The 60948-nt window shown below is 39.4% G+C and overlaps 4 protein-coding genes and 1 long non-coding RNA gene across 7 annotated transcripts in view; 1 reads left to right on the forward strand and 4 right to left on the reverse strand.

The window, feature by feature from the left end:
- si:ch211-117l17.6 (regulator of G-protein signaling 21) overlaps nt 1-1385 on the reverse strand; it is a 5474-nt gene extending 4089 nt beyond the window's left edge. Inside the window, exons 1-4 of the mRNA XM_017716820.2 lie at nt 1273-1385; nt 983-1075; nt 793-848; nt 528-694 (exon numbers count right to left, since the gene is read on the reverse strand). Coding sequence (XP_017572309.1) covers nt 528-694; nt 793-848; nt 983-1075; nt 1273-1349 — 393 coding nt within the window. The 5' untranslated portion in view covers nt 1350-1385. The remainder of the gene's footprint in view (nt 1-527; nt 695-792; nt 849-982; nt 1076-1272) is intronic.
- A 3176-nt stretch (nt 1386-4561) lies between these two features.
- Nucleotides 4562-8967, reverse strand: LOC108438763 (platelet glycoprotein V). Of its 2 annotated transcripts, none has more exons than XM_017716787.2 (2): nt 8917-8967; nt 4562-7501 (listed from the first exon to the last, which is right to left on the reverse strand). In XM_017716787.2, exon 2 carries the CDS (start codon nt 7490-7492, stop codon nt 5561-5563), a length of 1932 nt encoding a protein of 643 aa, XP_017572276.2. In that variant the 5' UTR covers nt 7493-7501; nt 8917-8967; the 3' UTR covers nt 4562-5560. The 2 variants fall into 2 exon arrangements, with proteins under 2 accessions (XP_017572276.2, XP_017572277.2); XM_017716788.2 differs by having other exon boundaries at nt 8826-8948.
- Nucleotides 8968-16263: 7296 nt separating this feature from the next.
- On the reverse strand, nt 16264-18974 carry uts2d (urotensin 2 domain containing). The gene is made up of 5 exons (XM_037545086.1): nt 18839-18974; nt 18334-18435; nt 18149-18186; nt 17520-17613; nt 16264-16635 (listed from the first exon to the last, which is right to left on the reverse strand). Exons 1-5 carry the CDS (start codon nt 18936-18938, stop codon nt 16610-16612), a joined length of 360 nt encoding a protein of 119 aa, XP_037400983.1. The 5' UTR covers nt 18939-18974; the 3' UTR covers nt 16264-16609.
- A 6793-nt stretch (nt 18975-25767) lies between these two features.
- Nucleotides 25768-57150, forward strand: ccdc50 (coiled-coil domain containing 50). Of its 2 annotated transcripts, XM_017716791.2 has the most exons (12): nt 25768-26027; nt 35944-36006; nt 43432-43561; nt 46350-46440; nt 46754-46856; nt 49838-50731; nt 52279-52403; nt 52501-52545; nt 52859-52975; nt 53690-53772; nt 53882-53988; nt 54067-57150. In XM_017716791.2, exons 1-12 carry the CDS (start codon nt 25979-25981, stop codon nt 54084-54086), a joined length of 1827 nt encoding a protein of 608 aa, XP_017572280.1. In that variant the 5' UTR covers nt 25768-25978; the 3' UTR covers nt 54087-57150. The 2 variants fall into 2 exon arrangements, with proteins under 2 accessions (XP_017572280.1, XP_037401246.1); XM_037545349.1 differs by lacking the exon at nt 49838-50731 and having other exon boundaries at nt 25775-26027.
- A 983-nt stretch (nt 57151-58133) lies between these two features.
- On the reverse strand, nt 58134-60079 carry LOC108438772. The gene is made up of 2 exons (XR_001858715.2): nt 59950-60079; nt 58134-59494 (listed from the first exon to the last, which is right to left on the reverse strand). It is a non-coding gene; the product is annotated as an uncharacterized LOC108438772 (long non-coding RNA).
- Between the last annotated feature and the right edge of the window lie 869 nt (nt 60080-60948).

The raw sequence follows: 60948 nt of genomic DNA on the forward strand, positions 1-60948 counted from the left end.
TATATATATATATATATTTTATAAAACCATTTCATGTAATGGCTTCCTGTGAGCTTTTCAACTCTTCCTAAAACCACTGGTTTCACATCAGACCAATGAATGAACTTAATTCATTAATTATGCAGTTGTTTTAAAAGAAAATATAGAATTCCCATTAAAACTTAAAAACTAGAAAGGTTATTCACCATTTAGTGAAAGTTTCTTTAGGAACCTTCTTCTGTGGCATCACTCACACACTTCTGCACATTTTTATGAAAATTTACTTACTTGCTGTTTTTCGTTTTACACATTATTGGGAAAAGGCGTGAAAGACAGCCTGTGCAAAAGTTATCGCACATTTTATATTACAATAGTGACCTGACCTGAAACTGAAGGCCTGTACCCCAGCTGTTTCTAATAAAGTGGCCCGTAAACATGTAACTTTTAGAGTAGTAATAGGATGTGACTGGAATGAATGGGCTGTGTTTGACTACGGCTTCCACTCAGATTATGCATAAAACATGACTCAGGCAGATTCCTCTACTGACCTCTTTCTGAGCCATAGGATCAAGAAACATGTGGTAGATCTCTGCTGCTTTTTTGGGGAGCATGCTGGACGATGTGGCCTCCTTGTATTCCTTACATGCTAACCAGAATTCAACGTTCTCTTCGCTGAACTCTGACTGGAGAAAAGCACGAAAGGCAGCAAGGTAGCCTGTTGGAAGAGAGATGCTGTCATTATAGACTTCATGTGTAATCTTCCAAACTTTATAGCTATAAACAGTGTTTTAAAACAGGGTTTTATGGTCTTACATTTGTCCTCCAACAGCTTCTCCAGCTTTGGCTTGAGTATGTCATCCTCTTGAAGGCTAGGATAGAACAGAAGAAATTGCAGATCTCCAAAGTCACAGTTCAGTATATGAAGAGGCTCTCTTTCACATTCATTTTGTTATGTAGTGCTGCCTAAATATGTCACAGTCAAGAACATCAGCTGTAAACTTACTGAGAATCAGCATCAGATGGGAGAGTAATTTTCTGGACTAAAAAACATCTGATATCGTTTTTCTGCTTCCTTCTGCTCAGGAGAACGTCCAGTCTAAAGAAAGCAAGACACAAATGTCACATGTGATGTGAGCCCTCATATAAAAATATTTCTGCCTTTGATGTTCTTCATACTGGCACATGATGAAAAAGTACTGGCTGGCACATCCGGCTAATCTCACACCAATCCTCATTTACTATTCTGTCCTCTCCCATCATCTTAATGCCTCAAGAAAAATGAAAATCTTTTACGTTTTGACTTGCTTCTTGTTTCGAATGAGCTCCTTAAACTCATAGATCCTTATCTTCGAGAAGAGTAGTTTTGGCATAGCAGGACGACTCTCATTCAGCAGGTTCTTCGTTCCACAGCCTGCTGTTCTGAAATGCTCCTGTATTTTCCAAGCGTGGTTTATAGCTGATCTGGTGTGCTGAAACTTGGGCATGTTTCCACAGGCAGCTGGATGCCAAAAGCACTACATCAACAAAACATCTCAGTGATTCATATAAATTGCACAGCTTACTGACGCCACAGAGACGTTTAATTGTTCAAGCAGTGAATGTTTTAGTCTTTGCTCACAGTCTGGTCACATGTAAATAAAATATACAATACATTTTTTAAAAATAAGGATTTAAAAACTGTTGACTTGGATTTATAGTTCTAGAAAAAACTTGCTCAAAGTGTAATGTTTGTAGCAGGTCAAGGGTTGAAAGAACAAAACAGAACAGTTATTAAAGGTACCAAACTGTTACTGTTACTCTTGTCACTGGGGTGGTTCCCTCAAGGTGTATCAGTAACATTGGTCATGGAACACGATTGCACCATAATCCATTGAACTCCACACACCCGTCTTGTCTCCAGGCTTTTTATTTTACTGCTCTCTTTTAAAATATTTGGTCATGAAAAGGTACAAATATGCACTTTTCCTCTGGAATAAACCTATGAAAGGAGCACAATTGGACCTTAAGACCACAGTTTTACCTTTGAGGGAACATTTACATTATTTGTACCTTGATGAATGAAAAATGGACCTGCGCAGAACCTTCATTTCTAACTGTGTGGATCATGTGTGAAATTTTAATCAGTAGGTCACTTGAAATTTGCATAGAGAAAGCAGTCATTGTAAAGACAGGATAAACACACAAACACTGATTGTCTGTCATCTCAGCACTGCGGCTAAATTTTGGTCCCAGAGTATCTGTAAAAGTTTATGAATAGATATCTGGTAAACCACAGGAAATGAAAAACAATGGCAAAAATAGACTCTGGACAAAAATAGGTTACAGCTGGCTTACCTTTTAGGTGACTGAACTGTAGTTACACAAAAATATGGCAGCACACAAAGGAAAATGTCTTATTATCCAAAAACAGCTGAGCGATATCGCTAGGATTTGGTGTTGGCTGAGTAGCGGAGGCTGCCTCTTCAGATGAGCTAATGAGCTAACAGAGCTAATAATTGGATGTTGATTGCTTTTTTCCTCAGTTTACCATGTGCCAACATGTTATTTGTCTGAGAAATATCTCTTCACTGTTTTTGGACATAGCTAACATCAGCAGGGCAGTTAGCCTAGTTAGAAATAAAGCCGCACAATCTCTGCCTTCTCAGTCACGGCCTTGACAGCGTGTTCTTGCCAATGTGCTCATGTTAAAGCTGCTGTGTTTCATAGCAGCAAAGAATGAGCAAAATATGAACAAAACCATCACATTTCACTGAATTGTTAGCCATTTTATGTCTTCTTGTGATGGAGCTCAACAAATACCCAAAAAGTGCTTTCAGTATTCGAATACCAGCACCTCGATTGGTTAACCGGTAGATGCGCACATCCCTAGACTAGCCTAGTCTTCTTTCACCTTGAAAACAGAGGGTGAATTCATTAAAGTTGTTGAAAGTTTTATTTAATTAAATTTATATGAGTGGAGTGTACAAATGAGTTTGAGCTTGACGTTTATAGCTGCTTTCCATGCACTTTCATTCTATGCAGCATAGCTGCAGTTTGTAGTAGCACAGTGTATCCTGTGTGCAGGATGCCTAGAGCGTAACTGTACCAGCAAAGGAGACTTGATAACTATGTGACAATGATGGTATGTAAGATTATGAAGCAACACGCCTCTTGTTTTTGCGGTAAAGATGTCCAATGACCTGTCTTATTCTAATATACTTATATTAAGTTTTTTTTTAACTGTGCTTTCATTATTATTCTCATTTGTGCTCAGGCAGTTTGTAATGGTTTGTGCGTGTCGAACATCTGAATGGTGAGCTTCACTGGACTGAACTGGCCTGGTTTGTATAACAAGCACAAGTGGCTCCTTATCAGTGTAAGGTTTGCAATGTGTCATCTCAAGGTTGGGCTTCCTGAACTGTAGTCTTAGTCATGTGGGAGTGGCAAAAACCAGATTAAATACCCCACATGACATATACAGCAGGTTCGCTGAGTAAGGGCAACCACGTCAAAGACCTCAACAGTGGGACCATTGAATAAGGAGCAAGCGCTGTTTTTATAAGCTTTTTTTTCCTTATACCTTATTCTAGTTTTATTTCATACTCTCTCTCTCTCTCTCTCTCTCTCTCTCTCTCTCTCTCTCTCTCTCTCTCTCTCTCTCTCTCGCTCATATGCAAAGTTTGGCCAAATTATGTTTTGTTGATTTGTAAAAATAAGTACACATCATCTACAGCAGACCTTTCTCAACCACTGGTCTACCGGGCACTCTGGTGGTCCTCAGGCCAATACTTAGGTTGGGCCAGTGGTCCATAGTGGGCTGGTGTCAGAACTTAAAATAATAAAAATCAGTGAAACAATGAAATGTTTCTCTGCAAAATTAACCTTTCTTTACCTCATCAGTGGTCAGGACCTCCTTTAGGACCACCGCAGAGCAGGTTTTATTTGAACACTGACATGGTTGCCAGAGTTTTTAAACAACTCAGCATCGCTGCTGGATTAAACATAGTCCACCAACCAAAAAAATACGGCCAACAGTATCAAGATGAAGGACTACAGGATGATAAACTGTGCAGCAGTAGATCAATCATCACTGACTTTACATCTGTAAAATGGACCAACAATATAGGTGTGTCTTATAGAGTGGACCGTTAGTGGACACAGTGTAACACTGCTTTCTGATCCCCTCGTACCAACGCAATACTGCCACGATTTTGTCACTGCAGTGCTGAAAATGATCCACCACTCAAATAATACCTGCTCTGTGGTGGTCCTGTGGGGGTCCTGACCTTTGAAGATCAGGATGAAAGCTGCAAATAAAGTATGCAGAGAAACAGATATATCTATCTGTATGGTGAGTGTATCCAGTAATGTAGCCAGTGAGTGTATATTGCGCACTCTCAGCAAAAATGGTTCTATATTGTAAGAATAAGGAAAGTTTTCCATAGTAGAGTAGAACCACTTAATCATGCAAAACACATTCATCCATTCAGACGGTTCTTTGAGTGTTCAGGGTTCTATATGGAACCATTGTCTTTACTAACACTTGAACCCTTTTTTTAAAGGTGCACCTATTATTCTGCCAAGTGGCACATATGACAATAACTTCACTGTAAAGAAGCATTTTATTTGCCATTACAGAGAGAATAAGGGAATACATATCAACATTGCAAATATATTTTCTACATTCTCTCTTTAAAATAGCATAAATCATTGCTAATATTAATTTCTTTTATATTAGCTGTAAGATAATCTTATCATCACTGTCCAAAAACCTTTGGTGAAGAAAGAAAATTACATGGAAAAATAAAACTGGAACAAATGAATATATGAAAGAATAAATTAAACAAATGCAATGCTTTAAGCAAAAGAAATGAAAGCAAATAAGCAAGACATGTTGGGAACACACATCTGCATTTTAACACTTGTGTGGTCTTGATGCTTATGTTACTCAATGGGTCTGGATGACCCACCACATTATTAATCAATTTTTTGATTACCACATTTTTAATCAATACAGCAATAACCAGTTCTGTAATGTAGGAGGAGCACAGGGTGAAGGACACAGCACCTTCACACTTTTATTCCCTATGGGTTCAGCCCAACACCACATGCGTAATATAAATGTGTGGGGGTGAACAGAGTGACGACATCGAATATGTGTTATTTTGTAAGTTCTTCACAGAAAACGAGCAAAGGCTGAGGAACCTGGGGTTGAAATAATAATAAATCACATCTTTTTTTCTTTTGGTAAACATTAAAACATGAAAATGAGTCCCACAGACCCAAACACCACATAAGGGTTAATGTACAAATGAAAATGTGCAGAAGTATATTCTTTTTCCACCTCAATGTCAACTATTTAGGACTAGGAAACCTTGAAGGCCCACAAGAATCTATGAATATATGAAAGAGTTAATAAACCAAAAATAATAAATGCTTTAAAATGGACCATACTATGGAAAATGATTAGGTAACTTTCCTATGACTAGGAAATCTTGAAACCCCACAGGAATATATGAATACAACAGAAAACAATAAATGCTTTAATCAGAAAAATGGACTTTATTCTTGGAAATGACTCAAAATGAAACATATTCTTTTTCTAGCGTTTGCCTTTGAAACTTGGCAGTCTTTTAGCTATTATTGTCTGATTTCTGGTAACAGCTGTCCCTAAATCCCACACCACCTTATTAAGATGATACAATGCATAAGCACTGGCAACAATCAGGATAATGCCAGTGGCTATGAGCACAATATGCAGAGCCAGCAAGAGTCCACCATATAGTCCAGTTGCAGGTACTGTCCAGAGGTACACCCAGCCCTTGTAACGATTACTGTGAACAATATTAGGGCAACTCTCAAAGACCACAGTGTCATAGAATGCATCTATTGCTACATAGAATTGTTCCTCGGTTAAAGGAGTGGATGATGGGGTCTCAGTAGAGCTGTGGGTTGACAAGCTTGAGGCTGAAGATGGAGTTGAAGGAAACACAATGGATGTATCTTGTCTAGCTTGTGAGCTTCTGGTGGTGGAGGGATAGGGAAGGTGTCGGAGACGTGGAGGTTCCGAATGGATCACTGAAGCAGTCGTCACAAATTCATGTCTGGCCGAGGTCGTCGTGATGCCACACCGAAGGTGGTCATAGGTTAAAGAGACAAGCTTTTGGTTTTGTAATCGATAAGGTTCATCACATTTAACGTCATCCAGATCTGTAACTACCCTTTGGTTTTTCTTGATCCATTCTACAAAGTCCATAATATTGCATACACAGTCCCAGCGATTGTGCCCGAGAGTGACAGACTGTAGCGAGTCGGCGCCCTCGAAAACATCTCCAGGGAGATAGCTTAGGTGGTTATGACTCAGCTCGAGTTTGGCTAGATTTGGGAGGTTATGAAAGATCCTTGACGAAAGGGACTGAAGCACATTATCATTAAGCAGAAGGATTTTCAGACTGACAAGTTGTGAAAATTGGTCTGGGTGTAGATGCTGAAGATTGTTATATTTTAAAGATAGCTTTTGAAGATTGGTTTGGCAGCAGAAAAGGTCCCTTGGCAAAGAGCTGAGCTTTTCGTTATAGTGAAAATTGAGAGCCCTGAGGCCTGTCATGTTAGCAAAGAGGTTCCAAGGCACAGTGTTAAGATTGGTATTATACAGGTACAGCTCCTGGAGTCTAGGCATGTGGCCCATTAGCTGCTCTGACAGAGAGATTAGGGGGTTGTTGTACAGGGTGAGTTTGGTAATGTTTGGTAGAAAGTAAAAGCTTTCAGCTGGAAGGTACTGGAGTTGGTTGTTAGACAAAGTCAGGGTCAGTAGAGAGGGTAGGTGCCAAAAGAGCTGTGGAGGGATTTCTCGGATTTGGTTCTTATTCAGCATTAGCAACAATAGTTTGGGCAGATGATCAAAGGAACCATTCTCCAGAGTCTCCAACTGGTTGGAATACAGAATCAGTGACTTGAGTTGCACCAGATTGTGGAACAATGTCTGCGGTAACTTGCGCAGTAGGTTCCCACTCAGGTTCAAGTCATTCAAGCTTGTCATGCCCTGGAAGACATTAGCATCCAGCTTGGCAATTTGGTTTTTACTGAGGTTCAGTTCAGTGAGATTGACCAGACCTTGGAATATGTCTGCACTGACAGATGCCAGCTGATTCCCTTCCAGACGCAGCTGCTCCAAGTTGCCTAACCTGCTGAACACCCTGGCTGGAAGGACCGAGAGGGCATTATATGACAGCATGATTGACCGGAGCTGAGAAGCACCATAGAAGGCTTCTGCATGGATGGTGTGAAGAGAACTGTGGGTGATGCTAAATCTCAGTATGAAAGTGAGATGCTGAATGCTTTGAGCTTTCAGGATTTTAATGGAAGTGTCATTGAGTCTCAGAAGAAAGGTATGACTGGCATCCACAGGCGGTATGTCGGTGATGGCCCCTGTGCATTTGACGGCCCCATCTGAAACACACACGCACTCACTGGGGCAGAAGAGGCTGAGAGGGAGTATTGATGCAAGTTGGAAGAGAAGAAGAATGAACAACATGCTCTCAGACTGTGGAACAGTACATAAATAAGTTAGTTAACAGGTTTACACAGTTATCTCAATCTCACAAAATGACATGTACACTTTTAAAAAATAAAGGTTCCTAAAAGCTTCTTGACTTGTATGTATAATTCTACAAAGAACATATAGAATATCTGCATTATGTTGACATGCTTTAAACTTCAGAAGGTTCTTCATATGCCCATTGGTTCTTTAATACTCATCCATTGAAAGATTGTTTAGGCATCCAATCCAAAACTCCAAAGAACCCCTTTTGGGTTTATTTGGTGCTTTTACTTTTAAGGTAAAAGTGTAGGTAGTGCTATCAGTATCTCTATGTTTGAAAAACATAAACATTCCCAAATGGTTCTTTGCACACATCAGTGGTTCTATGAAGAAGCAACAATTTATAAAGAACCTTTAGATTATGTGGAAAAACCTTTAGCTGCTTGACTCTCCCACATCTCATTTCTGAAAGAATCATCCATTGAAAGGTTCTTTAGGGAACCAAAAGTGTCTCTATGGTACCACTCCAAATAAACCTTTTTGGTTCCTTTTGGCACATTTAGTTTTAGGAGAGGACACTAGAAAGAGGAAAGAAAAGTGCCACAATGACGTTTTCAAAGAATGAATAGAAGACCCACTTTTGGTTCCCTAAAGAACCATGTTTGAGTATGAAGACTCAAAGAGCCCTCACATACATGTAATACTTACAAAAAGTATGGGAAGCAAAAGTGCTTATTCTATGGCATCATGCAAAAAACACTTTTTAGCATCTTTCCTTTAAGCAGTTCTTTTCATGATCACTGTTCATTGTAATTCATATACTCATAATTCATATACTGTTACAGTCCATTATTTTTATTATTATTATTATTATTATTATTATTATTATTATTACCATCATCATCATTTAATTCACAAAAGTGGCTATCTAGGAATCATTTTTGATGCCATAATTTTTAAGAGTGTTTGTTAAACAAATTCCCCATGGACAGACCAGCCCTGGAGAGCCAGTGTCCAACGCCATTTGGTGATTTTCCTGCACAAACAGACCCGCTCATCCCTTAATTGCCAGGTTTGGCTGGTGTGTTTGAGCAGGGAAATCATCAAACTGTGCCAGGCACTGACGATCCAGGACCAGAACTGGATACCCTTACAAATAGCAATAGAAATATAATACAATAAAATAGAAATATTCTTTCCATTCTTTCCTAATATATCACTGTAAATGTAATGACTGGTGCATTCTACGTAAATATATTATGACATTCAGAAAAAAAAGAAAAAAAAAACAGAAATTTGAAACATTTGGTGAAGAAAGTATTTATACCTTTACAGAAATCTCCTCTTCTGTGATGTAAACAGTGAAAAGGTAATACTACTTAAGCATTAAGTAAATAAATCACCAAAGTTTTGCCTACCTCTTGTCACACCACAGAATGTCTTGTTGGAATGATGCAGCTGCTTATTTGTAAAAGATCATTAGGAAGGGAGTATTTCCTTAACATTTATCTACAGAGCAACAGGGGACCACGTGAATGCCTGAATCCGCTCTGATGGGTGGTCTAAAGAAGTCAAGGCAATGAATAATTTTGGACTGTTTCTGTTGGACTATTGTGCATGAAATGTGCACAAAATGTAAATGTATAAAAACCAAAAAGGAAATGTTTATATATATATATATATATATATATATATATATATATATATATATATATATACACACACACACATATGTCTGTCACTGCTGTCAGAAACAAAACCATCTCCATTTTTGTCATTTTTCAGTTTTTGACATAATTTGAAGGAACTCGCCGTCCTATATATTGTGTGTAACTTTCATCATGAATGGACCAAAATAAATGATCCAGAATGACTTGGAAATATGTCAGGTTCAATTGACTTACATTAAAAGTCGAGTATGTTTTTTCCTTCTCTTGTAAAGTTACCATTTTGGAGATACAAGGTTTTGTTCCAACAACAGTGATACATATATATATATATGTTCTCTGCATCTATGTCCCTTGATGTATGCAAGGGACAAGGCCGCAGTATTTGCTGGCCATGATCTTTGGACCCTCAGGCGGCACTGCATTAAAACCAGACATGATTCTCGAGTGGAAATTACTGCCCTTTTTGGAAATTATAGACACTGTGTCCTTTGGGCTAAAGACCTCTCAGCCAGCATTCATGATGGTATAGAGGTACATTAGTCCACATGGCATGGGTGATATGCACATCTGTGAAGGCACCATTAATGAACAATATATACACTGTTCAAAAAAATAAAGGGAACACTCAAATAACACATCCTAGATCTGAATGAATGAAATATTCTCATTGAATACTTTATTCTGTACAAAGTTGAATGTGCTGACAACAAAATCACACAAAAATCATCAATGGAAATCAAATTTATTAACCAATGGAGGCCTGGATTTGGAGTCACACACAAAATTAAAGTGGAAAAACACACTACAGGCTGATCCAACTTTGATATAATGTCCTTAAAACAAGTCAAAATGAGGCTCAGTATTGTATGTGGCTTCCACGTGCCTGTATGACCTCCCAACAATGCCTGGGCATGCTCCTGATGAGGTGGTGGATGGTCTCCTGAGGGTTCTCCTCCCAGACCTGGACAAAAGCATCCGCTAGCTCCTGGACAGTCTGGTGCAACGTGACGTTGGTGGATGGAGCGAGACATGATCTCATCTCGATACCTAATGGCAGTCAGGCTACCTCTGGTGAGCACATGGAGGGCTGTGCAGCCCTCCAAAGAAATGCCACCCCACACCATTACTGACCCACTGCCAAACCGGTCATGCTGAAGGATGTTGCAGGCAGCAGATCGCTCTCCAAAGGCGTCTCCAGACTCTGTCACATGTGCTCAGTGTGAACCTGCTTTCATCTGTGAAGAGCACAGGGCACCAGTGGCAAATTTGCCAATCCTGGTATTCTCTGGCAAATGCCAAGCGTCCTGCACGGCGTTGGGCTATGAGCACAACCCCCATCTGTGGACGTCGGGCCCCACCATCCTCATAGAATCAGTTTTATATAGGAGTCCGTCTCATGCTACCACGAGTGTGAAAGCACCACCAATATTCAAAAGTGACCAAAACATCAGCCAGAAATCATAGGTACTGAGAAGTGGTCTGTGGTCCCCACCTGCAGAACCACTCCTTTATTGAGTGTGTCTTGCTAATCGCCAATAATTTCCACCTGTTGTCTATTCCATTTGCACAACAGCATGTGACATTGATTGTCAATCAGTGTTGCTTCCTAAGTGGACAGTTTGATTTCACAGAAGTTTGATTTACTTGGAGTTATATTGTGTTGTATAAGTGTTCCCTTTATTTTTTTGAGCAGTGTATATATATACATATATATATATATATATATATATATATATATATATATATATATATATATATATATATATATATATATATATATGTGTGTGTGTGTGTGTGTGTGTGTGTGTGTGTGTGTGTGTGTGTGTGTGTGTGTGTTTTGGTAACATATGCTGCCATCCAGATGACATCTTTTTCAGTGAAGGCCTTGCTTATTTCAGCAAGACACAGTCAAACCACATTCTGCATGTATTACATCGACTATGCATTAAAATGTCTGCAGTTAATACCTGCCACCCACTTATAACATTTGGCACATTATTAAATGAAAAATACAACAGAACTGAACTGTTGAGCAGCTGAAATCCTATATCAAACAAGAACAACAAAACATTTTACTTTCAAAACTACAGCAATCGCTCTCCTCAGTTCACAAACGAGTGTTGTTGAAAGAGGTGATATAACACAGTGGTAAACATGCCCCTGTCCCAACTTTTTTGGAGTGTGTTGTTGGCATCAATTTCAAAATGGGCATATATATTTTTTTTTAAATCATAAGATTTCTCAGTTTCAACAGTTGATATGTTGTCTTTGTAGTATTTTCCTCTTAAAAATATGATTTACATGACTTGCATATCATTGCATTCTATTTTTCTTTACATTCTGCTCAGCTCAAGTGGGGTTGGATATAATTACAGAGTTTAGGTGTCTTAGTCACAACCATTGCTAACACATAGCCTTGCAGTCTCCGTATTCAAACACTGGCAGTACAATATGTCGTACCGAAGAGCTTGAAAAGTCTTTAAATGTGGCACTGTCACAGGATTTGTCACAAGTCAGATCATGAAATTTCTAGATCTGCTCCGGTTATCTGTAAGTGCTATTATGCTTTGAGCTCAGCCCCTTAGCTCCAGTGAAGGGTAACATTATTGCTACAGCATACAAAGACATTTTAGACAATGTTATGCTTCCAACTTTGTGGCAACAGTTTGGGGAAGACCTTTTCCTGTTTCAGCATGACTCTACCCCTGTGCATAAAGCAAGGTCCATAAAGATATGGTGTGTCAACTTTGGTGTGGATGAGCTTCAGTGGACTGCACCGGACCCTGACCTCAATCCCACTGAACACCTTTTGGGATGACTGTTGATTGCGAGCCAGGCCTTCTAGTCCAATCCCACAAATACTGTTTTGACTGTATGAGCACAAATTCCCACAAACACACTCTCAAATCTTGTGGAAAGTCTTCCCAGAAGAGGGGAAACAGCTGTAACTCCAGGTGTAGGTGTCCACATACTTTTGGTCATATTGTGTGTGTATATAGTATACATACGGTTGTTCACAAAGTGGCAGCCCTGGTTAAATTATATGTTGCAGTCTGCATTGTCCATTTACTATTTGTAGTGTTTGTATTGTCCAGTGCTGTATCATCACTGTAAGGAACAAAACCTTGTATTTCCAAAGTGGTAACAGGATAAGGAAACAAAACAACAATCTTTCCATGTTTATGCTAAGTCATCTCAAATATTGCTGACATGTTGTTCTGCTGGACCAGTTTGACCACCATGGAGCTTCGTGCTGTACAAGGCCGTGCAAACCTCACCTGCATGAACTGACTCTCGTGATGATACTGCGGCTTCACAGACTTGGACTATTCGGGCGTCATTCACACAGTGTAAAATGGAAAAAAGCAAAAGCAATAATGAAGATACAATTTTTGTTTTATGCATCAGCTTCACCAGTTATTTGTACTTGCAAGAGTACTTCACAAATTAAGTGTTTATGATTGTCAAATTGTCAAAATATACAGATTAAATCGTTTGTAGAACATTGGTTGGTTGCACAAATGCCCAAACATGCTTCATGTACACAGGGTCAACTAAATAACCCTCTCTATCCATCTCTGGTCCTCGTATGAGTCATCAGTCCATTGTCTGGCCCCTATAGGATCATCATTTGTTATACTGGGAACAACTGACAACTTGGCACAGCATTTTATATCAGAGACATAATCTAGTTCCTCTGTTTCCTTCTTTCTTTCTCTTTTACTTCCTCCCATTTTTCATCTGTTTCTCATGACATGGTGTCTGTCTGTGGATGATAGAGCTCTATCTGCACAACGGTGCCGTGTCCGGCCACAACCAGTGAGTCAGCTACCACTAGCTGCTATAAACAGTAATTGCGTGCCGAAGCTTCTTTGTAAGAGGCCACATTTGAGGCCATGGTATAATGCGGTCAGTTCATTTCTATATGTTTCTAATAATTCTACACTTACTGACAACTTTATTAGAAACACTTACCTTGTAGGTCCTACCTGCTTTTGTGGTGTTAGAGGCTGCAGCCCATCTGTTTCCCTTCATGCTTGATTAACCCTTAATCATTGGTCAGTTTGGGATCGGAAAATCACTCTTGGATGGATATTTTTAGGTTGCTGACCACTCTTAACCTAGCAGTAACAGTGATGTGTGTAAAAACCTTTAGGTTTGGATCCTAATGACTTCTAATAGTTGTTTTTCAGCAGATCAGCGGAGCATTTGTATAATGCTAATCAGAAATGGGAATTTCAAACAAAAACAAACAAACAAAACACAGGCAAGCCTGAGTAAGAAACACCAACCTTAATGTAGTAAATGCATAAAACCTTCTGTTTAAAGCTCACTAAAGCTTCAGCTGGATTAGCTGTTATGCTAGCTATGCTAATTATGCCCACTGAGTGTTTCCTTTGGTTTCTGACGTTTTTAATGTGTTTTGGCATGTTTAATGGGTTGATATCACAATATAACAGACTTTTATTCACTGAGCATTAGCACTGTGGTTGAAGTATATCTGCTGTTATTGACTCCTCTTCACTCCCAGTCCTGGTGGGCCTCAGTTCTGCACAGGTTGCTGCTAGTTTAGCATTAGCCATTACCCTTTTCACCTATGTTTTTCCCCTCAGTGTAACGTAGGTGTCCGACAGGTTGAAGTGAGCGCTGCACATATGCGTGCTGTTTCGAATTACTTTGAATGTCGGCCCCTCACTCCTTTTTATTGCAATTAACCATTTCTTTCTGAGCTCATTATCAGTTGGAGATGAATGAAAACTCTGAAGAGAGAACTCTAAGATGAGTGACACCCTCTGGGGCTTGGAGGAAAGACTCCTACTTTATGTGGCTGTGTTAAGAATATTTCAAACCAGCCATTAGGGGTGTACTTTGTGTACTTCTGGTGCCGGTCCCAAGCCCGGATAAATGGTGAGGGTTGCGTCAGGAAAGGCATCCGACGTAAAACTTGTGCCAAAACTTGCGGATCACAAATTTGATTGCCATACCAGATCAGTCGAGGCCCGGGTTAACAACGACCGCCTCCGGTGCTGTTGACCACGAAGATGCAAGGAGTAGAGGTCGTAAAGGTGGATGACTTCAAATATCTTGGGTCAACCATCAGGAGCAATGGACAGTGTAGAAAAGAGGTGAAGAAGAGGGTGCAGGCAGGATGGAGCGGGTGGAGACGGGTGTCAGTGACAGAAGGATAGTGGCAAGAGTGAAAGGGAAGGTTTACAAGACAGTAGTGTGTCCTGCTATGATGTATGGTTTGGAGACTGTGGCTCTATGACAAGGATGGACAAGATTAGAAATGAGCAGATCAGAGGGACAGTGAAGGTGGAGCAGTTTGGAGATAAAGCCAGAGAGGCCAGGTTGAGATGGTTTGGACATGTGTTGAGGAGGAATAGTGGATATATTGGTCAAAGAATGTTGGAGATGGAGTTGCCGGGTAGAAGGAGAAGATGTAGACCTCAGAGAAGGTTTATGGATGTAGTGAACATGGACATGGAGATGGTTGGTGTAAAAGTAGAGGAGGCAGTGGATAGGGCAAGATGGAGGCAGATGATCCGCTGTGGCGACCCCTAAAGAGAGCAGCCGAAAGAAGAAGAAGAAGTTAAGAATATTTCAGTATCCCTTTTGGGTCCTTATAGAACAGTATGCTGTCTTCAAGATGCTTCTATTAGCAAAGTTCCAGACATGTCTGAAACGTAGGTTGTTAAAAGATAGGTTTAACATATATTACTTGAAAGTAATATATGTTTTTTCTTTCTCCTGTAAAGTTAATGGGGTGGCAAAGTGGTATGGTGGGCAGCTCTGTCGCTTCACAGCAAGTAGGGCCTGGGTTTGATTCCCTAGCTGGGTGACCAGGGTCCTTTCCATGTGGAGTTTGCATGCTCTCCCCGCGTCTGTGTGGGTTTTCTCCGGGTATTCTGGTCTCCCCGCCCCACAGTCCAAAGACATGCAGTCGGGCCAGTTGGACATGGTAAATTGCTCTAGGTGTGAGTGAATGTGTCTGTCTGCCCTGCGATGGACTGGCGACCTATCCAGAGTGTATCCTGCCTTATGACCACTGGGATATAATGGTAACCGTGGTATAATTTTTTGGGAGATGTCTGTTGTTGAGAAGCCTGTTGTTAATTTTCATTTGATGTTTATTTTAAAATAGCTGAAGGTTAAAAGATCATATAAATTCCTGTATACAACAATAAATGGAATGTTCCTTTTTATTAGGGGGCAGTTGTGCATAAAATGTAGGACACATGGGGTTAAAATGACATTTTTTGTTAAATTAAATAAATGAATAGGGAAAAAATATTTCTTTTTGCAGTAAAGTGCTTGGAAGTTAACCAAATAACATTGTAATAATGGTGTACTGGAAAATTTTAATTAATACATTTCATAGAGCAGGTCGGTGCAGCAGGACAGCCCACAATTAAACATGGATACAAACATTTTATGTGCTTTTGTAATCATTTAAATGCTCATTTTAATTGTTTTATTTTGAATTAAAGTGCACATCCCTTCATGTTTCACAGAAATGATAAAAAACAGTCACTTTATTGCTTCTAAAAAGGTAATGGGACGTAAATTGAACTCATGGAAAGTGCTGGAAGTTAATATGCTGATCACCTGGGAAACCAGCTGTTGTTATGTTTTGCATTAATGTATTTGTGATAGGTATGCTGGTCAACCATCATGACCATGCTGAGTGTCCAGCTAAACCAGCGCCAGACCAGTACTAGACCAACATAAAGCAGCTTGATCCAGCATGAAATTGATGCTGGCCTGTGCTGGTCTTTAAGCCTTTTTAGGTCCTATTTTCCATTACACTGCCCTGTTTGGATCTCTCTGCCATGAATGGACTAAAAAATATGCTTAGACCAAAACATTACAGCAAAAACGTCAACACAACACAAAACCATGTCAAAAACACATCCGGCAGCATATTTGTGTTATAACCTTTAGGGAGTTTTTGGAGACGTCTGGTTCACAGAAGAACACACCATGTAATGACTGCTACTCTTGAAAGATGATTTTCAGAACACATACAGAAGTTTCAGGTTCAAGAGCTGAGACATAATAGGTTTAGAATCAATGAGAGAATTTATTCTTCGCCAATAGAGGGAGACAAAACCTTATGAAAGAGTCAGTTTATAAAGAGTGAGCGGTTTTACAGGACAAGCAGAAACGTGGTACATTATGCATGTTCAGGTGTTGACATAGCTGGTGCAAGAGAGTTACTGTCTGTGAACAGGGATTGGTCACATGTTTAGTTAATCCATTTATTACATCAGTCAGTGATATACAAGATACAGGAAGCTCAACTATCAAAGAAAAAAGCATCATAATGGTTTGCTACTTTTTAAGAAACATCTTATTTTTCTATCTTCTAAAGGATTTCCCTGTTGTTATTGTAGAGATCTTAAGGCAGTAGATAATGTTCTTCGTCCAGAAGTGAGCATCACACACAGTACTTCCAAAAACAAGCTGCAAAGACAAAAACAAAGGATTTTAAAAGCAGACAGCACATAGACAGATGCCTAAACCGGTTAGTAAAATAATAACACAGTTTCACTGATACAATGCACCACTCTTATGAAGCATCAAAAGCTGTTTGACTGCTAACTTCTATAACACACTGAAGTGCTGAGAAGCCACAGAGCTGCACGCTTATGAAAATGCTACTTAGAGGGCACTTAAGCTGGATCCATGGTTGATACTAATATAAAAATCTGCACATTTGCAGACTAATTGTGTGTTGCTTACATTGGAAGATGTGCTTTGCTGATTTCTTTGTGTATTGGAACTCCTCATTAAGTCTTAATTCAATAGGTGCATTCCACTTTGAATAACTCCACAAGCAAAGTCTGCTACAGCGTGCATTCAAACCAAGTTGGCAAAAATTCTCTATAGGTCCCCTGAATAGGACAAGCATGATAAGTTTGCAAGTCTGAAAGTCTGGAGAAGCCTGGAGAATTAGATTGGGCATGTGTGAGTGAGTGAGTGAATGAGTGAGTGAGTGAGTGAGTGAGTGAGTGAGTGAGTGAGTGAGTGAGTGAGTGAGTGAGTGAGTGAGCGAGCGAGCAAGTTACCAACCGGTTCCAGGAGGTGCTTCACATTCAGTTATGTCCATTTCTACAGTGCAGGTACATATATGTATAAATGTATATGTATCACTGCTGTTGGAGCAAAAAATGCAAATTGGGTCCATTCATATACACAATGTAAGGACAACAGGCATTTTCAAACAATGGCAGATGAAGTGTGATCCAACAGCAGGGGAGTGTGTGTGTGTGTGTGTGTGTGTGTGTGTGTGTGTGTGTGTGTGTGTGTGTGTGTGTGTATATGACGTTGAGAAAAACAGAACTCACCATCCCCCCTTTTACTAGGCTGAGAATTTGTTCTACCCTTTGCTCTGGAGGCCAGCTGCCTCTTGAGGTTCAGTTCTTCTCTGAGGGCTTCCACCTGAAACAAGATTCATACGATTAGCCTTAAAGTACAGAATGTGTCTTATCTAAAATGTGTCAGCTACTTGTAGTTGGTCCCAGATTCAGTTTACAGCCCAGTGAAAGATTCACCCTGATGAACAAAATCATAAAAACAATTCAAAGATTCCTCTTGTTGTCCAAAAGTCATTAATGTTGCTTTCTGCTTTCCTGATGAGTTGATAGTATAGAATATTCAGATTGTTTAGCAGGTGTTCTGGGACTGGTTGTTATTGTTATGATGTCAAGCTTGTAACAGTAAAAAGACAGAAAACTTTTTGGTGCTATTTAGAACCACCTCTGCTAATGAGCTGTAGTCCATAACAAAGAAGAGAACCTAATAAGGCATTGCAGTGCGTTTGGAACAAACACCTCCGCCTGTAGATGCTGCAACCCTATGATGCTGAGATGCTTACTCAGTTACTCAGATACTCACAGTGCAAAAGTAAATTCTTTTCTATGAATTTCATTCACTTTTACTGCAATCAAATCTAAAAGAAGTGAATATACTTTACCTCTTGTAGCTCTGCAAGCCTACTGCCCAACTCAAGCCCTGAAACAGAACATAACATGCTGTAAGTGTTTACAATACATACACAGTTTGATGAACTGTGTCATTGTGTATGCCTACTGTTTATGATAAATATGAACAATACATTATGTGAATATAATACAGAACTGTACTTATGCCTTGCCATACCAATCACATCTTCTTGGTCTGGAATAATGTTGTTATGCAGCAACAAAGCAATAATTCTGTTCGGAATATTAGCATCGTCCTTTGACTGGAAAACCTGGTTGCCTGCAAAACGTGAGCCATAAAAGAGACACAAGTAAATTAAGTGTATTTTACTTTAGATCAAAACAACTATTATGTAATATGCTCTCTATGATCAATGGAAATTTTCCTGTGTCCTGCAGAAAAGAAAAAAAAAACGTTAACTAAAATCATACTTATAATAGGAGCCAAGGGCAAAGTGTTTCAGCATCTGCCCATTGACTTCTATTGTAAGCATATTAAGTTTTCTGCCCTTTAACTACGTGTGGGGAAATGCTTTGAAATAATTGTCCATGACTAACTGTATGTTACAGATATAACAGATATAACCAATAGAGATCAGGAGGAAAAACACTGGAGCTTTCCTTTAAAATGAATCTTGTTGACACGCTGCACTGATATTGTTTTGCATGAAAGTTTTACTCACCAGAGCCCACGAGGCTCCTCGTCTGTACGTTGAGAACGCCCTGCAGAAGTAAAAACGTGAGGAGCGTGGTGAGAAGGTTCGCTGAGGGAATTCTGTCCATGGTCCTGAAGCGATGCTCTCAGTGATGGTTACCTCTCTGTGACCAAAGGCTCTTCTGCTCGTGGTCCTTTCAAGAGGGATACTTTTAATCAGGCGCTCCGAAGTAATATGTCATTGCCGCAAATCAATAGGTTGACGATGTGGTACTTTTTCGCCAAGGGACTCTGTCTTCAAGAGCAGGACGGTGACAGATGAGAGTGATGACCTGACGTCAGCCTCAGGGCCAATGTCCCTTATCAATCAGATTAATAGAAACAACACCACCTAAAAACAACACGCACATAAATCACTGAGGCCTTATTTCTGTGGATGCAGTTTATCAGTGAGGATATGCAAGTGTACCTGGCACTGTTCTTTTCATTTGCCTAAAAGGCTTCAGCGCGAGGTAAGAACATAAGTCATGATGGAGAAGAAGGAGAGAATTAGATTTACTGTTTGAGGCAGTAAGTTGCTTCTGTTGTTCATCTCAGGGCTTGATAGCTCATAGTTTTACAAAGCATAATTCATACTAAAATCGTCAATATTCCTGGGATTTTATACTTTGTATGTCATTGCTAGCACATGAAAACCTTGTATTTTCTTTTATTTAATCAATTTATTGTTATTATAATCATTTCTTCATGATAAAGGGACTTTATCCTTCTCCTTAAAGTTACCATTCTGGTGATAGAAGGTTTGGAAACAATATACACTGCTCAAAAAAATAAAGGGAACACTCAAATAACACATTGTAGATCTGAATGAATGAAATATTCTCATTGAATACTTTGTTCTGTACAAAGTTGAATGTGCTGACAACAAAATCACACAAAAATCATCAATGGAAATCAAATTTATTAACCAATGGAGGCCTGGATTTGGAGTTACACACAAAATTAAAGTGGAAAAACACACTACAGGCTGATCCAACTTTGATGTGATGTCCTTAAAACAAGTCAAAATGAGGCTCAGTATTGTGTGTGGCCTCCACATGCCTGTATGACCCCCCTACAATGCCTGGGCATGGTCCTGATGAGGTAGCGGATGGTCTCCTGAGGGATCTCCTCCCAGACTAAAGCATCCGCCAACTCCTGGACAGTCTGTGGTGCAACGTGGCATTGGTGGATGGAGCGAGACATGATGTCCCAGATGTGCTCAATTGGATTCAGGTCTGGGGAACGGGCGGGCCAGTCCATAGCTTCAATGCCTTCATCTTGCAGGAACTGCTGACACACTCCAGCCACATGAGGTCTAGCATTGTCCTGCATTAGGAGGAACCCAGGGCCAACCGCACCAGCATATGGTCTGACAAGGGGTCTGAGGATCTCATTTCGGTACCTAATGGCAGTCAGGCTACCTCTGGCGAGCACATGGAGGGCTGTGCGGCCCTCCAAAGAAATGCTACCCCACACCATTACTGACCCACTGCCAAACCGGTCATGCTGAAGGATGTTGCAGGCAGCAGATCATCTGTGAAGAGCACAGGGCACCAGTGGCGAATTTGCCAATCCTGGTGTTCTCTGGCAAATGCCAAGCGTCCTGCACGGTGTTGGGCTGTGAGCACAACCCCCATCTGTGGACATCGGGCCCTCATACCATCCTCATGGAGTCGGTTTCTAACCGTTTGTACAGACACATGCACATTTGTGGCCTGCTGGAGGTCATTTTGCAGGGCTCTGATAGTGCTCCTCCTGTTCCTCCTTGCACAAAGGCCGAGGTAGCGGTCCTGCTGCTGGGTTGTTTCCCTCCTACGGCCTCCTCCACGTCTCCTGGTGTACTGGCCTGTCTCCTGGTAGCGCCTCCAGCCTCTGGACACTATGCTGACAGACACAGCAAACCTTCTTGCCACAGCTCGCATTGATGTGCCATCCTGGATGAGCTGCACTACTTGAGCCACTTGTGTGGGTTGTAGAGTCCGTCTCATGCTACCACGAGTGTGAAAGCACCACCAACATTCAAAAGTGACCAAAACATCAGCCAGAAAGCAGAAAGGTACTGAGAAGTGGTCTGTGGTCCCCACCTGCAGAACCACTCCTTTACTGAGTGTGTCTTGTTAATTTCCAATAATTTCCACCTGTTTTCTATCCCATTTGCACAACAGCTGTGAAATTGATTGTCAATCATTGTTGCTTCCTAAGTGGACAGTTTGATTTCACAGAAGTTTGATTTACTTGGAGTTATATTGTGTTGTTTAAGTGTTCCCTTTATTTTTTTGAGCAGTGTATTTAAAGGGCCCATGTGATGGAAAAATAATGTTCCTTTGTTTTATTTCAATAAAAAAAAGTTGGATGTTGTATGTGAACATTGTTAAAGTTTCAAAATCTACTGTTCGCTCTACAGTCCATACAGTCTATATATGGAACAGAAACTGCTATAACAGTCTGTGTTGAATTCCCTGGTTTTGTGATGTCATTAAACCTTCCCGTTTTACATATATCAGTCTTAAAGGCACACTAACAAAAACAGCCTGTTTAATTCGAAGGGCCAAAGAGAGGTTGGAAAACGGCCAGGTAATTTGAATTAATTAACTGATGTTAATGAACTGATCCACAGAGACATTTAAAAAAATAAATACTATAAAAAATACTTTATATTTTTAATTCTGGAAAGAAATTCATAAATAGACGTGACCTGCACTTTAGATTTTGTTTACATAACATCTTTTCAAGAATTTAAGTTTGAGCCTATAGAGCTTGTGAAAACATATGTGTAATTGGGTGTAACTAAACTTTTGACTGTGATTTTATTCATGCTGCTTCTAACTTTATGATGTCCAAGCAAGATGTGTTATGTTGGCTCCCAGAACCGGAAGCGTGCGCTTTGTGGGCTGCCTGCAGTGCCTTATTCCAGTCTTCATAGCTCAGGGCTAGTTTAAATAGAGTTGGGCAGAATACTTGAAAAAGCAAGTGATATCTGGATACTGACTATGCTGTACTAAACATATTCAGTAACAAATTCCAGTACAATCATAAAAAAGGCTGTATTCAGAATAAATTCAGCAGATATTTAGAATGTATCTTGATATGGCAGATGGGAGAAACTCTGCTGCCCACACTGTTCCTCATGGTCCTGGGGTTTGGTCCCCAGGCAGGAATTCTATACACTCTAAGGAAAAAAGGTACAAACCTGTCTCTAAGGTAGTGCAGTGCCCTTCTTTTCACCAGGGTGGTACCTTCAAGGATACATCTCAATACCTTTAGTCAATTAATTAATTGTATCATAATCCATAGAAACTACATTGTCTAGGTTGTATCGACTCCACACTCCACTCGTCTCCAGGTTTTTTATTTTATTGTCCTGTTTTATAACATTCGGTTATAAAAAAGAAACAAATGTGTACTTTTGATCTGGGAAAAACGTATTTACGGTTCACTATTGGACCTTAAAACCACTGTTTTACCTTTGAGGGAACATTTACATTGTTTGTACCTTGATGAATGAAAACCTGTGCCTGCACAGAACCTTTATTTTTAACAGTGTACAATACCAAAAAGTGTCTTTGGGCAAGGCTCCTTACACTACATTCACCTACCTTAAAACATTTTTAGTACTGCATCTAGGTTAGCTCAATCAAACAGTTTTAAGCCGAGCTCACTCAAAAAAATCCTTATAGGCTAAAATTGCTTAAGATTTTTTGGTGTCTTTTTACTTCACTTCTTCCCCCAGTTTAGTCATCACCAATTCCCACCCACAGGCTTACACTTCCTTATCACCCAGTACTCCCAACCTGTGAAATAAAAAGTAAACTAGAGCAAAGTGTAAAACTGCTTTCAGTATTTTCACAGCTTAACCGTGGCACAACAAGAAGAGTGACTAAACTTCAGAATCAAATCGTTTTATTTCACCAAACATGTTACACATACCAGGAATTGGTCTTTGTGAGTCATAGCTGTATGACATGTAACTTACTAAACAGACCAGATAGCACATAGACCGATAACAAGTACTAAACTAAGGGAAAAGTAAAATAAAACACAGTAAATACAAAATAGAATAAAGAGTAATAATAAAAAACTGTCAATGTGAAAGAAGCTCAGCAGATGTACATATAGGATGTGTATATATGCAGATATAAATGTCTGCATGTGCAGGTCAAGTAGACATGTGCTGTGAAATATATAGAAACTATTATATGTAGAATATTGCAGAGTAATATTTGTGTTGTGCTTGTACAAGTGGATCAGAAACAATGGTGCTGCTGGAATTTTTAAACACTGTCCACTCACTGTCCACTCTATCAGACATACCTGTGTTGTCACAGGACACTGCCCACAGGACGCTGTTGGCTGGATATTTTTGGTTGGTGGACTATTCTCAGTCCAGCAGTGACACTGCTGTATCTGATCCACTCAGACCAGCGCAGCACACACCAACACACCACCACCACGCCAGTGTTACTGAAGTGCTGAGAATGATCCACCACCCAAATAGTACCTGATCTGTGAGGGTCCATGGGGGGGCCTGACCACTGAAGAACAGGGTAAAAGGGGGCTAACAAAGTATACAGAGAAACAGATGGACTACAGTCTGTAATTGTAGAACTACAAAGGGCACCTATATAGTAAGCAGAGCTAATAAAATGAGCGTAGAAACAAGGAGGTGGACATAATGTTGTGCCTGATCGGTGCTCAATTATAAATGAAAATTGGACCCTTTAGACAGGAATGAAGCTGTATACATAATGGGTCTATCATTGGTTGGCTTGCAGAACTGTGTAATGTCTTGTAGTAGCCTCTCAAATTAGAACAGCCTCAACAACCCTCCTGACCAGACATGGTGATGGCACTTCCAGCAAATGAAATTCAAAAAGGTCTTCTTTTCCATAGCCTCTCATTAAAATGATACGTCTTACAGAGATGATAATAATAAGACTCAATATTTTGTCACACCATCAGCAGCACCATCTCTTCTCAGCAGTGCAGAAGACAGATTCAAGCTTTATTACTGCTGAAATAATGAATGTCCAGCTCTGAGCCTAAAGACTATGTGGAATAATGTGCGTTTTTTCATATTCTTTCAGTTTTTCCAGGGCTTTCATTTACTGGCCATTTTAGGGATGTCATTGAATTTCAAATGTAAATGAGAAGCTCTCTTTCAGCCACAATGCTTAGACTACGGTTCAGTTTCTACCTGGGCTGAAGAAAGAACATTAAGTGGATTCTTTTTGACATGCCATTTTACAAATTATGTTGTTTGAAATACTCATAGGCCTAAAAGTAAAAGACATTCAGTTCTATACAGTCATCATTTTCTTCTACCTTTATTAGGTACATCTTCCTTGTATCCACAATCATTGTCTGCTTTATCCGGTGCACTTACCATAGAGGTGCACTAGTTAGTCCTACTATTGCAAGTTGTCAGTCAGTCTGTTTCTCTGCTCTGTTCTGATTGGCTGCCCTAATTCAAAAAGCACTGAGACATGCCTCAGACCTTCAGCACGAATGGGCAGAGCTAAACTGCTGTAGGCTGAATAGGTGGATAGTCAGTTCTCAAGACTTAAGAGAAACAATGAATTCAAAACAGGCTGTTTTTGCTGCATAGCTTCCATTTTTTTTTGACTGTATATGCTGGTTAGACAATGGTACATTTTGAAAGTTTAAAAGTGTTTACGTCCTACTTAAGACTCTTTTACTCTCAAAAATAAAAAAAACAACATATGGACCCTTGAAACAGCCCAGTATCACTGCTGGACTGAGAAAAGTCCACCAACCAAAATTATCCAGCCTACAGCATCCTGTTGTCACTGCCGTGTCTGATCCACTCGTACCAGTGCAACACTCTCCAATACAACATATCGTGTCAGTATCAGCGCAATGCTGAGAATGATCCACCACCCAAATAAATGGGGGAAAAATGAAGAATAACAAGGTATGCAGAGAAACAGATGGACTGTAACCTGTAGTTGTAGAACCAAGTGCACCTATATGGTATGTAGACTACATAAAATGGGCGACGAGTGTAGAAAGTCAAGGACACCAAGGACACCCATACATTAAACTGCTAGCAGTGAAACTCGAGTAATTCTCTATAGCTGTACAGTACACATATAGAGGACATACAGAGAACTGTACACCTCATGACCATAAGGACACCTGACCATCACACCTATATGAACTTGTTGGACATCCTATTCCAAAATTATAACCCACCCCTACAGCATCCACTTTCTGGGGCTTTACACCACTCCAGCCGACACTTGGCATTGCACATAGTGATCTTAGGCAGTGGCAGTTTGGAACGCTGTAGTGTTTGTCTATGGAGATCTCATGGCTATGTGCTTAACTGAATACGTTAGAAATGTGTGTCTGAAACACTTGGACTTGAATACAACTAAATATGCAGAAATAAGCATTCACAGGTACACAGACGATGTGTTGAATGAGTCTACAGCAATGTCTATAAAGCGGCAAATGAAAAACGAAAGGTGTCTAGTGATAAATCGTCCAAAAAGGGAAAAGAACAGCAGTAACAATAGCAATAACAGCAATGTATGAAAAGGTGGGCGATACAGGTGTACGTATAATAAAGTGAGTGTACTAAGAGGTACGTTCTGACTATTTATAGTGTTCCTTCTGGCGGCTTTCCTGTTTCCCAACCAACACTAATACTAATCTGATTTCATGCAAAGCATAACAGAGCCGTATTTATCATACACATCTCTGTCTGAGCACATACAGCGCATTACTAACGTTGCGAAGCGTTTCTCAGAACATTCGATCTGCAGGTCATCTACACGCAGGAGTTTGGGCTGCCGCTCGTTTGTAGGTCCGCGAATTAGCGTGACTTGCGCGTTACGTCAGCGAAGGGTGCGTCACGCTCAACGCAGCGCGACGTAAAATGGCGCTGAACGCGTCCGTGTTGTGACAGAGGGAGGGGTGAGAGGGAGGCAGGCAAAAAAAAAGAGAAAAGGCTTTCTGGCAGCGGCGTTCGTTGGGCTCCAGAAACCAATCAAGGGGATACTACACTCGAGACATCAATTGAACACCTGACAGGAAAAGCAGTCAATCTATCAGCGGCGACCTTCGGAGAATCATTGGATTTGACAACAAATGTTTTGACAACATGGAAGATTTCAGTATCGATCAGAAAAAACTGCCTGGCGTCAAACAGGGTGAGTTTGGGAGTGCGGCGGTGCTGCGTGCGTGTGTGTGTGTGTGTGAAGGGTTTGCCTTCCCAATATTTCTGACATGTGTTGCAAAGGCTCAGTCCGAAATGTCTGTGAAGGTTTTCAGTCACATTTCTTCGGTCAGGACCGAGACGCGCTCACCGTCGGCTGTCTGAAGCAGGCTAAACGGGGTAGACGGAGCGCTTCAGCAGCGTTGCTGCCGCTGCGGCTGATGTTTGAATAGTGACAAGCTGCCTCCGTTGCGGCACCAGAAAGGAGCCAAACCGCTGCAGTCACTCCATTTTGGGGGGCTTTGAGCAAGTCTGCAACGGCAGTGATTTAGTTTGAATGGCTTAGCTAATTGTTGGTCAGTCGGTCTAAGCTTTAGTTGTTAAGTTCCGCAGTACCGCTGCTTTTCGCCCTGCACTGGTTTGTTGGTTAGCAGAGGTGGCTAACGTTAACTGCCCTCCATCGTAGATATGGTCAGGCAGGTGTGTCGCATTGTCTCCAGTACAAAGCTGCCCGTTCCATATCACAGTATCTGGATTTGGAGTCCATCTTCAGTACAGGATCATCTTACAGTCTTGGCCCAAATCTTGGACGTAAGGTAGCTGACCTAGCGTTAGTAGTGCTTCACGCCAGCTCTAGCTAATGTTTGTAATGCAGGCAGCACTGCCTTATCTGCGATTTGCGCTTTGTCCTCACAGCTGTGTCACGTTAAATGGGGAATTCCGCCAGTCTTTCAAAATGTTTGCGTAATTAAACGGTTAAGGTGTTAACAATGTCGTCGAGAGTGGTTTGGTGTAAAGTGCTCTGTTCTATAGAAACCTACAGAGTCAGAATGGTTCACCGTGATTGTGATAGGAACCAGACGTTCACCTCTAAATGCTCCCTCACAGAAAGTTACGAATCCTACCCAACGCCCGAAACACTGCTTCACAAGAGCTTTGGAATTCAGGTTTTGACCCAAACATCTTGTTAATCTGTTTATTTTAATCTGTTCATGGTGGAAGAATACATGTAGGGTGTTATAAGGCAAAGTAGTCCTCACAGAAAACGTACTTGTTCCGTTTTTTCCACTAATTTATCATAAACATTACATATAAAATGAGAAGATGGGTAGGTGGTTTTGGATAATAAACAAAATTACTCAGTTTGTGTTGTGGATATAGTGACCCCTGGTTCCAGTCACCACCACTGTAAAGAAATCTGTGTCTGAAACCTCTGCAATGAGACATTTTGCATCAAACCGCTCTGAATTACTTCGTCTCCACCCCAGCAACTACATCTGGTGGAATTCCCTTTTAAATCTGATCAACTGCTTAAATGCGATGAATGTCAGCCTGAGGTAGCAGAGGTAGTTTAATCAGGGCAAAAGACTGAGTGATAGTAAGTAGTACTGGGCAATAAATCACAGCGATATACCGTTATTGATGATATTGAGCACTGATTTTCAGCAGGACTTAGATATTGAGCTTTAAGTCTATGACACCTAATATTCTGTTAAATATTATTTGCAACAATGGTTGAATTTGCGCTTTGGTGCAGAAGTCTATGTCAAGTTTCGAAGATATTATGTTAGTGTAGAGCACCAGGACTCGAGACGCATTGGTGCATCAGCTTTATTAGTGTTAACTAGAATATCATCTGATGCCGTGATAACATGATTAACATGGAAAATACCGTGATTTTAAAGTTTGTTAGTACCTTTCAGCACCAGTATTAAAGCTGACTTCCATACTGATTCCCGTCCAGTAAGTTACTGCATAAAGAAACGGTAAGGATGCTTGATGTAGTAGGCATGCAAAGAGAAAATCTCATGAAGTTAAATTTTGGGTTTAAAAAGGAAACTTGTGGGCAGTGGAAATGTTCACAAGAAGCTTCTTCTAACTCCTTAATTTCTTTTTTTAAAAAGTTATTTTTCACCAAACTTTGGCAAAGCGAAAAAATACCTTGACTTTATCCCCCTCTTTCCTTTTCACGAGCTTCATCGGAGTGAATACATGTTCCTTTAAGGAATCAAGGGCTAAAACTTTGTAACTAACCACTGAAGAGCCCTTTTTGTATGCTGTAAGCTTTGTTCACATTTGAGGGTCACTTATATGCTGTACTGTGTCTTTGTTAAGAACACAGATATTGAGTCTCAGTGTTTTGAATAGAATGAAGGACAAATTGTTGTTTGATGACGGTAGAGCCTGTCAGTGGAACAACATTTCACTCTTATCACTGACTCTTATCATTTGTGGTTGGTGCTGGATTCAGAAAGTTCAGTTAGAACACCAACATGATACTTTTATGGATAAGAGAGTATGATTTTAGCATTATTGCTTACCCTGAACAATTTAGTCTAAAACCTATAACATTCTTGCATTTAGGCTGTCAGGTCCAGGATTTTTGTAATGTTCCCTTTTTCCTGCTCAGTTAATATTAACAGTTTGACAAAAGCCAAAACACTTCACTTGTTTAATCAGTGCTTTTCCCACTTGTCGTTATTGTACCCAAGATTGTGTGCCAGTTAACATCTTGACCAACAGGTCCAGTATTCTGCTGTTTTTTTTTTTTTTTTTAATGACTGTGTGCCATGAGTGAATATGATGTCCAGACAATAAATAGCCTTGCAGCTGATGTGCACTGTATTCACTAAACCACAGGAGAACCCCTAAACATATAAGAGAACGGGCAGTCCATTAAGGATCCAGTGCGCTGGAACACTGAGCCAAAACGACAAAACTGCCACTGTGTTTACTTATAGATTGGAGACTGGAGACTTTCAGCTGCCTGACATGTTCCTGAATCAGTGAGTGTGACATAAGTGTCAGAACTGTTTTGATGATTTGTAGATCTGTGAATTTGTAAGAGTCATTTTAACGTGTGTTAGGGAGATAATTAAGGTCAATGGTTCCAGGTGGCAGTATTTGAATACTGAAATCACTGTTTTGAGACTTGTTATTCTGCATCATGGAAGGTCACTGAGAAAATATGCTGGGCAAAATAGTGTGAAAAGTTTTACCAAGACTGTAAAGTGAACATTTAAGAGGAAGTAAGTATTGTTGCTATGAGAACAAAACCTTGTATCTTCCTTCCTATCTATTTATTTATTTATTTGGAAAAAATAAGAAAATATCATCTGCCTCTTAGACTGTGCTCCATTTTCCTGACTAACAGAATAACTGTAGAAATAGTCAAAATTGACATGGTATAAAATCTTGTTATATTAACTTGCACTAAGATATAAGAACTTGCATTTACCTGTAAAGTTACCTGTTTGCGGGCACAATGTTTTGTTGTGATGGTGATGATGTTACTAAGAAATGCTATAGAGTTTTTATGGCTCACCAAATAAATGACGCAAACATATGAAATATTCAGACACAATATTTTCACATCAAAACTATACACACCAGACGTGATGCAGGTTTTGTATTTTTATTTATTCATTTATTTATTTATGTATTTTTAGTTTCACCATGTTCAAAATGAGGCAGTCAGAGTGTCTCCAAGTGACAGAGAGATCCCTTGCTTCTCACAGAACAGGCAAACAGTGGCATTGGGCCTCATTCATCCATATCTCCTTGAGAAAGGTCCTAAGAAAAGCTCTACGTCAGATTAACGATGTGTTCTTAAACTGCAGAACTGTTCACACCTTTGTGCTCTGGAGTGTGTGTAGATTCTGTTCTCACCTAAGAGCAAATCCCACAAAAACACGGGAATGTCAACATTTTCATGACATGAGCTTAAGTCGGTTTTAAGAAGACATTTCTTCTGGCTGGTGAATGATGACATTGTGTAGGCTGATATCTACTTAGGAAAACCAAAAGGAGGGCCACCTCATTTAGCCGCTAGAACGTTAGGAGAGCTTTCGCATACAGCTCGGATCTCTGTAATTCAGTTTGAGCTGCTTTTGGAGATGCTAACCGCATCTGTGGGGAAGCAGGGGGCAAACAAATCCTTCTGATATTTGTTAAAAAAAAGTTCTAGTTGCCAGGACACAGCTGAACTGTCAGACTAGATAGATAGATGGGCTGAGAGACAGTTAAAATAGGTTTCTTTGGCAAACCATGTTGGCACATTGTCCCCTGAAAATGAAAAAACCCTGTAGAAGGCAAGTCTCCATCAGTATAGCTGTAGTTTTAGCTCATAAGATCATCTTAGACTCTTAGACATCTCCATGTTACTCATCCAACACAAAACCTACCAATTTCTCTATTATATTTGAGTAATGAAACATTTTTTGAAAGTTATTCCTCTGCGTGAGGCTGAACTGCTAAGCGCTACGTTCATTTTAACCAAGATCTTTCCCTCCAACCTTCCTACCCTAGTCAATAAGATATCCATTTGTGACCAGATGTTCAAATATCAAAATGCACATCCCTGTTTGTGACTACACAGAGAAATGTAACATTTATTTCTGCAGTGATAGTCTAAGTAGATGCAGTCCCAGCTTCTTAATTGTATAAATGTTTATGTATCAGCATCATCGTTGGCTCCAGCAGATGTTAACATGAAAAAATCGGATATCGACCTGATGTTGCTCAATCGGTACATCCCTAATAGATATGAATTTGTTAGTGCTGCTCACTCCTCTGTTTGAAATTGTGTATTGAGCCAAAACTGTTTAAGGTTTTGACTCCGTGTAGGAAGGAAACAGCTGGCCTCAGTCCTTGGAATGTTGTTGATGCTAGTATAAAAAGCAGAAGGCTGTGAGAATGTTGACTTAGCGTAGCTCAGGCCTTCAGGGATGCGTTCAGTGTGGGTTAGTTTTTCATGTTTGTGTGCATGGTTTAAGTGTTTTCTTTGTCCTGCTTAGGTTCCTGAAGTGTTTCTGTTGATTCGTGTGACATGTTACTGATGCAGCCTGATAAGTGGCTATAAACCTGTATTTGTTTGTGGTGGTTGTTTTTAAAACGGAAGTTGTGGATCTTTTTCAAAATGTAGGACACAGTCCAAAGTCCTCTTAGTGTACCTGCTGAAATCCAAGATAGCGGGTTGCTTGTTGAATATCTTAACCTCCAATGTGTACAGGCCTGCTTTTGCCAGATTACACTTGCCATGCATACGTGTTCAGTTTCACCTGGCCGTAGTCCTTCACAGACCTGTGGTGTTCTGCTGTTAAGGAGCTTAAGCATATGGGTCTTACTGGTGTACCCTGGCTGACACGGAACCCAGGTTGCCTTGCATCTGTTCGAACTCCTCCCCAGACATCAACCCACATATCACACGTTTGCTATGCTGAAGGTTTTGTCGTCTTTATTCAGACGACTTTATTTCCTTCCCCTTCAGGTCACTGCATCGAACATCTAAAGAGTAGCCATGAACAAGCGCCTAACAAGTCAGACTTATATATTGTCATTGTGAGAACCTGTTATCTATGTTTTTTGTCTTTTTTTTTTAATTATTTGAAAACACCAGCTGCCTATCAGTGAATCACTTAGTTGTTTACTAGTTGTTTGTTAATTGTTCTTGCAGCATCATCGTTAACAGTACTGGTTTCGTTGAAATTCTGCAGTAATTTAATTAGGCCTAGGCGAAGTTTAAAGACGATCAGCACATTATTTTCTTGTTTAAAATCACAATTATCAATTATTACTCTGGAATTCAGCTATAGATAAATTTAGAAAAATCTGTAGCATTACAGTTTCATAATGTTTATCATGTAACTCCTCTAAACCATCTGGATGCTTTCTGGAACATTTTGCAAATCGTCATCAGGTTACATGTCAGTCATCAATGATGTCTGATTTCATCACTGAGGCCCAATGCAAATGAACCTCTGACCAGTAATTTAATGCTTTATTGTGTGCTTTGAGAATCCTGGCTGACCACAGATGTTTTCTGAGTGTTTACATGTCAGTGTGTTATTTGTGGTAGAATCTTTCATGCTCTGCCACAGTCAAGATGAGCTGTTCTGCTACCTTCGTGATGCAAGTTTGCTTGGACTACAACCATGACCGAGAACCTTTGGTTGGTCAGCAAATCTTTTAATGCATCCACACAATGCAGAAAATTGAGCATTAATATGCTTTGGGTTTTTCCTTCTGTAAATGTAAATACTTTGTGCAAATATTGCAGAATAATGTTCAACTACATTAGACTGAATTCACTATTGTGCTTTTTCACATCACAGACACAGCATGTAGCATGTATAGTCACATATTAGTATTTTGTCCATGTCATGCCATCTTAGTGAAACCTTTAAAGGAGCCATATCCTACATTTTAGTGTTTTATTTTTGCCCCTGAGGATCTCACACTATTTGTGTGGTAAACTGTGGGTTAAATGGGGCATTTGTATATAAATGCATTGGCTTTCGTGATCACAAGGCCAGTTAATGCAAAACACTTATTGGAGCTTGCTTTCCATAAATAGACTGTTTGTGTTTCATCAAACTCTTATTTTTAAAAAGTGTTTTTGTTGACATGAGCAAAATTGAATAGTCTCTTACACAGATGTAAGCACTGGAATTATATTGCTGGAATTTTTTGGGGATGGGTTGATTTTATTAAAAGATTTATAAAAAAAACTTTATTTTGTCACAGAGATGTAAAAGGTGTAAGCTAAGCTTTCATTTCTCTTTGTTTTTAGTTTGCTTTGTTTTCCTTATGAGTACAGATTTCATATTATTCACCTGCGATAACCTTAAGATCTTCTAAATGTGTGCAATGTGAGGCCACATTTAAGTTCCATTTCCACATTTCGAAGAATCTCCTCTCAGATCTGACGTATTCAATTCTTGTAACATGTTTCACATTTAGTTAAGATGACCAAGACAATCTGTGTACGGTTTAGAAAAGACAATATTCAGTGTAAGAACTTGTCTGTGTGTAAAGGCTTTCAAGTATTAATTGTACCTGCTTGATGTGTGTGAAATGTAAGATGGACATGTTGGGTATTATCCGCTAAACTATTTTCTGTGCTTTATATCCAAAGCCGCCTTCTACAAGCGTGAAACATTGTCATTCTGTGTTGGAAACTGATTTAGTTACCGACCTTAAAAAGCAGTCTTTATGGCATATCGCATTAATATTTCAGCAGGCTTCAGGCCACTTAATCGTCTAGCACTTTCCTCCAGACTCACTTAGTGTTTGTGTTGCAATTCTGTGTGGTTATATGCTATAGATTAAGGATGCACAGTGTGGGAATTGTGCTGGCGTCTGATATTTTATGTAGATATCTGCCAGTGCAGAAACCTGAACTCTTTTACTCTACCTGGATTAGCATTACAGATAAATATAACTTTTATTTGCCAAGCAGTGATGCACAATGATGTCAGAGTCGTATCAGTATCAGCAGATATTTACTAGAATTGTGATTTTATTTCATTGTTTACATTTTATACTTAACTGTATTTGTATTCCTACAGAAATGAATGCTATGTTTCTTCGTAATGGTAATTAAGGTGGATCAATCCCAATTTCTGCGTTTTTATAAACATTTATGTATCAGCATTGGTGTCGGCACATATGGACATGAAAAATATCCAGTATCGATATCGACCCATGTTTCCTATATTGGTGTATCACCATTGTGGAGAGTTACAAGCATAGTAATAGAGTAATAGATATCACTTGTGCTGTTATTTTTTTTTAAAGCAATTTTAAGCCAATACTGAAATAATTCTGACATTATCTTGCACGTCTGCTGTAGTTTGGCTATAGTCTGCTGTAGTTTGGCTTGCATTTCTCCTATAGATTTCTGTAGAATTGGCCCACAGGTTGTTTTGGTTATCCTGAAATATAATCTAGGCTTTTTTTTTAAACCAGATGATGCTGTGAATGATTTGCACTTCTTGTATTAGACCTAAGCCCTTCATTTGTCCTCTGATTACTTCCTTTTTAGCCCAAACTAACAGTAGTAGATGTAGCATTTTACGGGGAAATTCGTGATATGGTTGATCTCACAGGGTAGTCAGTGTAGTTAAAAAGCTGTGTTGGTGTAACAGCACATATACACCTTTTGTTAAGCTGCTCTTTTGATGTTGGCAACGGAAGGCCAGTTATTGTTTTCAGGCCTGTTTAATTTCCTTTTGAGTGCTTTTGTCTGCTACGTTCAAATAAGGCTTAGTTAACCCAGAGCTCAGCACCAGATGGGGATATGTTTAATCACTGGTCTGTAATCGTGGCTTACTGTTATCCTCCTCTCGTGCCTTAGCGAGCTCCGACATGAGGATGCAGCCAGTTTACCACAAGATCAGATCTGTACCATCAGGAAATGTATAATTGCCTATGTTGCCTAAAGTCACACTGCAACCAGCAACGAATGCTTGTTTGTCATTTGAAACAAACACTAATGTAAGTTTCAGAAGTCTTTTTACAGGCTATATTAGGAAGTCAGATTTTTTTGGGACCTTTTATACTGTTTCCTGTTTAAGCTCAGATCGTTTGCATGTTTAGATGCAGTCAAGTCTAGCTGAAGAATCTGAATCTGTATTCTATAGTCTAAGTGCAGTACTGTGCAAACAGAGACAACCTCTTCATTTTTTTTTTTTTTTTTTGATTTCCAATTAAAACAGCCATTAAATACATGTTATTCATTTAGGCCAAAGCCTCAACAACTAAATATAGTTTTTATATTTTTTTAGTATTTAGTGTGTCCGCCCTTAGCTTTTATTACAGCTTACATTCTTCTCAAGAGACTTGCTGTCCATTTGCTTGCACATTTTTCCGCACCTCCAAAGTTCAGTCTTAGATTTTACAATCCATGTAATCTCTAAACTTTAAACTCCTAACACCCACAAAACCTTACTCGACAGCTCAAATGTCCAGTTGTCGTGTTTAAGTCATGTTTTCTCAGTAAGGCTTCTTGACAGTTGCACATCCTTTCAGACCTGTAGAACTGAGTTGTCTTCTCGCAGTGGACAGAAATCTCCTCTGAAGAGGAGATTAGAAGAAGAGTATCTCTTTTGGCCATAGTTGCATGTGAGAGTAAACATTACACACACATAAGGCAGTTAAGATGTGTGTGAGTGGTAGAATACTGTTAGCTTTGATTCAATATTTTTCACAGTACTCTATACATTCTACTGTACATTCTGCTGCCATGTGGGATATGCGTGCATATGGTGTGCTAATCTGTCTGAATTATAAACGTAGAGCTAGCCTACGTTGTATTTATAGCTTGTGTTTAACCACTGTCAGCATTGTTACCCTCCAGTGCATCTGTTCTTTTTTCCCCTTTCCTTTTTCGATGCATCAGGGCTTTGATCTAAGTGAACTGAAAGTGAACAAGCTCACCCTCTGAGGAAATAAGAAAAGTCTGCTACACAAATGTGTTACAATGCTGTTTATGACCGTGTCCTGCATCTCAGACTGTCTTAGGAAATGCCATCCACCTCACGCTTGGAGTCTTTTCCCAGATTTCCACTTCTGCGCTCCACTTCTCACTTTTGCATCGAAAAGTGGGTTTAAATTCAGGCACAAAAGCTGTGCCCTGCAGAATATATTCAAATTTGTTTGCTTGGTTAAAATGTGGAGCTCCTACTGCTGAATTTCTCTGCACAAGTAAAACCTGGAAGAGAAAGCATGTCAAATGTGTAGTGTGTTCTTTTTTTTTCTTCCTGCTTATAGCAGTATTGGCAGGAGGCGGACGGCTTTAGCCTCCAGTGACATAATTTTACACAGCTGGACTCTGCCTTCCTGACTCTTTCTTAGAAAGGGCTTTGTTGTGGGTGGCAGCGTTGTGTTGTTGAACTGTAAACAGTCATTTTCTCCAAATAAATGTGTGACTATTGCACCACTGACGTTTTAAAGCTAGGGTGGAGAGTGAAATGCTGTTGTTTTATTCTGTAGTTAATTAGTCCAGAACGTTCTCCTAAGACCATAGATAACAGTATACTCATTTCTTAAGGTGGTTTAAATTCCTAGACCTGGGGAATGACACTAATAAGGTGACTAATAAGGTGTGTGTGTTCTGTTTCTTTCCACAGTGTGTCGAGACTTTGCTGTGCTAGAAGACCACTGCCTGGCCCACAACCTTCAAGAGCAAGAAAGTAAGTGCGCTGGTCAGAAATTGAGGTGCTCAGTTCAGTAAGCTGTATCCTAGGGTTGCACAAATATTTGAATGGAAAATAGGGATGTCTGTGTTAGTAGTCAGTGCAGTTTGAGTCAAGACTTTTAGTAGTAGGCCTTTCATAATTATTACTTAATCACCTAATCACAGTTATTTGAGATGGTGTTTAAGCATACTTCATTTGTTTTCTACAGTCGTTAGACTTTGCAGTGATTTAATGCCACAACAAGCGAAATGTGATTTTGGGGTGTTGGATTGAGACAAATAAATGTGAATTAAAATCAGCAAATGCTTGCATTAAGATGCACTATGGGACTCATGAAAGCAAAAAAAAAGTTCTAATCTTTATGCTGTAGCATGTTTAGAGAGCAGCATGAGTAATATTTGTTTATTTGCTAGCTGTCTAGCTAATTCTAACATTTTTAGCTTGTATGCTTGCAGTAAAGTCAAAACATAGCTTTGACTTTAGCCGTGATTTTAACACCTGCATAAAATGAACAAAAAGACAGTCGAATTGTTGATCGCAGTTGTTTATGCGACAGTCATAAACAAAAATTTCAAGATTTTGATGGCCCTTCAATGATCACCACAGCACTGTGGTAGAATGCCAACTGAGGTGTTCACGTCACTGTCACAACCGAGTGATGGAAGGGACGAGTGGTCTTCGTGTTCATAATTTCGAGCATCGTTTTATTCAAGTCGCTCATGTTCCACTTTATTGCTCTGCTGCATTGTCTTTGTATATAAAGCAAACTTGCTCTAGACCAGTTGTGCTTTTGATTTTATGTATATTATATGGTGTATATCAGCTGTCGATACCAATATGATTCCGAGATCATTGTACGCCTTTATGCATTTACATATCGCTGCTGTCGGAAGAAAACCATCTCCATTTTTGTTGTTTCAGTTTTTGACATAATCTGAAAATGCCTGTTCTTTACATTGTGTGTAGATTTTATGATGAGTGGACCAAAAGAAACAACCCAAAATGATTTGGAAAAAACTCTGGTTCTGTTGACTTGCATTAAAAGTAAATTTAAAAGTAAGTTTTTTCCTTCTCGTGTAAAGTTACTATTTTGGATACTATTATGAGGTTTTGTTCCAACAACAGCGATATGTTTGTTGTAATGGTTTGTATTTAACTCTGAGCTGCTATTATACAGTCATATGCAAACGTTTAAACACCCCTGGTCAAATTACATGTTGATTTTCTAAGTGAAAGTAAGTTAACTTATCCTCTATAGAGAACAAACTTAATTGTTGCATTAATTTCAAGGGCAAAATCACTTGTAAAAGGTCTGTATTTAAAAAAAAAAAAAAAAAAAAAAATCTAAATGTGATATATAAAATGTGACATCACTAAATCAACAAAGCATGTCATTTAACCATGGGTAGCCTGACTTTTGCATACCACTGCACATTGTTTTTTTTTGTTTTTTTTTTAAAGAATTTATTAAATGCATTTTAAATATACATGAAGTTGAAATATATACAAAATTGAATGATCAAAAAATTGCGGTTGCTGTTTAAGACTCATGCAGCCCTGCTGTATCCTCACAATTATACACATTACTGTAATTTTTGATTATTAAACAAACTGTTCAACAAAAAATAAAATCAACGGAAATGTTCAGATGTTCAGTGCCAAATATTGACTGGCCAAGGCATGTTTTGTGCTGTAGCTGCGAATAGTGGAAACATAGGTCTGTTCCCACCAATGGCACTGCACAACCTGCATGCATAAATAATCACACGCTGATATGAGACTGTTATTGACTCAACACTGGTCGAAACTAATTGTGATGGGTTACGTATGCAGTGCTAGCTGTTCACCATTACTTAGCAACATTGCCTCAGATCTCGAGTAGTAAATGAAAGAAGCAAACTTCAGATATCTCAAACTACATTTTGGGGAAGGGGACGGTTTGGGGAAGTTTGATAGCCCGCCCCCCCACATGCATGTTACATGTTATCCCAGATGCAGCTGCCCCAAGTCAGGTGCACAGTCGTATAAGTTTGGCCCCTAGTCAAATTACATTGGCATTTACTGTTTATTCACTAACATATTGATCAAAGCATAGACTGTAACATTGGCAGAGGCAACATTTTATGAGACATTTTATATCTTATTTTCCAGTATGTTAAACTCCAATAAATAGAAACTGTGAACTAAAATTTTTTCATAAAAAGTCATTTTGGAGATTTTGTCCTCTGTAGAGAACGTGTTACCTTATTTTCACTCCAAATCAACAAAATGTAATTTCACCAGGGGTGACCAAACTTTTGCATCTGATAATAACTGTTGGCAGTAGGCTTGCCGTTACGGATCAGATTTATTGCTCCACCACGCTGCTCCTCTTTTCCCTGAGGAAATGAAGACATATATCACTGTGTAAGTGGAAAGAACCTCAAACTCAAGCTCCTTCATTATCTGTTCCACTCTCAGGCCAGCGGTGTGGCGGTTTGTGGCCGCAGTAGCAGCATAGCCACCCCTCTGGCGGTGAATCTACACTTTCTTTGCACATCTGCATTATTTTAAATGCAGCCTACTGCGTCTGCTCTCCCTCACAGCTGAAAATTGGCTGAAAATTTAGCTTGCTGAGCGCTCTGTGTGCGTGCGTGTGGCTGGTTGGCAGAAGCTCAGTGGCACATGGTTTTTATTGCGCTGCAGAGCATGCGCTCCTCATTATCTCTGAGGTCATGAGGATATACAAAGTAACTTAGACATAACATTGGCTTCTTCTGTGCATAACACTGTAAAAGGATGGGTGGAAGTTAAAGCTTCTGTCCTGACATCTTTTAACTGGGTCTGATTGATGTCAGCAATGTTATATCCAGATATTTTAAGTAGCATGTACGTGATGTGACTTGATGACATCATGTAAACTAATGTCTTTTTATTTATTTATTTTTGGGGGGATGGGGGCAATATATACATATAACTGATGCATCAAAGCACTGACTCAACATCACTCTGCTCTCTCGTTCTGGATGAACTTTATGCAAATGTTCTGAGTGCTGACCAATTAGATTGTGTCTCAGTAACTGATCATTTCAAAGCCACAGTCACACAGCAAGGTTTAATACCAGAACTCACTTGAAAATATAATTGTTGATAAAACCTTTATTATTACATTCTTGCTGTTCATTATTATGATTAGGATGCTTTGGGCCTCAGACCTGCCCTCTAACTCTGCATACACTTTCTTTGCACCTCAACCTGCTTGTGTTTAGCGACACAGCAGCCTCACCACCCCAAATTCCTGGATATGGGTATTTCTTACAACGTGTAACAGTTTTGACATGTTGTAGCAGCAACAACAAGAAAAAGGTGAAGTGCTAAAATTTGTATTCCCAGACTGTTACAGTGTGACAAAACATGACAGTAACTCAACATCAGTACATCACAGCATTGCTGGAAGCCTCTGTCCAGTAAATCTTATGATATGTGCATTTTTATTGTGCTTTCTGTTTGGCTGCAGTCCATAACGCTGCTACAGCCGTTTTAGCAGTTGGTGATATTAGTAGAAATAAAGGTCCATGGTTGAAGTGTTGTTCTGAGTCAAGTTTATCTGCACTCAAAGCTTTCTGATAAGCCCTTTAAATAGACTTGACAGCTTTATGCCAGTTTCACAGATCACATGAATTGCTGTGGTTTGGAAAATGGCTCAGACTTACTCTAAATTTAGACAGTGTGCTTTGGTTAAAGTTTTGCTTCCTCTGTTTAGTGGTTGTATGTCTCATATGGAACTTTAAAATTAAACGTAAAAAGTTTCATAAAATGGGTCCTGTTTTTTTTTTTTGCTTCTGTTTTTGCATTTTTGGTAATACTGTCTTTTAAGGAACCAATATAAGGAACACATGCTGGTTAATTCACTTTGCATTCGGCCTTATTCATTATGGCATTTGGCTCCTGCTTGTTCTCTGTAGTGTCAGGTGACATCTGCAGTTTACTGCAATAGAGCAAATAAGAGTCAATAACACTTCAAAATGTTTGTTCTAAAGTGTAGTTTTAGTCATCAGTAGTTTTCAATCAAAGTGACTTTGCATCACAGATTCTACAGTAAAGATTATTTTCTGGCATGTTTTCTATAATAACAATATGATGGGTATGGAATTTACAATACAGATTGAATCAAACTTTCCGCCTCTTATTAGTGATGACTAAAACTCTAAAATATACAATACATCTTGAATAATTAGTTATTAACTAATTAAATTAACTAGGGCTAATGAGTCACCTGACACTACGTAAAGCCTATAGGAATAAAATGTTGATACTAGTAAGTTTTTATTGTATGTTTTTGCCAATTTTTTATAAGCAGACCTTTCAGCTACATGGTATTAGATGCCATAATGCTCATTGCATACTGAATAAACCATTGAGACATGTTGAATTTGGGTTTTATTGAGTAAAGAATAACACCCGATATGTGGTCCTTAAATTAAGGTGTTATGAAAGGCAAAAATGGAAGCAAGAAAGCAAAAAGGATAATGTTTACAAAACTTAACATATTAGACTTCAAAGCAAGTATATAACCACTGAAAAGAGGAAGTACAACCTTTGTCAAAATACACTGCTTACAACATGAATGTCTTTTATACTTTACTGACATTGTCATAAGTATATTGTTAGGTTAGTTTAGTTTAACTTATTTTAGATGCATTTTACTTAACTGACTAGTGTATTTTTTTGTTTGTCTATTTTGCTTTTTGCTTGCTTGTAGCATTATTTCTTTAAACTACCATCAATCTGCAGTATTTCATGATGCTTGCAAAATTATTTAACCAAAAAAATGACATTCTCACATTCTCTCAATAATTCTCTGGATAAACAAGTAAAAAATGGCTAGAAATAAGTCAGATCATTTTGAAGTTCTTACAAAAACATCATAATGTCATAATAAAGTATCTTGTGGAGTGAAAACATCTTCAGTATGTCTAGTATTTCACATTATGACGGTGTGCATGCAAAGCAGTTTTGCATGAGCTACTCCAAGTTACTGAAGTGCATGTGTCCAGCAGCATTCTTAAGGGCCACAGCAATGCAGTGTTCAGTGTTCTCCCTGCTTTAACCAGTGGTGGATGAGGTACACAAATCATGTACCGGAGTTGAAGTAGATACCCAAGGTGAAATATTACTCCAGTAAAAGTAGAAGTTCCTCCCTTTAGACCTCCACTTGAGTACAAGTACAAAAATATTTGCCTTCAAATGTACTTAAGTATCAAAAGTGAAAGTACTTAATCCTCCAGCATCTCTCTTGGTAAACCAGTCTTTTAATAGAATGTCATTAATTAGTGACGCTGATGTCTATTAAAATTATCATAAGCACAAAACATTGAAGGCTAACAATTTCCATCAGGTAGACTCGAGTGGCTCTGAAATATACTATATTATCTTACATCTGTAGGTCTCTGTTCATAAACATAAAGTAGCCAGAAATTATTTACTATAAAATGAAGTAGTGTTTGTTTAAATTCAGAAAAAAGACGCATCAGTCACGACTGCATATGTGTACATATTTCTAGATTGTGGTCTGTTTACACAAAGTCAGGTTAGTCCATCATTTATGTTGGAATGGACACTCCCAAAGTTTTACACTGATGCACTGAACCGTGAAGCGTGTGCTTGCACTGGGTCAAAACAAGCTCAAAACAAAGTGACCGCTGTGCCCTGTTGGTGCTCTTGCTTTGGGCTTCTTTCGTTTTGACATGTTACTTTTTTCTACACATATAAACCAAAAGGAACGACAGATTTCTCATAATGTAGTGAAGTAAAAAGTAAAAGATATTTGACTTTGAAATGTAGTGGAGTGAAAGTAAAAAGTTGCCCAAAATGGAAATACTTCAGTAAAGTACAGATACACAGAAAAAGTACAGTAACGAATTACGTTTACTTAATTACTGTCCACCACTGGCTTAAACACACCTAGATCAACTCATCCCATTGACAAGCCTTTTATGAGTTTCATCTGATATGTGAGAGCAAAGAAAGCCGTCTGCAGTGTTTCTCTGCAGGAATGCAGTCTGACACCAAGCGCTGCGGTCTCCAATAACAGCCTCAGTTAGTTTCAGGTGCCTTTGTAGAATCCAGGATGTGTTCAGTATCGATTGAAAACATGGATATTGAGACAGAGCGTGTGATGTAATTTGTCTTATTTTAGATGCCCTACACTTGTACTTATAGATGTATTTGTAAAGGTTATCAGATCAATAGTGAACATCCTTGCTGTTAGTCTAGCAATACATTATGTAGCTCTACAGCATCATCATATACAACTTCACAAGCGGATTGATGTGATTGCTGGTTGTCTTATTCCTGTAATTGTGTACGCACACAGAACGCCTTTATCAACACACTTTATAAAGTGTGGTTACATTTTAATCACTGCAGGTTTGTTAAATCTTCGTGTTTATTCACAGTTACTACTAGGGATGAGTATAGCTTTTTAAGTAATGCTATTTGTTATTTCACCGTTATGCTTTCTGATTTGACAGTGATCCAAAACATCTCTCAAAATCTACCATGAGCTACTTTTAAGAAATGATTTTGAAACGGCCCTCACAGTTCCCTGACTTGAACATCAATGAAATTCTGTGGGTAGATCTACCGCATGCTTTGCAACAAGACAAGATTATCGCAGAACTAAGAGAGTGGGTGAAAATTCACAAATATAATTAATATAAATAATATAATTATAAAGCTATCAGTTGTGGTTGGTGCAAAAGTTTGGACAGTCTATGAAGTCAGTACTAACACAACTATTGGCAGATATCACTTTTTGTAGCCAACCAGGAGTATTTCTATTCCTGTTTTGTGAATTTTCACCCACTCTCTTAGTTCTGCGATAATCTTGTCTTGTTGCAAAGCATGCTGTAGATCTACCCACATAATGTCAATGATGTTCAAGTCAGGGAACTGTGAGGGCCGTTTCAAAATAATTTCTTAAAGTAGTTCATGGAAGATCTTGAAAGATGTTTTGGATCATTGTCAAATCGGAAAGCATAACTGTGAAATAACAAATAGCATTACTTAAAAAGCTATACTCATCCCTAGTTGTAAATGTATATGTAAACTATAGTTGTACAGTTCACAGAATTCATAATTTAATTATTTTTTATATGATGTGCTTGTGTCTTCACCTGAGAAAATGTATTTTAATATGCTTATAGGTCTATTCTCAGTTTATTAGAGCATTCAGCAATAAAAAAAGTACATTTTGAAGTGTAATTTGTGCTTTACAGTGTCCCAATTCAATGCTTTAACCCCAAACTAATACACTAGCTACAAGCTCACATGCTAGACACTGTGACATGAAACATTGATACGCTGTATTTTTACCTCACTACTCAGTGAGGTGACTGAAGTGTTTCTCTTTTTTTGTTCTTCTGTTCACCTGACCAGTTGAGAGCCACCTGGCCTCCAATATCCACAAGAGCAAGCTGGTGCAGCAGGACCTTCGGGTGGCCAAGCGTCTGCAGGAGGAGGAGGAGCTGCGAGCCAAGGCCCAGAGCCGGAGGCAGCACAAAGACATGTGAGTAGCCCATACATACAGTGTAAATGCAGAGAAAGAACTGCCGCACTCACTTTAGCTTTGCCAGTGCTGCAATGGCATCAGCTCTTCTAGCATGGCACTGCACCATGAACTGTACTTAAGGTGTGCATTTATACAGATTGAGAGTAGGAAAAAAAAGGTTCTTGTTTTTCAGAGATTTTTCGTTTGTTTATTTAGAAGAAAAAAATGACGCAGAGGCCTGGTCATGTTGCTTTTTGTTGGCAGTACATTCTTACAGCACAAAACTGAATGCTTGGTGGTTAGCCAAATGCCATGGCGGCCTGCAGGAGGCTAAACTAAACCTGCCAGACTCCTGTTGACGGAAAAACACCGAACACATGCCACACAACATGCCGGTATAACCCTTAATGATACTGACAAGCAAGAAACGCATCTTCTTTCTGTAAAACTAAGACATAAATTAGCTTAACAGCAGGCAGCCACAGGGGCTCACAGGTATGGAAAGGAGAGGCCACTACCTTACACGCCACAACTGCACAACATATGCATGGTCAATCTGATAGTTTGTAGTACAAAAGACCTACTGTTGTTATCAATATGGCTTTTTTTGTTTTGTTGTACCATGTATTTTTCCCCTAGATCAATCTGCAACAGGAAACTGGTTAAGAAACAGAGTAATGGACTAGAAATAATTGTTACTTGCAGCCCCAGTTGATAGGTGCTTTGTTTGGGCATCCCTGGTCAAATGACGATGTTTGGTTTTATTTTCACAAAAAAAAGTGAACACATCCTCTACAGAGAACCTGCATCTGCAAATTTACGCAATTACTGTTTATTTGCTGAATTTCTAACAGCACATATCAGGTAGGGCTGCAGCTAACGTCTATTTCTATATTTGATTCATCTACAGACCAGGGGCTTTAATTAAAATTGAATACAGTCCAGTTAGAGAATTTCCTCAAGCAAAGGTCCGGAACATCATAATGTCTAAGTTTCATCATGATTCAGTGGCATATACTGTTTACTGAAGTAGCCTAGTAGGTATATCAACATCTTATACAGTCAAGAACTGAATGTCAAATCAAATGAAGAATAATTCAGTAATATTTCAACAACATTTATTGTCAGTTTTCTCTTTTTAAAGGGACCGTGTGAAATAACTTCCCTCTGACTCACTTTCTCCTCAGGCTGCTGTTTCTCACCTTGTCCCTCCCCTGTGTGTGCATCACTCAATTGAGTCTCAGTGCTTGTCGTAATGCACAGATCTGATTGGCTGGGTAGCATCACGTGTGATATGTACAGCACATGTGATTGGTCTGTGAGTCTCCCGGGCCACTAAAGCCTTACCATAAAGGCTAGAAAAGTTACGCCGATTAGAACAGGACCACCCCATAGAAATAAATAATTCTCCATAGTTTATTGGTTATAGGTCCAGGTCTGTACAGGGCAGCGTCTGGCTCCGGTCTCGGATCGCAGACCACTTATTAATGACCTCTGCTATAGGCCATTGTTCTGCTTTGCATCCATGTGTAAAGTGTTTGGTGTAGGAAAACAATTAAGGCCATAAAATACCCCCTTAACACGTGGTGTGCTATACTGCAAACTGCCAGAAGACCATGTATATACTGTGGCGTCTCTGCACCTGCATGGTAGTGAAAAAATAAATGTTACGTATGTACATCAGAATGTAATATATTGCAAGAAACTGACACAGAATGTGCCTTAACTTTTGCACAGGCCATGTATTATGGGTTTTTTTTTTTTTTTTTGCCCCCGTAATATGTTGTTTCAGATAATTGCTGTTTGTATGTTCGCTGCAGTAAATGTGTTAACTTATTTTCAATTATGGGAAAAAAAAAAAAAAAACATCTAATTAACCTAGAGTGTCAAGTTTTGCATATGACTAACTTTACTACTCTCTACAATTCAGCGGATTAGTGAGCGGCAGAGATGTTTGTTTTCAGGTCTTAGGCAGAACAGGCTTCTCTGAAAGACCACATCATACTGACGTTGCAGTTTTTGTTCATCCATCTGTCAGGACAAAACAGCTCAGATTTTAATCAGTCCTGCATTCTGTTGCTGGTCGTGTGATACTATCTGCTCTTTTTACACTCTAATTGTTTACATTGTGTTTAGAAGAAAATAAAAACATAAACAGGCTTTTTTGCACAGTTTAAACTGACCACAAACTGCAGTTTTGTTTTGGTCCATTTCAGTAGTTCACTGCTGTAATATGTGAATAAATCCCAGCTGTCTGATGCTTTATTGGCTGCTTCTGATGTTGATGCTTTGAAGCTGTACCCCCTCTCACATCCGGAGCAGAAGAGAGTGGGCCTCATTTGAATCTGGTCCCATATTAATACTTTTTTAAAGCACTATAAATAATCCCTTAGATCATTTTAGAAAAACAGTTGAGGCAAATGTCGACATCTTCAGAAAGTAGGCACAGGAAGTGTGCCTGCAGTTGGGGAGTATTTAAAGTGTTTTCTTAGCTTCAGAATTGTTTTAATGGATGAAAGCCTAAGGGAGATTTTAAGATTGTAGATTTTTCTTCTTTATTCAATACAGGATAAAACATTTAACAGATTGTTGGAAGGACTCAGTATTAGGCTTATGATTACAGCATAAATATTAACTAGGACTGTGATTTTAATGTTAAATCTGTTGTTAATAGACCTGTGGATGTGAATTACATAGTCACACCAGAGAGTGACTGGAGGAAGGTGAAGTGTTGTGTAATAGCATTGTAAACCATGTTGTCTCTCTGATGTTTGTTTTCAATTGATTTTCCTCGTTTTGTCTTTAGTGAACGCATTGATAGTGAAATCGCTCAAGAAATTCAGGAGCAACTGGTCTGGCAGGCTGAGCAGCAACGGCAACAGGAGGAGAAGGATGAGGTTAGAGAGCACCAACTCCTTCAGTCGCAGACTGCCCCACACAGTGTCTGTTACCTACAGAAATGTCACTTAGTGCACACCAACTTCATTCGTATAGTGTCACATTTCTCCTACTGTTTCTTTTCTTTTTTGGCAGGGAAAACTAAAACTATTGATGTATGACTAGCAGTATATATGACAAAGACCTGATGTTATGCTCTAAAGTGACTCAATACGTCTGTCTGTCTGTCTGTCTGTCTGTCTGTCTGTCTGTCTGTCTGTCTGTCTGTCTGTCTGTCTGTCTGTCTGTCTGTCTGTCTGTCTGTGTTGTTAGGCTATTGCCCGTAAACTACAAGAGAGAGAAATGAAGGAGGAGCGGAAGAGGCAGAAGCAGCTGGAGGCGAACTTTGAGGAGCCGTACTATGAAGACAGAGGAGGTGTGTAGAGTGCCCTCTAGCTCTGGAGTGAATGAATGCCAGAGAATGAGCAGCCTATAGGGTAAAGTGCCAGGCTTGACATCCATGTTTTGAAGAAGTTTGTGTGCATTTGTGTAGGTGCTGTCCTACACAGAGCATTGAGGGACTTGATTTCTGAACACGACGTTATACAATCTTCTCCTTACCCTAAATGCAGTCAATCTGTCAAGACATGCTTGGAAATCTGTTGCTTCCACACCTGTTCAACTACCAGAATCTGATTGATATGAAAAATTTGTAGTCGATACTGATTTTAATGGGCTAATAATAGCGCAGTCCAGTGGTTTTAGTTATACAGAGCTTTACTGACTGAAATCATTGCCAGACTTCAACAGTCACTCTTATTAAACTCAAAGAAGTAGCAGAAGTTTATAGATATTTAGTTTCATAGTTTCATAAATATTGCAGCACTGGGACATGAGCTAGCATAAGTCCTTTGTGGTTTTGGTTTCTGTTAGGAATCATTTGAGTTATTGTTTATTATTTTTCATTAGTTCTCTTTTTTAGTGTTCTAGCATGTCATTCTCATGCTAAAGATTAGGTTTGCGTACACTTGTACATGTTTTTTCTGTTTTTTATTTAGATCAAAATGACTCAAAATTTATGCTCAGATTCACCTGTTCAGCCTGTACTGCTGTCATCTAGTTAATCATGAAGTGACTCACATTGGGCTCCTCTTTGCACAACCATTCAAAATTCCTTCTTATTGTCAGGAGCACATCGTATTGATGGTGTGATTAAAAAACGGTCAGTAATTATAGGCGCTTTATAGAGCTGTGGATCGTCAACATCAGCCAACAGTTGCAGCCTACGGATATTCAGTCAAGCTCTTTAAACAAGTCAGCACAAGCATACATGTGATGATTTAAGTATGCAGTTTGCTCAGTGTTAAATTGTGGCTATGCGCTTTCATTACTTGTCTGTTAGATTAGTTTTGTAGCTTTAGTGCAAAACGAAAGAAGCAAGATTCAGACCTCAATCATATCTTGGCTGATTGGCTACATTTGAGGGGAAAGCTGTGTATTTGAAGCCTTTGTGTGTTATACATCACATTACACTACAGCAAAGCACACTGCTCTGTTTCTATAAAGAGCCTCGGGCACTGCAGAGAGTGGTGGGTGTTTGTTGTGAAAGTGCTGGGGACGCCTGCCGAGGTGACCGCATGTTAGTTTTAAAGTCTGCATGTTTACCAAACATCTTACAAGGGCTCTCATGGACTGACCAGCCACTTTAACCACTGCTGCTGATTGAAACGGCCCAACGTCAGCGTTGTGATACAAAACTGGAAAAGCGAGATTCTGTTTCATTATTTCTTTTGACCCCACCCTCTCATCTAGGCTGCCCTTGTTCGCCTGTGTTTGCTCTTGAATGTTATGCAACAACCTTTTCTCCCAGGCTAGCCTGTGGATTTGAAACGCTGATTCGCTGAGGGCTGGTATTCCACCCGTATGAACCATGAGCCTCAGTACACAAGCACTCCTTTCAGATCTGCCACTTAATCTCTTGTCTTAAAATGCAGTTTTAAAATGTGTTTTCTTTGAGATTTTTACATACCGAATTGTATTGGGAACAGATGGAAAGTGCAAGTGCAGGTGCAGTCGAAACGAATGCTCCTGTTCTTGTTTACCACACACTCTTCCTTTTTCTCAGTACCCTGTTCTATTAAGAGGCATAGATAAGCACCTGACACACACACACACACACACACACACACACACACACACACACACACACACACACACAGCAGGAAATATTAACCATCTCAGCCTTATTTGGTGGAATATCTTTAGCAGACGAGAGCTGTTTTTCTTTCTTTTTGTCTCCCTCCTCTCAATCTTAATGTGAATACCAGTACAGCATGGTTAAGCCCCATTTGCACACTGTTGTTTGTCTTGCTGGCAGAGTTTGTCTTGTTGTGTAGTTCTCCAGCCTGTCTAAGTGAGGAGGGGGATCCAGCATTAGAGGTTTAAATACCCAAATTTTAAGCTCTCACAGCTAGAACAAGGAAGAGTGGGGGAGCATCTTGCCTTCCTTTAGATAAGTCATACAGCACTGGTGATCGAGGGTGCTTTATCAGTTGGTTAGTATTTAGCGTAGCAATAGATTATATTACATTTCATATAAACCCCACCCCCCCAGGAATGTGAATGAATCATATACTAGTTCACAACCACTCTAACATAACACATTTCGGTGCTCATTGATCTCCAAAAGCTGGTCTAAAGTTGCTTGTAATACTGACTAACCCAGTGAATGTGCTAACATTGTACATTACCATTTCTTTTTATCTATCTTTGAAAGTTTTTTTACATCCATCACTTTGGATATAAAATGATGCGGTGACTATTTAGTAGTTCTATGCATGGTATCCAAGGAAACAGGCTTCACATTACATTGTGTTTATGGTCCATAGGATAAAAAACAGTTCAGTTTCAGTACAGTTTTAATATTTTGTGCTACTTTTTGGGTGTAGTGTAAGGCAATGCAATAACATGACTGTGTTCTGCTAAAAAAGGCTTTATAAAATATATTCACAGCATATTTTGTAAAAATAATTGTGTGTAAAAGTATAAAGTGAGATATGGCTTACTCACTTGCTAATTAGCCGTATCTACTTACCTTAGCAACAATTGTCCACCGCTTACCCCGACACTTACCAAGTGAGACATCTTTTGCATCACCTGTGTGAATGCCCATAACGGTCGTTATGAACAACCCATTAAACCGTGGTTAAATATTAGAATGTCTCTCTCAGTGCCTCCATATGAGTTGTGTATTCAAAGACATGGAGGTCCTGTTAAGACCTAGCCATGTTTGAACTTGTACTTTCTGCAGTGTGCATTGAACTAACCTTTTGTCAACTAACCTAGCTCAGTATATCTTTCAAACTTTTTTCCCCCATTTTACACTGCTTGGTCTTCCCTACACCTGCTCCTAACCAGCTTACCGACACACTCCAGACCCACGTGTACAGCACCCAGGCTCTGATTTACCAGTATCCAGCAGGGAAAGGCACCATGATCGAGGTCGGTCACCAGATCACCGGTCTCTGGCACTGGACCAAAAAACACGACCGGACAGATACGCTGAATATTACCCTGCAGAATCTAGTCGGTCAAAAGCTCCAGAGAATTATAACTCTGAAGGTACCAGAGGTAGACATAATGGAAAGAGCAGACAGCCCGAATACTACATTTCAGAGGGTCGGACTAAGTACCCTGAGGAATACTTGTCTGAAAGAAACAGGCACATTGAAGCAGAATATACTGAACATCGAAGAGGCAGGAAAAACCAGACCCAGGACCAGTGGGCCGAACCTTGTTTTGACCAGGAACCCATGGTGTCCCTGAAGGAGAGACCTTACAGGGATGACTTAGTTGATAGGGACAAGACCTGGGATAAAGATAGAGACAGGGCAAGGAGAAGGGACAGAGATGAAGAAAGGGACCGAAGGAGAAATAGAGATAGAAGTCAAGATAGGTCCTTAAATCTTGACACTATCAGAGACCAACATTGGGGCACAGAAATGGAACAGGACGTGGACAGAAATGGCTATAGAGCCAAGAGTAGAGACAGGGAAAGAGACAGACATTTAGCCAAAGAAAGGGACAGGGACAGGGAAAAACATCGGACTGGAGACTCAAGCAGAGGGCGAGAAGTGGATGATCCAAGCTTACCTTCAACTAGTAGGGCCTGGTCAGAAGAGAGCATGGAGGATGCAGACTATGGAAGCAGGCAGAGAGTCAGCTCTGACTCTAATGATGGATTTGAGGAGCCCAATTCCAGAGGTCACTCTGGTGAGCCCAGGTCCTCAGGGCATCCCTCCAAGGAGAGAGGTATGGAGAATGGCCCATATGTTTGAGTGTGCTTTTGTTTTTTTTTTCTGCCGGGCCTTTGGTGTGAAGGCTGGTGATGGGTTTGCTGCAAAGCAATGTTTCTGGAACTTGAACTATCCTCAAGTAATCTTCTGCTTTCCTTTTCCACATGATTTATGGTCCAGTGTATATGGGGATCATGGTTTCTCTTCTTTTGTGAAAATTCTCAAACAGTCTGACTATAATTGTGGTTTGTTTGATGGTGTTCAAGTGATGGGCACAGTGAGAGGAAACCACAGAAGGCAGAATGGTTCAAGTATTTGATCAAATATTTAAAAAGTAGCTGATTTGTAGCTCTAGTGATCGTCTTAGCCTCACACATACACAGAACCTCTGATGTCTTTAGGTTAAGCTGGCCACAACTGTCAGGACAGTTACAGGCTCAGTCTGTGTGCACCTCCATGCAGCAGGTTTTTTTCAGTCTGTTGGGGAAGATACTACTACCCACTCTGTGTGCTGTGATTGAGCCTTTCAGAGTAAGAAAAAGGTTTGTAAAAGTAAGTTAAGTTATTCAGGATTATTTCTGTTTTTAAGTGAAAAATCCTGATGTGTTTGCTGACCCATATTAATTTGTTGCCCATTGGTTTGTTTTGGTTCTAAGCTGGCCTCAACTGTCCCTGTTCTTGAAAATTGTGTGCCATTGCTAGGGATGTGCATTCCAAGTAATTTTAATATTCATGCCTCTGCAAGAGTTAATGGACACATTTACAGTTAACCGCATTTAAGGAAACAAAAAATGAATTGAATTAATGTATGTTGGGAGGCTAAAGATGATAGCACAGGTGTTGAGGCAAAAAAAATCAGTAGCACAAAAATTTAGGGACCAGCGGAGTAAGACATTTGGAAACAAATCAGACCTTTCCTCTCAAAGTATGTGGTTTCTGGCCATGTTAAGCATCTAAGCACTCCAGTTTGTCAGACGATACGGATAAGTCTTGCTTGCAATAATACCCTGCTGATGGTGGAGGGACTGCTGCCAAACCATTTTTCCAACCTCTTGTTTTCTTTTTTACCCTTATGGATGATTACTCTGTTCAACATATACCACATATATGGTTTCTCTTTTTTTGTGAAAATCCATTAAATGAAATATGCATGCCTAAGCCAGTTTGGTAATTGTGATCATGGGAAGCTATGTGGTCCAGAATCTGTAGGGCTTTCCTTGTTTCCTAAAATCCAAGGAATTGGCAAATCATAAGAGACCCTGGTTTGGATTTGTAGTCATTCAAACCAAATTTACTTCTTTAGGTTTGTAGTCCCAGTGCTTGCGTGCATGTCGGGCATCACAAACTGTCTGGGGTCAGAGAGCTGTGGTCCTGAAGGGACAGTTTCCTGCAGTTTGGTTATTTTCCTGCTCAAGCGCACCTGATTCAGCTTGTCACTTATTTACCAGGTTTTGCTGGTGTGCCAGAGCAGGGAAGTAACCAAACTCTGGCCCTCGGTTCTCCTCTAATCTCAGTGAACTCTAACAGTTGTATGTGTACTTTCCTCTCTGATGCCCCCTGTAGGACGAATTGTGCGAGGAGAATATGGCGTGAAGGAAGCAACGCAAGGTTTGGCACAGATGGACCTTCGTGAGCAGGAGCTCAAGGACATGGAGGTGGCACGCAAGCTGCAAGAAGAGGAACTGAAAGTATGCAGGATAAATCCTGATAAAGGAAAAATGTTTGTGCGGAACAAATGGAAATACAGTGTCCATTCATTCTCTTATGTATTTGTTTTTTGTGTAGGCACGTCGACTTGACAAACGAGCTGCTCAAGTTGCACAAGATGAGGTTAGTGGTTCTCTAACTTTAAATGAAATAAATTCATGTTTTGTTTTTCCTTTAAAGGGCTGGTTCATTCAGATGCAAATGCAGCTGCATATGAATGAAGGATGGTGGTGTTATTATTAAGGCAATTATGATGATGCTAGGTTTTATCATTTATAGTAACTGGTAGAACTATTTATCCACAAATGTATTGTTTAGTGTAATTACTACTTTAAGACTTGCTCTCGTAGGTTTACATGCATCACAGGTTGTTTTGGGACATTTTGAATGCCATTACTTGTGCAAAAATAAAAAAAGAAACTGCTATCTATTAAAGGAAATAGCACGACGGCTGATGGAGGAAGAGAAAAAGGAGTATAAGAGGTCTAGAGAGAAAGAGAAACAAGCTATGGAGAGGCAGCAGAGGGAGAGACGACCTGAGGGAGACTACAAGGTAATTCACTTGACACTGACTGATGTTTGTGAGCCTGTAGCAAGTGTAAATTTCAGAGATAGTTATTTACTTTCCAGTCAGAATTTTTTTAGTTTTAATCTTAATATTTCTAAGATTAGATGGGGAAGTCAAAGAAATAAGTAAAATAAGTAAGTAAAAAATCAAAGCTGGAGTTTCATAAAAGCTATAAAGAAAATAGAACTCTTCACAACCATGCAAGACCTGGTAGACAACCAATGCTGTCCCCTTTAGATAATCAGTACTCAGTAATAATCAGTACTTTCATTTCTGAGAGAGAGGAGAAAGTCAAGCTGTACTTTTGCTTTAGATCTGAAAAAAAAAATCCACTGTGAGAAGACAACTCAATGCTATAGGTCTGAAAGGATGTGTAGCTGTAAGGAAGACTTTACTGAGAAAAGAACTGGTGCAAGAAAAGAATAAACATTTGCAAAACGGAGAAACTGCTTGTCTTAGAACAACAGCCTGACCACACCAGACCCCGGACCTCAACATCACTGAACTAGGATTCCTGAAAAAAAATGTTTTTGTTGAGGCTTCTGTTTAACTCTCTGTTCAGTCTACATTTCTGCACTTTTTCTGATGCTGGAAAATAACATGTATTCAATGACCATTTTGACTGGAAATTAAATAAATCAATCTTACTTCTGCTCATGCTGTAGCTTCATGTAAACAGTTGTGTATTGTGTGCTTTAGCCCGTGCAGGAGGACGTAGTTCGGCCACGAACACGAGAAGAGCACGACTACCAAAGAGCTCGGAATAATCCTAAACCAATCAGGTACCAGAAGCGTTCATAAGAATTATTATTAATTATTATCATCATTATTAGCATGATTAGTAACATGGATCGTGCTGCAAACCCATACTTACTGTCTATCTTTCTGCAGACCTCCTCCTCCTCGCATCCATAACTATGAGAATGTGGACAGTAGTTACGCCTATTCAGAGAATTACTCAGCTCGGCCACCTCCCAGACCTGACGCTGCTTACAAAGGTTGGTGAAGCAGCGTTCCTGACCTATTCCATTTTAGAAGGAGAATGCATTTTAACGCTTTCTGTCTTTGTCCAATAGGTGCCTACTACAGACAGTGACCCAGGCCTCAGTCGCTGTGCTTTAATGGTTTGTGCTGTTTTTCTCTTCACTTTTTGAAGACAGTCGTAACCTTCTGACAAAGGGGTGGGTGACATTCCGATATAAAGAGAAATCACTTTGTTTTCAAAGACTGACCTCTGATTTTGGCTAGCTACTTATATACTTTCCCTTTTTTTTTAATATCTCTCCATGTATTTTCATTGTTTTTTTTTTTTTTTGTTGTTGTTCTTTTTTTTTTCTTCATGCTTTGAGAAACAGAAAATGTGCAAAAAATATTTCCACATGACATATTGGGACTTATCACATGACGTGTCTTTTATCATGGACCCAAGATCTATTGTACTGTTGTGAGACAGGACTTTTTCTGTTTACGCATGCGTCTCGTTCTGTCGGGGGCAAATCTCTCCTTTCTCTGCATTGCTACTACTGAGGTTCATCAGTTTTGTAGACTTCCACTGTTTCTCCTACTCACTCTCCTAAAAGAACAAAACTTGGTGATACTTTGTTTAAGTGGTCCTTTTTAGATGAAGCAAACACTCAACAGACTCTCTAACATGTCAAAAACATATGAGGGTTATGGTTGGGTTTTGGGTTGAGGTTAATGTTAGGGTAAGGATTAGGGCAAGGGTTATGGGTTTGGGTTGAGGTTGGGTAAGTTCAGGTTTTGCGTAATGGAAGTAACATGTTAACAACACAACTACATAATGTAAGCAATGTATCAACAGAACATCTACAAGATATTTACTTCGATGTATTCAGATGCTTCACTACTGCTACTGTTGTTGATGTTACTGATGCTCTGTTAAGAGTTTATTAATCATCTACAAAGGACCACTCAAAATGAAGTCTTATCCAAAGCTTTTTCACTTTCTCTCATCCCCTTTAAGACCTCGTCCCTTTTTAGGGAAATACATTTCTGTAAACTTAAGGGGGAAAACAGGAATTGTCTTTCTGTATGTTTGTTGACTTGACCTGAGGTCTCCTTTTTACTGTTCTCCAATAACCATGAAGTTACCCCACCTTTAAACTAATGGGAAGCCCAGTATATTGTCTTCCCTCTGATTAATGAAGAAAGGACTTAAAAGTTTGACATTTGGGTCACTAAGTTGTTGTTACTGTACTTGTGAGCTCTTGATGCTTAAAATTAGCCATCATTCTACATCATTCTCAAGCTTAAACTCAGGAGAAATGTTTAGTCACGCTCTCCAATGCACAAGAGTAAAGAACATAAGCCTGAGGTTCGAAAACAGCTTTTATTGCAGCAGTGCACTCATAGTTCTGCTTAAGACTTTGGAATCAGTGTTTTCAGTTATGTAATCCCATTTTTTTTTCTGCAGAGACACTTTATTCTGATGTTGGGAATACTATGCAGTTTTATAGAGTCTGATTCATTTATAGACCCAAAGTGATGAGTACACAGTAAATGGTTCTGACATGACTGAGAAAGTTGTACTGCATTGCAGACCATGTTATAATACAGTTAAATCCATGATTCCTCTTATTTAAAAAAAAAAAAAAAAGTATAATAAGTAGATCATATTTATTAAATGATTACTAGTTCGTACCGAAATACTTGAAAAATGGAGTAGAACACATACATTATGCCTTTTAGTGTTTGCTTTATATCACAAAAATACTACTATAGGAGGGGGGAAAAAACAGAAAATGAATTGATTCCAAATTTTTGAGCTATAGTGTATAATTACCTCTGAGTGCATGCTGAATGAAGGAAGAGTGCCCGGTGTTAAATTTCACCTAATTTCTCTGCATACAGCCAATGATCACACATCACAGCTTTTCTTTATTTTTATTTATTTATTTCTAATTTATTTTAGTATAATTGTAATAAAAAAAAAATCAATGAAGTATAAAATCACACATATTCGAATGGTAATTTATTTTGGGACATTACATTGCTGTGCACAACCTGGTACAATGAGTCTGATACTGCAAAAAGACAAACAGAACTCGTTTTCATGGTCATTAAAATGTCTCTCTGCTTGCTGTTTTGGATGCAACCTTGCCTTGACCTGGGCACGCTGAATATGCCTGTAAAGACGAATGCAACAAATGGACAGAAAAGGAGCAAATGTTTATCGCTCCTCAAGCTTTCTTTTTTCCCAAGGCATCTTCATGATCACTTTGCTACATTCCAGAATTGTCTGTCATTCACGGTTTAAAGGGATTATGCGCCTCTGCATCTATAAATAGGGATCCACCCACACTCTGCATCGGAAAAATGGGACATGATTGTGTGGACTATATGTAGCTTCCTGTACTGAAAGACGAGCATCAGTTAACTCTACTTTGGTATCATTAGTGCCTATACTAGACCAATGTTCAATGGCCAGTACTGTATGCCTCCATTATACATTCATACAGAGACACTCGTCTGTCTTGGTGAACTGACGTCTGAATGGCATGATTTGAAGAAGAGAAAAATAGAGAAGTGGAAAGGAGGTATTGCCAAGTTGCTGTGCTTAATGTACTTGAGTATTATTCAACAGATTTTTCTGGATGAACTCTATCGAATCGGCAGTTATGTATATTTCAATGATGATTCCACATGTTAAGATGGTCAAGGTGACTAGCTGAGATGATTCTCATCTGCTCTTTTCTTTCTCTGTCAGGATGCTGGTGCAGTAATGTACTGCACTCTGGAATTTGATACAGATATGTGTTTAAATTCTGGACATAATTGGCTGTTTGGACCCTGTGCCAAATGTTCTACTTTCAGGGACAAAAAGTGTTGCTGTATCAAAAAAAAAAAACTTTCTAAGTACTGTCAGCATCTCATATCATCTGTGGCCAAGGGATCCGGTTTACAAACACATTTTCTACACGACTACAATCGGCCCCGTGTGCATATGTATGCGTGTGAGACGGCAAAATTCATGCTCGAAGTGAGGACGTCGCACCCATATACCCGTTTGTTCTACAGTCAGCTGCTGTATATGTCTTGTGACCTACCATGAGTGTTTGTATCTTGTACATTCTTTCATAGCTTCCACTGGCCAATTGAGTATCATTTATGTAAATATCAAATAAATTACTTTTAAATAACCTTTTTCTTTCTTTTATTTCTTATGTCATTTTTTTTAGACCCAGGATGTGTGCTTGTGTTTGCAGTAGCCTGTATACAGCTTGAACTGTTGGAAAAGCCCTCTAGTTGAAAAATTTGTCTTATAAAAAAGGTTTCCATCTTTAGCACCTACACTGATCAGGTGTAACATTCTGACCACCTCCTTGTTTCTAGGCTCAATGTCCGTTTTATCAGCTCCACTTACTGTATAAGTGCACTTTGTAGTTCTGCAGTTACAGACTGTAGTCCATCTGTTTCTCTCTTACTTTGTTAGCTCCCTTTTATCCTGTTCTTCAGTGGTCAGGACCCCCATGGACCCTCACAGAGCAGGTGGTGGATCATTCTCAGCACTGCAGTAACACTGTGGTGGTGGTGGTGTGTTGGTTTGTGTGGTGCTGGTACGAGTGGATCAGACACAGCAGTGTAGAGTGCACATTTATGCTTGGCGCCCCAGATGGAAATGCACCACCAGTCTTTAAATTTACGGTGAGGTCATGAAATACAAAGTTTAGATTGTGGAAAACAATAAAAATCACAAAACATTACAAAAATCTAATACAGCATCATTTGCATATTAAGTGAAAGACAGTAAACTGGCGAAAAAATAGATGTGCAGGTATAAATAATGCATGTTTACAGAGTGAGTGGAGAGAGGATGTAAATGTAGGTTATATGTACTGTGAGATTATCACCTGCCATAACACTATTTGTTTACATTTACAGCATTTAGCAGACGCTGTTATCCAGAGCGACTTACAAGAAGTGCTTTGTCTGTCTAAAGAAAGTATATTTGCTAGTTACCAATAGGTTAGAGAGAAAGCTAGTCCTGAGCTCAGATACTGCTAGAAACAAAAGTCACTGTTGATACTCAGAAAAAAAACTGACCATGTGTCTAAAAATATTCAGTTTTGCATGTTTTCTGTCCTTTAAATCATGTTTACTTTGATTGTTTCCACACAAACAATGCAGTTTAATTAGAGTAGTTTTATTTAACAATTTAGGTTCTTGAGGACAGCATGAAGTTATCAAATGATTAAATAATACAGCAAAAGTTCGACCACCCCTGGTCTAAGTGAAAATAACTGAACCCATTCTCTGCACAGAGCACTTTTCTATACATTTCTGCAGATGTTGGCGCACAGTTTCTTTTGCAGAGTTTAATTAAAAAATATAAAATGTGCCACAACTTTTCCACAGGCAGCGTTTTTACATTCACACCCGGTACATTTGATTCAGCAAACAAACAGTAACTGCATTAAAATGTGCAGAATGTACTAAATTTCACTTACAAAATCAACACGAAGCATAACGAACAAAAAACTTTTGCATATACCTGTATATTTACGGTCATCTGCCTTGAAATTTGATCACCGGTTTGGAAACATGAGACATTCTGAATGTTGCATTTTCACTTCGTTCAGTGCTGATCCACTTTCTCAGCTACTGAATCTTCAACAGCCTCATTCATCATTATTGACACATTTTGACAGTTATTTAAGATCAAGACTGGCATATCGATCATTTTCCACTTTTATCTGTAACCAAACATGTTGCATGACTGAAAACGTATTGAAAGCAGTGGTGTGATTTCAGTGAGAGCTGTTGGAGCTTGTCAGAGGCCTCTTAACAGAAAGTCATCTTGGGATAATGGCAGCATAAGAAACGTGGATGCGCTATGAGCCATGTTGTGATTGCTCGGAGCAAAAACAACCCTTTTAATGAATGAGGAAGTTAGGGAGTGGAGGAGCACCTTGGTCTAAGGCTGGTTCACCTGCATGCCTTAGATATTCATGGCTCCTTGCCTGTGCCAACTCCACCTACAGAATAACCTTGTTAAAAACTTCACAGCTTTAGCAGATCTTCCTAACTCCAGTCCTGGGGGGTATTTCACAAAGCAGGATTTCTAAGTTAGCTGGTTAACTGAAGGCAGTCCAAAAGTAGAAGGTCTGCATTGCCAGTTTACTGATTGTTGCTGTTTGATGTAATACTCTCATTTGAAATACAAATGTTTCTGGAGATGAATCAGTGTGAAAGTTGTGAAACACTAGCTTGAATAACATGCTTTGCATTTCTTTCTGCTGCCACCTAGAGACTGTGACAAGAACACCTCAGTAGCTGCCAGATGACTGGCCTACACCTACACGTTCCTCCTCTCCTCTGAGGGTGTGATGTCATTCCATGAGAAAGTGGTAGAGCTGATCATCTGCTGCGCCCACTACCAGAAACAATGACTGAAATTCAAGTGTCCATTTCAGCCACGGTTCCCAGCAGAGTGCGTAGCAGCGTCTGTGGGTTTTAGGATGGGAACAGAGCTGGTCACACCACCTGAAAGCACAAGGGACATGAGTTGGTTGCCTAGGCTTCTATTCAGCACAGTGCTTCAAATCTCATTTATCTAAGGAAGTTCTGTAGGGCTATGTCATGGGTCCGATAAAGTTTTAAGGTTATATTTGGCTAATAACAAGGTAAAACAGAAGAATAGAGGTAAGCATCAGCATTTTATAAGGTCACTTAGACTACCGAAGTAATAGCAGTAGACCATGTCCAAGCTTTTGACAGCACATGTCGATTTTGTCGTAATAAGGCCTGTTATTTACTGCATATTTCTAAACTGTGTGTTCAAAAGCATTGACGATTTCTTGTTCCATGGTCTGTCTACACAAGCAATTTTACAACAAAGTCTTGTGATTTCAAGCATGTTGCAGTGTCGAAAATGTAGTGCGATAAAATGGAATTCATTCTGCATGTTATGACAGCACCTACCTAGTCGCAGCGCTTACCTGAGCGAAGGGCATGGCGAGCAGTCAGACATCAAACAAAGTTCAAGCTGAAATCTTCCACAGTTTCGGGAAAATAACTAAAATAACCGTCTCCGTGGCCTGTCTGTGTAGTAAAGGTGTACCTTCTTGATCGTGCAGCCCTCAGTTGTCAGAGCTCACCTGTGCCTGCGCAGCACTCTAACCTTCACTTTAATTCAGCCTTCCTTAGCTGCTCCCCCATAAGCCTTGGGCACATCTTCAGGAAAAACCGGTAGAGGTGGTCATGAGGGTGTGTCAGCCAGGCCTTCACTACACTACAGAAAGCCTGGGAAATACAGAAAATGCCACCTAAGCTGCAGCTAATAATGAAATGGAAAATAAACTACATTTGAGTGAAAAGTTGAATCATACATGAATTTCAGACTTTCTTAGTATGTGGTTGGCCTGTATGGGCCTTTGTGTTCAATGTCTCGGTGCACTCCAGCTGACAAATTCATTTCCACCTGAAAGTTGTCTGAACACGAGCTTCAGTAGAAGAGATGAGAATAAAACAAAATCTGACCTTTGTGTTCATGGTCAGCGTCACAAATTTGCTAAATTTTGAGTAGTGACCTAGAAATAGTGCCTAATCTTAAATATTTTATCTCTTTGTTTTCTTTACATTTTTTCAAAACTCGTTTGTATATTTTCGCTTAAACAAAAAGAATCTCCAAAATAATAACTTTACAGGAGAGAGCACAAGTGTTTTATACTTTTGATGAAGGGCAATGTGAAAGATTTGACCTCAGACATTTCTCTTGGTCCATTCATCAGCTGTGGTGGTCAATTGATTATAGGAAAACAACAATTCAAAAAATGCTAAAACATTGACAATGTATATATTTATAGACACAGTCGCCTGCAAAAGGTTTAGTTTTTTGATTTTCTAAGTGAAAATAAATACACATCCTCTATAGAGGACACACTTCTGCACAAGAACTGTTCATGTTAAAAGTTTAACATTTTGCAAAAAATAAAGTG

Source organism: Pygocentrus nattereri, chromosome 15, assembly GCF_015220715.1.
Source record: "Pygocentrus nattereri isolate fPygNat1 chromosome 15, fPygNat1.pri, whole genome shotgun sequence".
NCBI classification, from domain to species: domain Eukaryota; kingdom Metazoa; phylum Chordata; class Actinopteri; order Characiformes; family Serrasalmidae; genus Pygocentrus; species Pygocentrus nattereri.

What these genes read in the sequence shown, in the direction of transcription:
- ccdc50 (XM_017716791.2), top strand. Translation starts at nt 25,979, where the DNA reads ATGGAAGATTTCAGTATCGATCAGAAAAAACTGCCTGGCGTCAAACAG. An exon ending in CGGAGGCAGCACAAAGACAT is followed by an intron (nt 43,562 to 46,349) that starts GTGAGTAGCCCA and finishes TTTTGTCTTTAG; the next exon opens with TGAACGCATTGATAGTGAAA. An exon ending in TGCAAGAAGAGGAACTGAAA is followed by an intron (nt 52,404 to 52,500) that starts GTATGCAGGATA and finishes TTTTTTGTGTAG; the next exon opens with GCACGTCGACTTGACAAACG.
- uts2d (XM_037545086.1), bottom strand. Translation starts at nt 18,938, where the DNA reads ATGGACAGAATTCCCTCAGCGAACCTTCTCACCACGCTCCTCACGTTT. An exon ending in GAGGAGCCTCGTGGGCTCTG is followed by an intron (nt 18,436 to 18,838) that starts GTGAGTAAAACT and finishes CACGTTTTGCAG; the next exon opens with GCAACCAGGTTTTCCAGTCA. An exon ending in AGACCAAGAAGATGTGATTG is followed by an intron (nt 18,187 to 18,333) that starts GTATGGCAAGGC and finishes GTTCTGTTTCAG; the next exon opens with GGCTTGAGTTGGGCAGTAGG.
- LOC108438763 (XM_017716787.2), bottom strand. Translation starts at nt 7,492, where the DNA reads ATGTTGTTCATTCTTCTTCTCTTCCAACTTGCATCAATACTCCCTCTC.